The sequence below is a fragment of the Hibiscus syriacus genome, unplaced genomic scaffold, assembly GCF_006381635.1.
Source record: "Hibiscus syriacus cultivar Baekdansim isolate YM2019G1 unplaced genomic scaffold, ASM638163v2 tig00003507_pilon, whole genome shotgun sequence".
Classification (NCBI taxonomy): domain Eukaryota; kingdom Viridiplantae; phylum Streptophyta; class Magnoliopsida; order Malvales; family Malvaceae; genus Hibiscus; species Hibiscus syriacus.
Window position 1 is genome coordinate 1,045,230 of NW_024061975.1, and position 72,089 is coordinate 1,117,318.

The 72,089-nt window shown below is 34.7% G+C and overlaps 5 protein-coding genes, 1 long non-coding RNA gene and 1 pseudogene across 7 annotated transcripts; 3 read left to right on the forward strand and 4 right to left on the reverse strand.

Moving 5' to 3' along the window:
• Positions 1–6,573: 6,573 nt before the first annotated feature.
• Positions 6,574–17,925, forward strand: LOC120178240 (calmodulin-binding transcription activator 2-like; the record flags this gene model as incomplete). The annotated part of the gene is made up of 13 exons (XM_039184161.1): positions 6,574–6,595; positions 7,564–7,683; positions 8,056–8,180; positions 8,319–8,398; positions 11,856–11,898; positions 12,041–12,212; positions 12,351–12,467; positions 12,601–12,905; positions 13,446–13,973; positions 14,470–15,155; positions 15,390–15,930; positions 16,991–17,314; positions 17,762–17,925. Coding segments are annotated over 13 exons (3,189 nt in total), but the record flags the coding sequence as incomplete, so codon positions are not given.
• A 329-nt stretch (positions 17,926–18,254) lies between these two features.
• Positions 18,255–20,140, reverse strand: LOC120178250 (tobamovirus multiplication protein 1-like). The gene is made up of 9 exons (XM_039184167.1): positions 20,078–20,140; positions 19,932–19,966; positions 19,566–19,636; positions 19,352–19,397; positions 19,208–19,271; positions 19,063–19,116; positions 18,892–18,969; positions 18,541–18,655; positions 18,255–18,406 (listed from the first exon to the last, which is right to left on the reverse strand). Exons 1-8 carry the CDS (start codon positions 20,138–20,140, stop codon positions 18,563–18,565), a joined length of 504 nt encoding a protein of 167 aa, XP_039040098.1. The 3' UTR covers positions 18,255–18,406; positions 18,541–18,562.
• Positions 19,974–21,250, reverse strand: LOC120178813 (tobamovirus multiplication protein 1-like). The gene is made up of 3 exons (XM_039184601.1): positions 20,805–21,250; positions 20,365–20,455; positions 19,974–20,276 (listed from the first exon to the last, which is right to left on the reverse strand). The coding sequence occupies exons 1-3, from the start codon at positions 20,904–20,906 to the stop codon at positions 20,206–20,208; spliced, it is 264 nt and encodes an 87-aa protein (XP_039040532.1). The 5' UTR covers positions 20,907–21,250; the 3' UTR covers positions 19,974–20,205.
• A 5,682-nt stretch (positions 21,251–26,932) lies between these two features.
• On the forward strand, positions 26,933–27,761 carry LOC120178538. Its single transcript, XR_005521521.1, has 2 exons — positions 26,933–27,148; positions 27,539–27,761. It is a non-coding gene; the product is annotated as an uncharacterized LOC120178538 (long non-coding RNA).
• A 7,557-nt stretch (positions 27,762–35,318) lies between these two features.
• On the reverse strand, positions 35,319–60,111 carry LOC120178837 (polyadenylate-binding protein 2-like). Of its 2 annotated transcripts, XR_005521556.1 has the most exons (8): positions 60,094–60,111; positions 44,210–44,277; positions 43,986–44,088; positions 43,506–43,579; positions 40,556–40,747; positions 40,236–40,357; positions 40,014–40,131; positions 35,319–35,331 (listed from the first exon to the last, which is right to left on the reverse strand). XR_005521556.1 is itself a non-coding variant. In XM_039184620.1 (7 exons), the coding sequence occupies exons 2-7, from the start codon at positions 44,255–44,257 to the stop codon at positions 40,083–40,085; spliced, it is 588 nt and encodes a 195-aa protein (XP_039040551.1). In that variant the 5' UTR covers positions 44,258–44,277; positions 60,094–60,111; the 3' UTR covers positions 39,900–40,082. The 2 variants fall into 2 exon arrangements, 1 of the variants encoding a protein (XP_039040551.1); XM_039184620.1 differs by lacking the exon at positions 35,319–35,331 and having other exon boundaries at positions 39,900–40,131.
• LOC120178824 (protein EXORDIUM-like 2) lies at positions 37,989–39,074 on the forward strand. The gene has a single exon (XM_039184609.1). The coding sequence runs from the start codon at positions 38,042–38,044 to the stop codon at positions 38,921–38,923; it is 882 nt and encodes a 293-aa protein (XP_039040540.1). The 5' UTR covers positions 37,989–38,041; the 3' UTR covers positions 38,924–39,074.
• On the reverse strand, positions 57,473–59,683 carry LOC120178260 (annotated as a pseudogene).
• Positions 60,112–72,089: the final 11,978 nt, after the last annotated feature.

Below are 72,089 nucleotides of genomic sequence, written 5' to 3' on the forward strand. Positions count from 1 at the left end.
GCAACATTCATTCTCGGAGTTGAAGTAACAGAAGGTTGAAAACACGCCAATACCGCATCTAGTGTTATGAAGAGCATATCTTGATCACTCACAAGCACTCCAGAGGGTGACTGGTCTTCACTCTGCCTGGCCAGGGCAGGTAAATTACTGCTTTCAGCGGGCCTATCGTCTCCTGCTTCACTTCTAGAACTATCGTGTCCAGACATCTATATAAAAATTAATCATATCGTTCTATTAGCAAAACAACATACTTACTATTATACCAGATTAGAAGTTTTCACTCTTTTATTGGCATGTATACTTTATAGGACACTCTAGACTCCGGTTTATATCGAGAATCGACTAAATCGTAACTCTGATACCATTAAATGTAACACCCCCAACCCGTACCCGACTTGAATACGAGTCTGAGGTATCACATTGACATTTCAAACTTTGACTCTAAATGAAAACCAAAGAAATTTTTAAACTTTCTTTGAAATAACATTGTTACTTTACATAAGTTAACCAAAACCAAAACAAAATCGATCAGAGCATTCGTAACTAACACATTACTTACATGCCAACACACTATACACAACAAAATACATATGTATCAGTTACTTCTGATCTGGTCTTCTAGTAATGATGATGTTCTTGCCACCCATATTTATGTTATTCTGGATTCTTAGTACCTACGTGTAAATCATTTACACGCTAACTCACAGACTTAGTGAGGCATAAATAAATATATAACAATAATTTCATAAACATACATTACTATCAATCCACTAGAACATTGCGATGCACATGTAGATACCACACTATGACATATGAGTAAGATATGCATGAATAAACAATTATGTTTCATAAGAATTTCCTTTAATTTATTTTTGGATACCCATGTACATTATTGAGAACATAAGGTACGCGAGTACATTGAGGTTGTGCACAATGTTGTCACCACAGCTCGAATAAAATCTCACTAAGGGCACTGAATATTTGTCCCGAATGACCACTATGTCCCGAAGGACCACTATGTCCTGAAGGACCACTGATAATCCCTCGACTCTTGGCATGCCAATTATACCTACAGCTCTCACATTAAATAACATTACCTCCCCCTTACCCCATATATATGGGAAAAAGGGACGGGCACATAAATTACAATCTCACATTAAATAACATGAGCTTAATTATAAATACAATTCTCATTTCCATATCTCTTTTATCACTTTTCACATAATGCATAATTCACTTCAGATGAATACACATGTTCATTTCTATTATTTCCCATACCTGAATGGGTTCTCATATAATTGCATTCATTCATATAAGTTCATATTAAAGCATAAATGAATTAGGCATAAAATCACCATAACATTAATACATATATAAATATGCATGTGCATGAATATGAAATTACAAGTTTAACTATAGGAGATAGACTCATCGCAAGTCTTATTTCAATACAATTTCATCTATGATATACACTCACCTTAGCTTTGCTTTGACTCGATTCTAATCCTTCGATTGTTCCGAAATAGAATTACGCTCTATATCTACATAGTAATACATTGATACATATCAATATACTAATTGATATATTCTAAACTATCACTCAAGCTAAAAAGAAAGTTATTTTCATCTTTTAATGAAGGTATGCATCAATGCACTCTACAGTGTATCGATGCATTCCTTAATGTGTGCATCGATGCACTACATGTGCATCGGTACACAAATCACCTTCAATGTTTTAATCTTAAGGGGTGCATCGATACACTCCTCATGTATTGATGCACTAATTGCATTCGATGTTCATTTATTTGAGAGTGCATCGATGCACACAACTCAAAAATTCCATTTTAAACAAGAAATTCACTCTCTTTTCATCTCAACTCTTCATCTTTCACCTTCTTTAATATTCCTAACTTGCATACACATACTTAAACTAATTTATACCCATTCAATATCTCTTAAACTTCAAAATTCAATCCTCCACATAAAATTCAAGTTGGTGACAAGTCAAATTCAACTTCCAATTCTCATTATGAACTTTATTTCAAAATTTCATTCAAAAACTCCTAACCTTTAATTCTTTCTACACCCTTCATCTTGTTGCTTTAAGATAAATTAAGCTTTCCCTAAGCTTAATTAGCATTTAATGATCAAAACCAAACTTAAATCTTAACTAATAATCAACTAATAAGAATTCTTACCTTTATCTTGGCTCACACGCACAAAGAAGAAAGGAGGAGAAGAGTTGTCTGGAAGCTTGGATATTTGCTTCCTCGCATAAACATGGCCTCCATATATATATATAACCAAATTTAATTATTTTCCTTGCAATGACCATTCTTTCCATCAATTCCATCTTCCTTTCAATTTAATCCTATACCAAAATGCAATACTATTCAATTATTCTACTTTAGTCACCAAATTATAAAGTTTTACAATTTAGTCACTAACCCGGTCTAGAGGATGTTACAGGTACTGAAAGAACAGTATCGATACTATAAGTTTAAATTAGAGGAAATTCGATGAACAATATCAATACTAATGCAAGTAGTATCAATAATGTTGTGAGTATCGATACTAAGAAGAATGCATCGATACTATGGATTTCAGAATGTAAAAATGGTATTAATACTGAAATGAGTATCGATACCATAGTATAGAAGTATCGATATCATAGTAGGGGTATCGATACTGTTGAGCCTGGAATTTTAAGATGGATGAATTTTAATAGAAATTGAAAATAATAGTACTTTTTAAGTATTATCAAAAGAATAAATGTTAGAAAGTATACTAACATTTGTATGGTATGTGTAATAATGGATACTTGTTTAGATCGTAACCAAGCTCCAGAGTCAAGCAGGAAAAAAGGCAAAATAAAGTAATCGAATAGCTGGACATCCTTAATGCATACTAGTGAGGCATATCATGTTAGTGCATTTATTGTACTTATATGAGATGAGGAAGACTTGCGATGAGTTAACCTCGAAAGTTTTGTTAAATGTATGTTTTACAGTATTTTGATATATTTTCATAATGTGTATGGGAATGTTGTTATGAATAAGTTTTAGAGTATGAACCAGTACCGATACTAAAAGTTTAAATTAGAGGAAATTCGATAAACAATATCAATACTAATGCAAGTAGTATCAATAATGTTGTGAGTATCGATACTAAGAAGAATGCATCGATACTATGGATTTCATAATGTAAAAATGGTATTAGTACTGAAAGGAGTATCGATACCATAGTATAGAAGTATCGATATCATAGTAGGGGTATCGATACTGTTGAGCCTGGAATTTTAAGATGGATGAATTTTAATAGAAATTGAAAATAATAGGACTTTTTAAGTATTATCAAAAGAATAAATGTTAGAAAGTATACTAACATTTGTATGGTATGTGTAATAATAGATGCTTGTATAGATCGTAACCAAGCTCTAGAGTCAAGCAAGAAAAAGGGCAAAATAAAGTTATCGAATAGCTGGACATCCTTAATGCATACTAGTGAGACATATCATGTTAGTGCATTTATTGTACTTATATGAGATGAGGAAGACTTGCGATGAGTTAACCTCGAAAGTTTTGTTAAATGTATGTTTTACAGTATTTTGATATATTTTCATAATGTGTATGGGAATGTTATTATGAATAAGTTTTAGAGTATGAACTGCTCTAAAATGAATTGATGGATGTTGATGTTGTTTAATGGTTGTAAATGTTGCAAAAATAATTTTTAAATATGTGGATTTGACTTAAAAGCCCATTGTATGTGCATTGAGAGTCATAGGTGCATTTTGACATACTTTGTGTATGTAATATCGATCGATTTTGTTTAATGCATAACGGTGCATTTTCGACATAAAAAGTGCCACCCATGGTATTCATAATTAGGTGAATTACCATTTCGAAATACTTCATGTATGAAAGTTATCGGTCGATTTTGCTTAATGCATAACGGTGCATTTTCGGCATAAAAGGTACCACTCATGGTAATCATAATGAGGTGGATTGCCATTTTGACACTTCGGTGCAATACATGTACCTTGCATTCTCAGTTTACATACATTGGTCAAAATAAAAGATAATTGAAAAAATACGGATAGATAGGTATGCTGGGCATACTAAGAATAGTTTCGATGACTATATGAAAGAAACTTGATTTAACTGAGATGGTTTTAAATGGTTCTTATGAAGTATACAGTTTATTTCGTATTTTGATAGTCATGATATACTTGTGTATGAATTACAATTCATTTATATTATTATGCCTCACTAAGTAAATACTTAGCATGTGTTGATTTCACATGTAGGAAATAGCAAAGACTAATAAAGTAAATAGTGCAACAGAGATCATCAATCCAAGGTTGACTCATCAGTAACTGTAGGACATTTATGTCTCCTTTTGATAATTAGATGACATGTATTTGAATTTTAGAAAATGCTCTAGAATGTATTAAAGTTATAATTTTTGTAATATGTTATAACAAATGTTTTGTTTTATATTAAAATGTATTGTTTTATTTTCAAAACAAAATTTTATGGGTTTACAAATAAGAAAATATTTTTAAAAGTCATGTGACACTTGTGACTTGTGTACGGAAATGTATACGGGAAATGGGTGTTAGAGCATCAGTCACAATTAATATAACACAAGTCATCATACAATCTGATTCAATAAAATATACACAGTCTGATAAGGTATGCAATGAGTATTCACCCAATCACCTTACACCATCCGGAAAGTAGGTTCCCTAAAACCATTCTAACTACTTACACCATTAGAAATGGAGTCTACCACAAAGGCAAAGGCCACTGAATCCGAAATAAATTTCACCCCGTCAGGTGAAAACACTGAACTTCCCCTATCAATCCAAACTCAGTATGACAAGGTAATATGAGATACATACATAAATTCTAATCCGATCCAAATGCAAAGATGTTACATAATTTTCGAATGCATAGCATATAATATGAATTCAACATACTAACATTATCACATGGAAAATTCAAATGCCATTAAATTCAACCAATATCACAAAGCAATCAAATTCATAATTCAATTTTCATGTCAACAACCAACTCTGCACAACTTTATGTTAAGCACTGAACAGAAACACACCTCGACCAAACTAACGACGATAATCACGTTTTCCAGTCAACTTGAGCTGGAGGTCGGTCTAAATCAGTACCTACAACAAATAATTTAAATAAATAACTTATTCTAAATAAATTACAAGATTAATGGATTAAACTCATCAATTACAACTCACGATCGACACGAGCTACACGGTTTGGTTCGTAGTTCGAGGGTAACGGTGACAAAGGTGGTAACTCGATTCTCGGCTCGACTTCCTCTGTAAAATTTTCAATGACCAAATAAGTCTCCGATTTTGAGATTTTAGATCACTAAATAATAGTTAAAGACGATTAAAAAATATTTCTGATTCAATCGAAACCCGACAGTGGTTTGATTTAACTTCTTGATTCTGTCAGAACAGAAATAGGGGTTGTCGGTGTCAAGGGTGCACCGACAGTGGTACCCATGGGTCGATAGTGATATGGCTAACCTTATCGTGGCCTTAAATGGCCGACAGTGACTGCGACAGAGAAAGACAACAAGCAACAGAGGCTCTCCACAGCCAAACGACGCCGTTCAGCTGCGACCCAGGTTATTTGAGTCTTCCCCGATGAGCGTTCGACCCTTTCACTGTAACTCACGGTCGTCTCGAGGGCTCTATGGCGACGAGAGTGAGCTAAAGCTCGCGGGTTTTGCAACCGGTGTTGTTCAACAACAACAACGAGCGACGGGGCGAAGGAAAAAAACTAAAATACCGATTAATAACCTTACCTTTGCAAGAAACCGACGTGAACGACGACAGGGGAGTAAGACGGCGGCAATGAAGCGAGGTTAAATGTTTGCTGCTAGGGTTTTACTAAAATAAAAGAAAGTTGGGCAGAGTTATATCAGGGAAGGGAGAGTTAGGTTTCAAATAAAATTGGTATAATTTCAAGGTAAGCCATCATATTTCCTAGTATTTTGAAAATATGACTTCAACTTTACCAAAGTACACTTTGGTCTCCGCTTTCAAATTAGGAATTTAGGTTAGAAATTCCCAAATTTTAGGGTTTCAATTTGAAAATTTTTCACTGTGTTATAGTTAAAAAATATAAGTGTTGTTACTTGTTAACTTTTCTAATAAAACACTTTAAATAAGATAATTTTAAAAATCAAAAGATACACATTTAGTTAGACGGAGGAGTATTAGGTTTTTTAACTTATTACAAATAATAGCTCAAGCCTGTGGCTCAATTATGATACCTTTTAAAATTATTTTAATGAAAATAATATATTTTATTTAATAAAAAACTTACTAAGCAATACTCACTTACCTCCCAATATTGTTTCTATGTATTTTTTTTCAATATTGTTCAATAAATCTTTAAGTCTTCTCTTTTTTCATCAATTATGTTTTAATAAACAATTAACTTGATATTACATAATAGAGTTTTTTTTAAATTTAATTTGACTATAATGTTGCTATGGGTACAAAATATGTCTTATAATTAATTTTCCTACAGTTTGGCTCCCCAATTAGGTTGGTTGTCTTCCAGTATCTTTCACCTAATTTTTTTAATTATATATTTATAATATTTCTTCAGATTTGCATACTATTTCAACGCGTTTTTAATCTCAACTTTGCGCATAGTTTCGCTATTTTCATTACTACTTAGTTCTAAATTGATCCGTGATTGAATTGTGTTTGTCTTAGTGGATACTTTACGGGGCTTTCCCTTGAGGAAGTTGGAGTTAGGTTTTGAGTTATAACTTAGTTCAATTATTGAGGAAAATGGAGTGAAGTTTAGAGTGTAACTGAATTCAGTTACTGAGGCTGGGTGGGAGGGATTGATAAACTGTTAGCGTTGAGGAACTTATTGTTATCTGGATAAATTTGGATTTAGGGTTTGACTGTTCAATTATAGAATTTATGATGGTTTGGGCTTTCCTTGCTTGCATTGAGGAGTAAAATTTATTTTCATAATAACTTTAGTTTTGAAGTGAGAACACTTTGTATAACTTTAGAAAGCTTTGAGGGGAAAACACTTAAGACACTATCAAATACGCTACTCATCTGTGCTTTGGTAGTGCAATTCATGCTTTGTTTATCTGCTATAAACGCAGGAAGTTACGCTTGCATCCTAGGTTTTGCTGACAGAAGCTTTTGCATTATGGACAATTTGCAGTTTTTACTCTCTTTAAGGCACTGTGAATGCTCCAAACAAAATTTAACAGAGTGATTTATGTTTTGGTATTTCAAATAAATATGTGCATGATTTGAGTTATAATATCATTCATTACTAGATTTTCTTAAGTTTTTGAAAGTGGAATATAGGTCAAGAGTGTTATTTAATGATAATATGAATGAAGCTTTTTGCTAAAATAGGTCCCTATATCCCTTGGACAAGCGTGAACTCTTACTATGAATGAAGCTTCTATTTCTCCATATCATATGTTGCTTGTGCTAATATATCTTTTTCTAATTATATTTTGTTTCCTGATTTGTAGATATTGAACAGATTTTACTAGAAGCTCAGCATAGGTGGTTAAGACCTGCTGAAATTTGTGAAATTCTTCAAAATTATCAGAAGTTCCAAATTACATCAGAGCCTCCTAACAGACCTCCAAGTATGAACATTGAAAAGCATTTCATGGTTGGGACAAAATTTCATGACAATTTATTTTTATTGTGAATAAACATAATTATATTATGATTACTAAGTGCTTTGATAAAAGCATACAGGAATAATCATTTCAGAAGTATATTGATGTTGTATTGAGTATTCTATTTTTTATTATTTAATTTTTAATTTTTTGCTTTCTTGTACTTTACATTCCTAAAATTTTGTTTTGTTTGATCATTAAAGCTGAACAAAAATGCTTTAAGAAAACATGCAATATGAATATTATTATCATTGTGATATATTGTTATTATTATGATATTATGGTTGATTTAGGGTTAAACAGTCAAATAGATTGACATGAATTTAAACTTTGCAGGTGGTTCTCTCTTTCTTTTTGATCGAAAGGTGTTAAGATACTTTAGGAAGGATGGGCATAGTTGGAGGAAGAAAAAAGATGGAAAGACTGTGAAGGAAGCTCATGAGAAGCTGAAGGTAAGTAATGCTGCAATAGAAGGATGAAGTTTTCTTGTTCTTGTTATATAATTTTATCAATTCATGACGCCTTTATTTAGTGACTATACTCATCGATTGGAAATTTTGCCTAAGAAAAACTTCTTTAAAACTATTTTAGGTTGGGAGCGTGATATGTTGCATTGCTATTATGCCCATGGGGAAGGGAATGAAAACTTTCAAAGGCGCAGCTATTGGATGCTTGAACCGTATGGGTTAATCATATGTATATATATTATATATTTTTGTGGTTAGTCATAGACATGTGGTGATGTTATCATGTTCCTATACTTTTATGTTTTCTTTTTTTTTTTTGATAAAAGTTGGAGGTCTCATTAAAAACTCCCTTCGTATTCTTCTACATACTAAGAAGTATGTCGAAGAACATTGGAAGGAAGAAAAGAGTGCCTCATAATTTATTAAATAGAACACCTAGTACATGTGAAAACACCGAATACCCTTATACGGGAATATAAACCATTACAAAAACCCATATCACATAAAAATCTCCAATCGTCAACCAAAAGGCCCAAAGACAATAAATTGATTTCTAAATTACACCTCAATCAGAAGGAAGAAAAACAACGCAAAAGAACATAACAGAACCGAAAACCAACACTTGCAACCATTAAAACTAAAAGAAAGGCCTCTGAATAGAGCTCCAGAACAGTTACGATCCAATTGAAGGAACAAGTTCTAATGAAATATCGCAATCTTCAGGGGCCCAAGAATTTGGTTTGAAGGAAGGGTCAATTTCATGCACCATGATTTTGAAGAAATTAGCACCGACCTTCAATTCCAACAACTCATCAATTCTCTCTTGAGCATTTGTGAGTATTTGAATTTTTGCCCGATCAAAAGACGATGGAAACTCATAGATGTCGTCGATTGCTAATAATTTTCCCCACTTAGCTGCAATGTTTTTGAAAGTATCATAATTCCAAGCGTGAAAAGGAACTCCTTCGCAAACTAACCACACGCGACGGCATTCGACCACCAGACTCTCTGACCAAGCTTCAACTCTGGAAAATCATTCTGCAAGAGTTTCTAATTTATCATTCTGCACACTACTCAACGAAGCGGAGTCTTCAAAAATCATTAGAACTACATTTCCAGCAGCTCTTATTAACGTGAAACCAACGAGTCCTTTGGCTTGCATTTGGTTAGCAAGATTACCGATTTTGATAAAGTTTTGCACCACCTTACAAGACAGTTACTCAACACGCAAAGTTTATCTTCGTCCACAACACCCTCAACTTCATAGTGTTTATTCTTCGAAACAACTTCCCTCCCAGACTTACGTTGAACAACTGTCGAGGACTTTTTCCAATATGACTGTCGATGATTATATTTAGCCAAAGAGACTCTAATTTTGTTGTCGTAGATATGAGCACCATTCATCTTTGATATCGCTTTCCTTGCTTCTTCAATTGTTGCAAAGCGAATGAACCCAAAACGAACCCTTTCGAATTTCTTTTGTTAGGAATGAAGGCATCAATTACATGACTGTGAGTGTAAAATAAAGATCCAAGTCTCTTCCAATGGATATTCTCTGGTAGGTTTTCAATGAATAACGTGAAGCATCCACTTCTGTACCCATTACTAACATTTGTATGGCCTTTCTTCCACCAATTATTAAATTCGATTCTCCCAATTCTTGCTCCTTCACCAGACTTGTTACCACAACACCCCTTTTTTATGAACTCCTTGGTTCTATCATGGACAACATCTTCGGCAGGTTGAGCTGTTGATGCGTCTACTAAAGATAGCTTCCCGATCCCATAATTCCTTCGTTGTGAAGGAAGCAAACCTTCAGGCCTAATTTTATCATCCGCCTTTTTGTTGGCCAAAAAAGTCTCCTTTGTCGCCGACGGAACATCCAATCGGGATCTCGTATACTTGTCCTCACTCGACCTCGACTTCACCTTAGCACCTCCCATTCTACTACCTTGATAATTTCGGATGTAGAAGCACTTGCCGATTGCTTCTGATTACCTCCAAACCACCATTGACAGTTTCCTTCACAACAGTTGGGTTCTTCCATACACGGCACTCAGTGAGAGCTTGCATACGATCACGGTAAATACTCGCAGCAGTAGAATTATACTTGGACACAATATCAGTTTCTTTAGGAATACCATATTATGCCAAAAAAGTGTTGAGCTTGTCATTGCTACCCGATTCCATTTTCTTGATCTGGATATTTGACCACGAATCATGTTGACAGATTGAACGAACGAGATACGAACACCTAAGCCTTGGTGTTTGCAAGAACACTCTGAGCACATGAAAACACCGTATGTTACCGAAGCCCACTGTGGATTTTTTTTTACAGTCCACACAAATTTTGTTACTCTGCCGAGACTGTAGAAAATGTAATCGGTTTGTAGCTGCCGACCTTGAAGCAAAGGTCTCGGACGGAGCCTTTAACCTTAGTCTTGCCTCTCGTTTGGCTAAACCCAAAGGTGAGTAGGCGTTGAAAATCCACATGAACAACATACCTCGGATCCGAGACGGTCCAATGGCTACCGAAGGAGATCGGAACATTGTGAGAATTGCACAAATATTAAACAGGAATTCAAACAACGTGCTGCAGAAACAATACGCTGTACAACACCCCTTGAACGAAATGGGACAGACCGAGAGCAAAAATCATAGAATCTCGAACACCCACGGCAACGTCTAAGAAAACAGAGACGTCGGAACAACCTACCAGTTGGGTTTTAGACGCTATGAACTAGTTGGGATGATGATGCCACCGAACATTTTAATCGGCACAAAACTACTATGGAACAGTGACGGGTTCCGGTCTCGTCGAAGCTGTTCAAGGTAGATTCACGGAAAACAGCAAGGAATCTTGGACTAGGATAGAGGGGTTAAGGTTGCGATTCTACGTTGAGCTCGGTTATAAGACGGTGTCGCAAACGGACGACCGTAGGCGGCGGCAACAGTAGTGAACAACGTTTAGATTTGCGCCGACTGAATGACCTTATCGCAAATCTAAGCCCAGATCTGGAATCCCCGAGAGCAAACGATCTTAACTGAGAAAAACGGCGGCGAATGGGGGTCGGAGTGTGGCGGCGTTTAGATTTCTTTATTCCAATTAATTGCACATATTTTACTTTGCAACTTTGTCTAGTGCCACAATGCATAGAAAAAGTTACTTCTATGAGTACCAGCAATGTGGGCATAAAGTAATATCAAGTTAACCGTGGTCAATAATTTGTTTATGCATGAGCCTCGTTTTCCATGTAATACATGCATGTTTTCTTAGAAGTCTCTGCTGGTTTTTAATGTGGGAATTTGTGGAGTGCAATAGAGTATGATTCATTTTTCTTTAGAATCTGTCACAGTCGTTGTTGCATCATCTTTGTTTGCATTGACTTGTACATCAATTGAGGAAGTCGATATTTAAATTGCTTTATCAGCGTTTTTAGGCTAGAGTAATTTACATTCAATAATTTATTAGCAAATAATGCAATTATTCTGTGACTTCTGTGATGTTTGGAACCCCCCTAGGGCAATGACTTCATTGCGGTCTGATTTGTATATGTAATTTATTTATTTAATTCTTTTTGGGGGAGAGTGGTATTTGGAATTCCAAATGCAATTTCATGTCCCTAGGCGTTGTTAATTTTGGTTTGAATGGTTTTGTTACTATTGTAGGGATTTGATGCATATAGTTTTTGTGCACTACTTGGAGGTTAAGGTAACTACTCACTTCTTTTATTTCTGATGACAATTTTATTTTGACTAGACTACTGTTTTACCTCCTTTGAGCAGTCAAATGTTTCCACACGTTAAACTTTTCCTTTCTTCGGATTTGACCTTGTTGGTTTCTTTTCCTTCAGGGTAGTAGAACAATTGGAGGCATAAGAGAGACCAGTGATGTATCAAACTCGCAAACAAGCAGTCTTTTGACTTCTAGCAATTCTGTTACTCATACAAAAGAACCTTCTGCAAATGCAAATTCAGCAAGCTCAATAACCAGTTTAACATCCTTATGTGAAGATGCTGATTCTGGTATTTTTTTCCCCTGTGCTCTGTCCTATTCACATCCTTATGTCAATATAGTATAATGTTATTAAGTTTCCATCTTTCCTCTCTCATTATGCAATATGCATACAAATTTCAATTCCACTTATACGAGGTACCATGCAGAGGATAGTCACCAAGCAAGTTCTAGATTCCATACATCACCCCAAATAGGAAATGCTACTGTGACGAACAAGTTGGATCCCAGCTTTCTGAATCATTTTTCTCCACATCCCTTTCAAGGTAAGCATTGTTGTTTCATAACTTTGTTTTTATGTTGACTCGTTTCTATTAATTGCTTTATGCATCAAATTTCTGCATGATTTTGCATTTGAGCGTGATGGGAACTTGAAACTCTTAGAATATGATTATGAAGGCCAAGTATCAATTCCTGGAACAAATGAAGTTTCACATCTTCATGGAGATAGACCTGGGGATATTAATTATGGCTCTTGTATGACCGGATCTCAAAAAACACTTGATTCATCTTGGGAACAGGACTTGGAGCAATATATGCCAGTATATACCGATGCATCTTTTAATGCTTCACCGAATTCTAGTCAACCTGATGCTATTAGCACTATCCTGCAACAAGAAACGATGATGAAAGGCAAGCTATTAACTGTTGAGAGTGCTGGAGGGGAGTTTGGAAATCCTTTGCCAACACAACCACATTGGCAGGTATTCTTGGTAGTTTCATTTTGTATCTTAGGTATAAATCATTAGTTTCCACGTCATGTTCATAAGTTTTAGATTGTACCTTAAAAACTGGTTTTTACACCAACTATTTGTAATATTTTTTTCTTCTGTATATTATCTATCATATTATGTAGAAATTGTCTGAAGCTAAATGCTTAATACTAACGTTAATGGTTTCTTGGTATCATTTTTTCAGCGCTAAATGTTTATATAGTTTTTTTTATTGCTAGAAATTGTTATTCTTTTTCACTTTCCTTTATTGAGCATACAGCATTGAAAGTGTCAGAGCTGAACGAAATTTAGATGGTTATAGAAAAATGCCGGCTTTTGATTTTTTAACTGATGCGTAATGCCTAAAGGATTGATTAGAAGTAATAGAGCATACAGTCACAAAATATCCAATTTTTAACCAAACTTCTCTTCGTATATTTTGTTTTCGTCTGTACTTTTGATGTTTAGACTTATTGGATCTTTTGTTGAATTCATGATATATTGATTTTCTAATTCAAGTACATCTTTCAGATTCCTTTGGCTGACAATGCCTTAGAGTTGCCCAAATGGCCCATGAATCCATCATCAAATTTTGATTTGCCATATGATACTAAGTTATTTGAGCAGAATGCTCCTGTTTTTCATTTGCCAAATGCTCTTGAGGATTTCTCCAGCCCTGATGACTTAAATGATCAACATCCGCATAAAAATCATCAAATACAGAGTAGCAATGCAGATCCTAATTCTTTCATGAGAACATATTCTGAGAACGATATGCGTTTGGATGGAAATGTCAACTATGATTTGTCTCTGAAAAAATCATTACTTGATGGAGAAGAAGGCTTGAAGAAAGTTGACAGTTTTTCACGATGGGTTACTAGAGAACTTGAAGAAGTAGATGATTTGCTGATGCAATCCTCACCTGGTATTGCCTGGAGTGCTGTTGAGTGTGGAGATGTTTCTGATGATGCCTCTTTGAGCCCTTCTCTTTCCCACGACCAACTCTTCAGCATTGTTGATTTTTCTCCAAAGTGGGCATACATAGACTTAGAAACTGAGGTATTAAAGCTTTTGTTAAATTTTAAAAGTTAAGTTTCTGCAGCAACTAGCATAATGAAGATTTTAGTTAACCACTTGCTTATTCTCTTGGCCTTTTCCTCACCTGCTTATTTAAAAGTTGATAAATTGTCCTGTTTTTGTTACTTGTGCATTCTTCAACTTTATTCTTCGTGTTACTTTTGGCTGGTACTTTGAGGCATGCATAACCCTAGCATGCTAACTGCTTAAAGTTCTCTGTGGCTTCATCTGCTAATGTTTTCTCTCTTTGCTTAGATTTAATTGTTACACAAGCACATATATGTATATATATATCACATAAGCCCATGATAGTCCCTGCTATGAAGTATCGGTATATGTCCTTCAGCCACTCCTCCCTCCTTCAAATATATAATTAGCATTTGGTTTTCTAGAATTTTGTGATGTCCATTCTTATTTGATAGATGCCCAACTTAGTAAAAAATGGTTTTCCCCCCTTATTTTTTGCATAATGAAACAGGTGTTTATTATTGGGACATATTTGAGGAGTCGAGAGGAAACAGAAAAATACAACTGGTCATGTATGTTTGGGGAAGTGGAGGTTCCAGCTGTGGTTATCGCAGATGGTGTTCTTTCCTGCCATGCTCCGCCTCACAGTGTTGGGCAAGTCCCTTTTTATGTTACATGTTCCAACAGGTTAGCTTGTAGCGAAGTCCGAGAATTCGACTACCGTGCAGGATTCACTAAAGACATAAATATTTCAGATATCTATGATGTTGCCTCAAGAGAAATGCTGATGCGATTTCAGAGGTTACTTTCTTTGCAATCTTTCAGTTGTACTAATCATCACTCTGAAAGTGTTGGGGAGAAGCGAGATTTGATTACTAAAATTATATCAATGAAAGAGGAAGATGAATGCCACCAGATTGTTGATCCCTCTGAAAAGGATTTGTCTCAACATGAAGAACAGGAGTGCCTCCTTCAGAAATTGATGAAAGAGAAGTTGTACTCATGGCTTCTTCACAAAATAATGGAAGATGGTAAAGGACCAAATGTATTAGATGAGAAGGGTCAAGGTGTACTACACTTAGCTGCTGCACTTGGTTATGATTGGGCAATGAAGCCTACTGTTACTGCTGGAGTTAATATAAATTTCCGTGATGCAAATGGATGGACTGCGCTTCACTGGGCTGCTTTCTGTGGCAGGCAAGGACCTCTGAACTTGTTTATGTTTTATAGACCTAGAGTCAATTATAATCTGAAAAATTCTCACCGAACTGACAGTAATTTAAGTATGTATCGTGGTTATAAAATCATTTGGAAACATCCTAGGTGTAAATGAATGCATTTTTTTCCTGTCTTTTTATAAAGTAAATGCTCTGTTAGAAGAAAACTTGTATACTTTTGTTATGCGTCTGAATCTTTGTTTACAAAATTCAGAGAGCAAACAGTTGCTAGTCTAGTGTCCCTGGGAGCAGCACCTGGATTTCTTACAGACCCTACTCCAGAATTTCATTTGGGCAGAACTCCTGCAGACTTGGCTTCTGGCAATGGACACAAAGGAATTTCGGGTTTCCTTGCAGAATCTTCTTTGACTGATTTCCTTTCTTCTCTTGCAATGAATGATAAAAAAGAAGCTGAACAAATAGTTTCAGAGCGAGTGGCAACTCCAGTATATGATAGTGATGTACAAGACCTATCGCTGAAGGACTCAATTGCTGCTGTATGCAATGCTACACAAGCTGCCCATCGTATACATCAAATGTTCAGGATGCAATCCTTCCAGCAGAAACAGTTGAGTGAGTTTGGTGATGGCATGTCAGATGAGCATGCAATTTCACTTCTAACTGCTAAAGCACGCAGGCCATTGCAAATTGATCGTGTCGCCCATGCTGCTGCAACACAAATTCAGAAAAAGTACCGTGGTTGGAAGAAAAGAAGAGAATTCTTAATGATCCGGCAAAGAATTGTCAAAATCCAGGTTCATTGCTGCTTTTGTCTTTGCTGTTGGCTTAGTTTCTTGGTTTATCTTGTCCTTTCTCTTCTCTGAGATTTTTTCTTTGGAAAAGGGTTATTTCATAATCTAATTGTATGTGTTTGTTTTATGGTGAATCATGTGCTATCCTGTGTTTGGAAATCTTAAGCGACAATATTTTGATATACAAGGTGTTACATAGGCAGTCTTTTTATGATTATGATTTTACACTTATTTTAGAGATAATAACATAAAAGGGATTTGAGTATCTCATATTTAGGGGGTTTGACCATTTCATTTTTGCTGACTGCTATGTCGTGACTTTTACCATCTTTTAATTGTATGAATGTTTACTACATGTTGTGTACATTTTTTGAGTGATTTATATTTTGTGTATTTATGAAAAATTGGAAAAGTGAATTCATCATCTTATGAAGAAGTGTAAAATTGTTGGTTTAAGGATTTGTTGATATATTATTTGCCTCTAAACTTTAAAATCTTGAATTTGAATAATGATTTTAAATTTTATGGTGCGAAGGCCCATATTAGAGGACACCAGGTGAGGAAACACTATAGAACAATCATATGGTCCGTGGGAATTCTGGAGAAAGTTATTTTACGGTGGAGACGTAAAGGGAGTGGCTTGCGAGGATTTCGAAGGGATGCAATTACGAAGGAACCTGACCCACAGTGCATGCCCTCGAAAGAGGATGATTATGATTTTCTCAAGGAGGGAAGAAAACAAACCGAGGAAAGGCTGCAGAAGGCACTTACTAGGGTAAAGTCCATGGCTCAGAATCCTGAAGGACGAGACCAATATCGAAGGCTGCTTACATTGGTTCAAGGGATTCGTGGAAAACAGGTAATTGTTGTTTCTTTTACATAGATTTCTACTTTAGTAAAGTTTACAATTCAGCAGGCTTCAATGATGTTAGTTAGTTACCCATGACGAGTCGATCTGTCGAGATTTGTCTCCGCACCTTGACCTTGTTATTTCTGTCATTCGCTGTTGCTTCATCTGGATGTTAACTAGCCAAGGCTACTATAATCTGGCTAAGGTCCGAAGGCCCATATTAGAGGACACCAGGTGAGGAAACACTATAGAACAATCATATGGTCCGTGGGAATTCTGGAGAAAGTTATTTTACGGTGGAGACGTAAAGGGAGTGGCTTGCGAGGATTTCGAAGGGATGCAATTACGAAGGAACCTGACCCACAGTGCATGCCCTCGAAAGAGGATGATTATGATTTTCTCAAGGAGGGAAGAAAACAAACCGAGGAAAGGCTGCAGAAGGCACTTACTAGGGTAAAGTCCATGGCTCAGAATCCTGAAGGACGAGACCAATATCGAAGGCTGCTTACATTGGTTCAAGGGATTCGTGAAAACCAGGTAATTGTTGTTTTCTTTTACATAGATTTCTACTTTAGTAAAGTTTACAATTCAGCAGGCTTCAATGATGTTAGTTAGTTACCCATGACGAGTCGATCTGTCCGAGATTTTGTCTCCGCACCTTGACCTTGATTTATTTCTGTCATTCTCTGTTGCTTCATCTGGATGTTAACTAGCCAAGGCCTACTATAATCTGGCTAAGGTCATCTTTGATTATTCTGAGACCTTTCTAACTATTACTTGGCCAATCATTAGCTTGGTCTGAGCCTTTCCTTTGATTATTAAGATCATTGAAGGTCTCATAAGACCTATTGTAAATTCTTGAGATTGTATACCGTAGTTTTAATTGTGAAAAATGTGTTTATTACTCAACAAATCCACATTCGACATTCTTTTTATCTCAATATTTTACCAAAACACTGACCATTTCGGTATATATTTCTACAGACTTGCAATATGGTACTGAGCAGTACAGAAGAAGTCGGTGATGGTGAAAGAGACGGCGATGAAGACCTCATCGATATCGATTCTCTTTTGGATGATGAAACTTTCATGTCTATTGCATTTGATTAAGGTCCCTTCAAAACTTGCCCCGACATATCCAACCTGTAAACTGGTACAGCAGCTTCGTTGCCAGCAATATGAAGGGATTTAACTCGGGTTGTCTGTGAATATAGCATCTAACGTACATTACTTGGTTTGTTTGTAGGTAACATGGAAATTCTGTTTTACTTTTTCAGGTTAAAATAGTGGTTTTTAATCCCATGAATTGGTTAACTCAAGGGTTAGAGTGTATTATTTATTGATTCCTGGGAAGATTTAGTTGTAAAATCTGTTGAGAGGAAGGGATTGCGAGTGATATTTTAGAGTGTAATTATGAACATATTGATCCCCTTTGTGTGCTTATTTTCTGTTTAAATCTCTCTTTTCTAATGTTCTAACGCTAATGAAACCAATGGAGCTGCATTTTCATCACATGAGAAAACAAAATGCATGTTAATTCTCCATGCCACTTCTGAGTTTACAGTAACAAAAAGTTAATGAAATGAACTGGTTCTTCTTTTTCGTGCTCATTAATGAAGCAGATTTCTGCTCAAGAACAAAACAAGAGTCTTGAGATTGAATGTGCATATCGAGTCCTTTAGCATCGAGGAAATCAGAACATTGGCTCAAGAGCTCCCACTCAGCTCACATTTTCCTCACCATTTTAATCTCTCCTGTTTCTGGGTACAAAATGCATGCAACTCTTCATTTGATGGGATGGTACTGATCGGAAACTCGCTTCGGAGGTAATTTCCGAAGTATAAACAACACCAAAGCTGACGGAAGAATCTCAATCAACTGTCAAAAAAGAAGCAACACAAATGCCGTCAATATCTATTAAACTGAAGTGTTTGTCAAAGAACATCAGCTTTAGTTATCATCACACAAAACCTCTAGGGAACAATCATGTCTGATCGATATTCATTATGCATTGAACTATATTGCGTCTTAAACAAACCGGTGGAACATGACTGAAGTTCGATCTTACTGCATAGCGTAATGAATGATTAGCACACTCCAGAAATCAAATGTACCATGTAGTAGATAAGGTTTAGGAGGGGATGGTGTAGAACATCGACATCGGCATCCTCGTCAAAGGACGAGACCAAGACCTGTGAAGCGAAACCGATAGAAATGATCTCTTGTTATGCATAAAGAAGTTCATGTAGTATTTACAATTTTATTTTTGATCCAACATGGCTCACCATGAGGCATCTTAGCACGAAACAAGCACAACATATCCCTGTTACGAAGCCAACCTGCCATGGAAAAAAGGTCGAAAACCACGTCGAATGATGGATAAACAGTTTAAAGAGTATCGGAAGTCCTTACAATTACAAGTTAACAAACCTCAAACAGCTTTTTCTGACCACCTCTGGATTCGATAGGGAAGCGTATCAACATGTAGAACAATCTAAGAATGTAAAGAACTGAAAAGTGAATAGAGAAGGAACAGAAACTAAATTCTGTCAGAGGCTTGTTATCGACTCTTACCTCCCACCGTATAGAATGAGTTCGGATGCAGCACAAAGCGAAATAACTAATGCCAAGAAATTCCCCAATGCATCAACTTTTCAACTCACCCAAAATAAGTCCATATGCTTCTTCAGAATCTATTCATTCGTTAACTTTGTACAAATGGTTACTCAAACTACATCATGGCATTGAAAATGCAAATTCAAAGCAGATTTAAAGAAGAAAAACTTACTTGAAATGAAGATTATAGCATATTCGATTGCAATCGGGCTTTTACTTAACCACCAGTCTTTAGATAGGCATCTTTAGATGCATTGTAAAATCTGAAAAACCACCCGTCTAGATGATGCGTAATTACATTATTACTTTTACCTGAGCGAAGTATATGAATCCGTTTACGCTATAGTATGCAGGCCTAAGTTTATTAATTGGAAGACTTCTTGCCTAAGAGAAAAAAACAAAGAACAATCCATGAGAATCGATTCCGCATATTGCTTAAATTATGCTAAACAACAATGTAGCAAAGGATAGTTGTCTACCTGGTAATATATCTCTGCCCAGAAAAGAACAAGCAACATATATGTTGAAAAAAAAATACAAGATTAGGAAATCCAAAAGCACCATTTCGAGTGCCTGTACATGGATGGATGTTATAATTAAAGCAGTAAAGCTGAACTAAGATTATATCGATAATACAACAACTATTGCCAGGGATAATCAAATACGCTACTCATTTCCGAATACCGAAAACAAAGAAGGCTTAGACATTATATGGAAGCCATTGTCATGGAACTCTAAAGATCGCATGACCCTGCTATCAGATGCTCATTCACTACAAGTAACAATTAAAATCCGGAGCATCGACTGCTACTCTAAACAACGACACATACCATGGGTTTAATGAGAAACACGGTCTTGTAGAAACAGAAAAGAGCAGCCCTCACTGTTAGAACGCCATACAATAATTTTGTTAGCCAAGTTATAGAACAGCTCGTTGAAGAACTATGGAAGATGTAATGCACAACTCTTACATCCATTTACAACAAAGTTCATCAAGTGGAAAACCTTTTGTGTCGTCCACCCGTACTCCGGCACTCGCAGTTGAATACAGCATAATTGTACCTGAAAATCGAATCATTAATGCCATTAGAAAGCATAATCTTGCATCGTATGCTTCATGATTTTGGGCAATATCAGATAACAGCACAAGTTGCTGGGAGCAGCGCTGGGATTTACATGAATCTCAGCAGCATATTATCGAACACATTGTGAATACATAGACATATCAAAATTCATACCCAGAAATCTTTAACGTATCGAAATTTATATAAATTCATAACAAAAAAGATTCAAGCTTTACAAAAAAAACATCACATGCATGCATAATAAAGTAACCCTTTTTCGAGATAAATAGCATTCATATTTTCACATTCAAATCCCATTGAAAGACACGAAAAATGCATCAAATTACCAGCGCAACAATTGAAATAAGAGCATAGAAAGCAGACAATAAATAGAAAATGAATCTCTGCCATTCCTCGGATTTATCAATCTCATCCCACCATCCAAGCATTCCCACGACATCTCTCAACAATGAAGTTTTCTCTGTTAGAACAAAACCTTTTACTCTCACCAATTCACCATCTGAAGGAACTTCCCTCAACTGTGAAAAACAATGGGAAAAAAATAAATTAAATTTAAAAAAAAACAGATATTAGAGAAAACAGCCATTGGTAAGCGGGAAGGAGGAGGAGGGAGGGGACACACGGAGGGAAGAGAAGGAAGACACGTAGGTAGAAGTACGCCCCTTGTGGAGAGAGCATAACGGTCGAAACATTTACAGTTAGTGCAATATTCGTGGATTTGGCTAACGGACAGTACTCTGTTTTTGTTTTGGGGTTTAATTAATGGCTGCAGTTAACAGCATCGTCGCTAAAAAATGTTTTAGAACTGAAGCTAAAACTTTAACCGGATTTTGCTGTTGACTTGACTTCGTAAAAATTATTGAAATGGGGATTATTAATTGTCAGACTATATTTTAAGTGTGCTAATCTTGTAAGGGTACGAGTGCGATCTGTAAAACTCGTTTTTGACACAAAGCTTACTGAGTTAACATTCGAGTGTAAATCCGAGTCGTGGATGAATCGATTTGTACTTCCAATTGAGCCCCATCAGGTAAGGGTTATGCACGATTGTCCATAAAATAGGGACCATTGAGCTTAGGATGATCTTGGAAGGACTAAAACTGTAATTTTTCCATTGAATGTTTTGCTTTGTAGGCGCGGATTATGGGGGCGAAAGGTTGAGGTGACCTGATTTACTTTGTTCTTTCTTCATTTATTCTCTCTCATATTTCCCTTAGAACCATAGTCTCTAAGCCTGCAAAGAATCTGTTTCGATTATCATTTTGGGATGAAGACTGTAAGATCTGTAATCTCCATCTCCAAACCTTTAAGAAAAGCTCAACATTTTTTTGGAAGATGGTGTGAAACAAGCTTAGAGTTTTGTAAGGATTTAGGAGGGATTGTTCTAAACTTTATCCATGACATCTATAAGGTTATAAAGTTGTGTTATTACTTCTCTTAAAATTGTGTTCAATTTGTATATCATTTTGATGGTTATTGATTGGTGAAAGAGGAACGATAACCTTCTAGTGCAAGAGGAAAAGAAAAGGTTGATGAAAGCTACTCAAGGGAGTTTTTGGTTGCTAAGCTCAAGGTAGTACATTTTGAACTGCCAAATGCTTATTTTATTTCATAAATTTAATTCCATGCATGACCAAGTCGGGAGACGTTTCGACATATATTCCTACTAATGCGATTTCCATTACAGATGGACACATATTCTTATCCATCGATCTATTCAATGTCGGAATCAGACCTACTATTAATGTGGGGATTTCCGTCTCCAGAATAGATATGCGACCCAAATTAAAGCTATGAAACAAGCCGCTGGTAAATCAAAATTGGAATTGGCCCAATCCGTCGAATTAGAAGCCTTTGCGCAATTTGCTTCTGAACTTGATAAAGCTACTCAGAATCAATTGGCAAGAGGTCAACGATTATGTGAGTTGCTTAAATAATCTCAATCAACTCCTCTTACGGTTGCAAAACAGATAAGTACTATTTATAGTCGGTGTTGGTAGAATAAATGTTGAGTGTTTTAAGTGTTAAACATGTTTTAATGATCTTGACGATGATTTGTTGTTGAAATATGTTGAAAATAGTGTTAAATAATGCCTTAATTATCCCTTCGGCTTTAGGAATTATCCAAGGATTCAAAAATAAGTGTTTAAAAGTGTTTTGGAGTTGTTTTTCAAGTTTTATTAAAAGTTTTTTGGGTTATAGTATTGATATTGTCGATAGAGTATTGATATTGTCGATAGAGTATTGACACAGTATGAATTTAGTATTGGAAATCTGCATTTTAAAAGGGTGGTATCGATACTGATTTATGTAGTATCTATTAGGGTGTTTAATGAGTTGAGCAGTTTGAACTCGACTCGGTTAAAATTCAGAAAAAAAAACTCGACTCAATACCTTAACAAGTTGAGTCGAACAAAGTCTAACTCGACTCGATAAGTTTACGAGCAATTTGTTAATTTTTTATATAATTTTTTGTAATTATCTTAAAAAAATATTTCATTCAAAAAAATTACTAATTTACTAATAGATAATAAAAAAGATGATAAATTGTTAATCTATTAATTTTCTAATAAACAACAAAAAATAATAATTAATTAATTAATATTTTACTATACCAAAAAACTATATTTATTATTTTAACGCATTTGTGGATTGTTACTTTGGAGTTTAGACTTCGAAATTGCTTCTTACACTCTTGATATTTTTGATTAAATCTATTGATTTATGTTTATATTAAGCTATATATAGTATTAGTAGATTTTATCTATAGTTAAGAAAATAAGACAAAAATTTTGGTGAACTTAACAAACATCGAGCTTAACGAGTAACGAGCTTAACGAGTAACGAGTCGAGCAACAAGTCTTTTTAACGAGACGAGTCGAGTAAAATTTTAACGAGCTTAACGAGCCGAGTCGAGCAACAAAGTTTTTTAATGAGCATGAGTCGAACACTGCCCAACTAGTAATCAACTCGCTTGATAAACACCCCTAGTATCTATATTGTTCATATCTTACAAGATTAGCACTCGTATCGTACCCTTAAACCCTAGTAGTTTAAGGGACAATATTGATGTTGAGTAGTTTAAGGGATTTCAGTGTATAATTTATCATCGATACCATCAAATTAGTATCAATACTCCTTGTTTAGTATCGATATCCAGTGACGAAACACAATGAAGGCCAGTGGGGGCCATGACCCCCTAAAAATTTGAAAATATAATTTAGATCTTTAAAATTTTTAAAAATTTAATTTGAACCCACAAAATTTTAAAAAAAAATCATATTAATCTTTGAAATTTTGAATACTATTACTTAAACCTTTCCATAATTTTTAAAAATTCTCATTAAGCCTCCCAAAATTTTAAAATTTTCAGTTATATCTCATTTTTAAAAAAATGGAAATTGAACCCTTCAAAATTTTTGAAAATTTTAATTTAAACTTCTAAATTTTATTAAAATTTTAAGTTGGCCCCCCAAACAATCACCAAGTTCCGCTACTATCGATATCATTGAGTGAGTATCAATACTCAAGTATTTGCCCAGGTGGGAAAAAACTAATACGACTTGGGGGTTTTCTTTGAAAAGATTTGTGAAATGTTGGAAATCGCCACCAACCATTTCAAGGTGCGATTGGGACACCAAAAATAAGGTAATTTTAATAAAACAATTTATTTTATCAAAAATACTAGTTTTGTCTACGGAAACTAGAAATCGGGTTCTAGAGTCAGTTTCGCGCGAGAAAGGATTAACACCCCCACAGTGCTTAGAAATTAGTACCTAGTCGATTACCATATATTTAAAAGTTGAAAATTTTGAGTTCGTGATTTTATTTAATTTCAAATTCATTATGTATGCAAGGTTTTTGAAAATGATGTCGATATACTTCAAGAATTACCAGTGGTCACCCCTAAGCATAATGCAGATGATACACTATTAACTCCTTTGTAAGTGAACATTGCCTTGTTTTGAAGACATGATGCAATCAAACAATCAATTATTTAAGCCTAATTATACTAGGTAATTAACTAAGGCTTCCCCTAACCTAAAATGTCAAATTATGAAAATTAAAGAACTTAGGACTAAACCTAAAATGAAATATCTAATATTAATCTTAATTGATTTTAACCAATTATTGAATCGAATAATCGAAATGGTCCCTCGGGTATGTTAATGCGAGAACCAAAGCAAATTATTCTCTAAGCTAAAGGACTATAGTGATGCTAAACCTGAAGTGGTGGCCCTAATTGCAAACCCTAATTAATTATGTCAAATGAATATCCTATAAAAGTTCAAGGACTAGATTGTAAAAAGTTTAAGACTTAAATTAAAATCTAAGGCTCTAATCATGGACTAAATATCATAAGTATGAGATTACAAATTAAAATTCAAAGAAACTAAATAAATATAAAATTTTATGACAATCATAAAAATTAAATAAATGTGTCAATAAATACTAAGGAATTAATTAAAAAGGGAAGCAAAGTTAAAAAAGTAAACTAAACAAATCAATGAAACATGACAAATGAAAAGAAAGGAAATAAAATTAAACCACCCAAATTAACATCTTGATCTACAAGGAAGAAAACAAGATAATTAAAGAATAAAATGACCTAAATTGATTTGGAAGGAAACTGAATCAACGGGAGAATAATAAAAGTAAAGGAAGACAAATGGTGAAAGTCAACCAAAACTAAGGGAAATAAAATATATATAAAAAATAATTTTACGTGGACAAGAACAATTCTAGAAAATATTGGAATAATTCATAAATAAGAAAATATCCATCACATTCTATACAAGTATGTACATATATACATTAATATCCACTCAAAATAAACGGATCCGTCTCTAATATTTTTGGGGCCCTGAGCAAAAATCAAAAATAGGTCTTGGTTGAAGGAAATTATATTCCATTACTTTAAACAATTAATTTAATATCGTAGAAAATTTATTAAACTTTTTCGAACATTAATTTCATTGTTTTGTTAAGAAAACATCTTAAATATGACTAAGAGAATAAAAAATCGAATGTGGATATAAATTATGATATGGAGTTTTATTTTGAATAATAAATTAAGAAAAATAAAGAATAACATATTATGTTATCGTTAGATTGAGATTGGAGAAGACTAAGACTTAAAGAATATTTGGTAAATTGAAAAATAAGTTTTGTTAAAAAAAGACAAATATGATTAGATTTAATTCAAAATTAAATGAATTAACGAGAAAGATAGATAAAGGGATGAGAAATTGAGAATTTTATGAAATTATAAAAAAAATTAGAGGCCTTAATTATAAAGGCAAAAATCGAGATTGAAAAAAATAAGGGTCTCAATTATAAAGTTATAATTGAGATCGAAAAAACTTAGAACCCTCAATTAGAAAGTTAGAAAGTGAGATTAAAAAAACTTAAGAGTCTCAATTATAAAGTTAAAAGTGAGAAAAAAAAAGAATTATAATTATAAAGTAGAAATTACAAAATCAGAAGCCTCAATTAAAAGGTAAAAGATGGACTTTAATTAAAAAGATAAAAGTGAGATTGAATAATATAAAGATAAAAAGACCTCAATTAAAGAATAATAAATAATCAATTATAAAGGTAAAAATAATATTTAAAAAATTAAAAACCTAATTATAAAGATAAAAAAATGAGAGCTCCAATTACAAAAATGAAGAAATGGGGCCTGAGCAATCGCTCTGGGCGCTCCCCATAATAGCTGGGTCTGAAATAATACCTACGGCATAAATGTGTTCACTATGTATATGCATATTTATAATATGGAAATAGCTATATTACATACATCACGCCTACATGCACATATGTACGATAAAAATTATTACATATCCTGCATTTAATACGTATATGGAAACAATATTAGAATATACAACTAAATATGGAAACAAAATATATTGGGATTAAAAAGTAAAACATGTTAAAATGCAAGGGACGAGAATGAAATTATACTGAAAGTTCTAGGCATAAAAAATGAAAATAATAGGCAAAAATTATGAAATTGAGACATAGAACTCAAAATAAAATAAAAACGAGATTAGGGACCAAAGTGTAAAAACACGGCTAACATGGAGGTTATGAATGAAAATAAACCATAAATTTAATTCTAAATAATCACCTATTCACAAAAATGCAAAATAACATAATAAGGGTATGAGATTCGAAGAAAAAAATAAAAAGAACACCACAAGGGGACTAAAGTGTAAAAACACGCTAACGTTTGAGTGACTTAAACGTGGGTTGCTCATTTTTAACTAGTAATCCAAAGAACAAAATATAAAAGGATAAACTATGAACCAAGGACAAACAGATCCGCAATGAAACCAAAATGACCTCGATCCAGTAACCAAGATGCAAAAACACTGGTGAAGTTTGAGGATTAAAGAGATATTAAACTCGAAATATATAAATCAACATTTTTTTTTCAATTCACTTTTTCCCCAAGACCTCTCTAGCCGACAGCCTCACCAAAACCCAACACCACCGCGTCGATTACTGAAAGTAGGCTGGAAAAAACCTAAACACCCTGATCTTCCCACCTAGACCCAAATCCAAGCCAAAATCTCTTAAATAAGTCCTAGATACCCCTAAACTAAGACCCGACCTTTCGACTTCTCCTACTCCGAGGAACCCCCCACGACGCACTCTCTCCCCTCAGGTAAACCCTTTCTACCCTTTTCTTGTTTTTGGCTCAAATGTAAAATAAAAAAATGGCTAGAGGAAAATAGAATCCACCTTGAAATGTTTTTCTGATCTCTTTTACTTCTTTCTGAATATCTGGGAAGAAAGCCCCTTACATATTTTTGAGTGGTCTTTATATAGAACCACACTTCTAATACATATTACAAAATCAAAAAATAAAAAAAATATAATCTCTACTTGCTCTGTCATTCGCCATTCCTCTGTGCTTGAGTTTAGGTCAGATCAGTAGAGGAAAGAGCATGGCCATGGAAGAGAGTTGGTGAAGTCTTCATTGCATTAAATTCCATGATTTTCCTTGATTTGGGTTAGATTTGATCTGATTTGTTTCTTTTACTGTGTTGCTGAGGTGATGAGGGTGGAACAGTGAATGCGGTAGGCTTCTCCGACAACGGACATCGATGGCAGGGGTGGCTGACTGTGGCATGGCAAGATTAGGGTCAGGGTTATCCAACTTGTGTTAAAGAAGTGGGCTTAGGGTTTTAATTTAGGCCCATCAAATGGGGTTTGTAATTGGGTATGGTTTTGGATGTAAATAATATTATATAATAATAATAATCTCCATTTGAGCATTCATACACCTTGGTTGAGTATCCATACTCTCCGATGTTGAAAGATTAAAAATATATCCTGATACACATAAATAATTACGATTTGATATAAAACGAATGAACAAACTTAGTAAGGAGTTCTAATTTGTAAATGACTAAATACGCTTAAATAGTATAAATTATAAATGGATTTTGAAGGTATAAAACATGGGGAATTGAGTAGAATAGCCTTATGGCATATGAAAGAGTTTGAGAAACCCTAAATAAGTTTAAATGACAAGAATACCTTCGCGAGTGTAAAGGACTAAAATGCCTTTAAGGGGTATAATTACGAAAATATCCCTAAGGACCTAAGTGATTAAAAATGATTATTTAAATGGACAAAAATGATGAATTATTTGTAGGGCTTATTAGTAGGCCATATGAACCTATATATTCAGACTCGTAAAATGTAAAGACTAAAATACCTCTAAAAATAAAATGGCAAGAGAACCTTACGTACATAAGAGAATAATAATTCCTCACGAATAAAACCTTCATAAGCATATGATGAGAACTTATTTAAGGGTTATAAGCTACTAAAAAAATAAATATGTCTTTGTATGATCAGCCCCGGCCGTGAGGGGTGTTTGGGTCGGGCAATGGCCAAGGACCCAAAATGGGAAAGGGTCCAATGTTGGATCTAAAAATAATTCTATAGAGAAAAAAATAACGTATTAAGACAAAAATAGATGTACTACTACTACTAATAAATCCCGCACGCCTTTATCAAAAACCCAAAAAATCTCTCTAGCTTCATCAAAGACTCTTGAATCACGACTGTTTCATCACTATCATCAGAAGCTCTTCGAATTCTCTGCTCTCTCCAAGATCCAAAATTCAATTCTTAAATCTCTACCCACCATTAAACTCATGAAAAATTTCTTTATTTTCAAAGAAAACCGTTATTAACATCAAAGCTCCTAAACATTCTCTTATCAATGGCAACGGTAGTCTTTTTCTTCAATTTAAATAGGGTCAAATCACAATTGAATAATATATCACTCAAAAGTGTTATCCTCAATCAATTGAATTTTATATGAATGGTTGAGACTTTAAGGGTTCTTGACGGATAAATATGTTGTGAGTGGTGACGAATTGGCGGTATTCGACCGAAGTAAAAAAATGAAGAGCCCCAGTCTATTATTGCTTAGGGCCCCAAAAAGATCAAGAGCGGAGTTGCGTATAATGCTCTAAGAGAAAGAACGAGCTATAATTGAGAATAATGTGCACAAAATTTTGTGAGAAAATGTTTGTCTGATTGACGTATTGACGTATGTATGTTGTGATCGTGTGGTTATACTATATTGATTGGACTTAAAGAGAGAATTTTTAATGTGTGATTTATGACCTTAAATGTTTTACGATGGTTTAGCATCTCTCGTCACTCTCTTGATAATATTTAATTGTTAGTGTCTATTTTTTAAATAAAATTTAAAATTTAATATTCACTTTTTAACTTTATAAAGTCCAATGATAAATATTATTTTAGTAAAATTTAATAATCATTTTACATATTTTATCATATATACCGACATATGACATTAATAGTGTATATAAGCTTGGGCCCGAGGCTAGAAGAACCCATAACTGTTTAACATTTGGATTTTGTTTGTCCGACTCTTAAGATTTAGTATTTTTTTGTTGTTGCTTTCGAGTTCTAAGACTTCACCTATTATTTTGGACCGTTTCGAATTATACATTTAATTTTGGGGGGTGAGTCTCTCAGTTGGGATTTTCTACATATACAAAGACTCAAACATAAAATCTTACCTAAACGATATCAAGCTGCTTACCACTTGAATCAACCCCGTTAGTAATATCTTCATGCACCTAATCAACACCCCCAACGTCTAATTATTGGCTAAAACATACTCTATAGACCAAGCAGCATCGGTTTTATTTATAAAATCAATAATTTATAATCAGATTGAGATATGACCATAAACGGTACATACGGTAACAAATACAACTTCATTTATATTAATTATCTTTAATTCAAAGTACGTATTAACATATATATATATATATATTAGTATAAGATAATTATGATGTAATATATGTTTAAAAATTAGATAGTTAATAATATACATTTTACAAATACAATTATTGATTTTTTTTTTAAATTAATATATTTTTTACTATTAAAATTACTCGATGAGTCATATTAACGTAATTTTAATTAAATGTTAACATATACATAGGTATAATGAAAAGTCTATTAAGATATTGCCAAGCAGTGCATATCAAATCATTGACTCCAATATAAAGGCACAGCTGTTTGATAAAAGGCAGGTAGGCTCATCGTTTAAGGTGTGGGTGTCGACCGACGACTTTTCCCTTTCGCCAAACAGCTTGAATCCATTGTCGGCCTTTGGCAATATAATGCCAAGCTGCTGGAATAATATAATATTATATTCTTTATTTTGTTTTATATTAATTTTTTCCCAATATTTATCACAACTTATGGATTAAAAGGAGAAGTCCGATTCAACTAAATTCATATATATATTTGATTAAGTCACAATACACTAAATTCATATATTAAATTAAGAAAAATCGCAAAGTTGAGGAGTGAATCTGTATGCTAAGGCAAAATAAAATAAAAATAAGAGTAAGCTATGTATTTAGCCAACCAAAAATTATTTTAGGTCCATTTTGGTCACTCAACTATTTTTTTTAAATCATATATAATATTACGTTTTAGTTCCGTTTTAGTCACCCTCTATTAAAAATAAACAAAACCGCTAGTGTTATAATTTTCTTTTACTTTTTAATGATGATATACTATTATTTTATAGTAACACGTCAATATTATCGTTGATTTTTTAACGATCGGTGAACAAAACGAAACAAAAAGATAACAAGTATATTTTTTAAAAGAATTAAATAATCAATACAGAACCAAAACGATAATTCAATGGCTAAATATGTAATTTACAATGGATGAAAAAGAATAGAAGATGGGCTGGAAGTAAGGTAGGCAAAGGCGGCCAGTGATAATGTAATTCCCTAAATCCAAATTTGGGTGGATTACTCTCACTAGAATATCTCGATGATAAATAAATTATTATATTTTAAGATCATTAGTTCGTATGTTAAAAATATAAAAAAATATAAACATTTAATAAAAATAATTAAAAATTATATTTAAATAAATATTATCTTACTTTAAAAAAAAAGTTGGGTGGATCATGACTTTGTTGAAGGTTGAACTCACGAGTTATGGAGTTGGTGCATGAATCCAAATGCTCATCTTAAAAAAGTCCATGTCATATCCATATCAAGCAAAGTGTCCCCTTTTTTACGTTTGGAACCTTGTGTTGCCTTGGGAAGACCGACTCCAACCCCTATTTCTTCACAAATCACAACCCAACATTTTCCGAGAACGCAACAATAAAGTCTTTGCAAACGGACACAAATAGGACTATCAAAATCAATATCATACGTCACAATAAAATATGTAGGGTTAGATAATGCTAATTTTAAACTATAAAGTATTGATTTTTTTTTTTAGAACTATTTTTTACCATTTTTATTTTTGTGTATATGATATTTTTTTCTTAATATTGCGTATATAATATTTCAAATAAAGGACACATTATTTAAATCTAATGGTTAGCTTCAATATACAAGGTTGTGCGGTCGACGGCTCGAGACCTCTCGGCTTTATTCAACTATAATTCTTTTTTTTTACTAGAGATGATTTGTCTTGTTATTGGTGGTAGTAACTTGAATACAAGGTTGAGTACGAGTATGTTGAATTCGAGTCGGTTTGAAAAGTTTAAAATTGAATTTGACTCGACTCGAAAGCTCGTGAGTTTAAAATTGTCAAGTTCGATTTGAGCTTTAACTCAAAAATTGAAGCTCAACTTGAGCTTTGAAAAACTTGAACTTGAAACATTCTCAGACTTAGCTCGATTGAAGCTCGAACTTGAATTCGATTTAAACTCAAACTCGAATATGAACAATAAGTCCATGAAAACCTTGTATTGCATTTAAAAACAACATATAAATATTAATATTAATATTAATTTAATTTTAAATTTTATTTTATTCGAGTTATTCATGAATTTTTTAATCGAGCATTGAATAACTCATTTTAGTTTGTTAAAAACTCAAATCGAGTTTAAACTAGAATTAAGTTTGTTTATTTTAAATATTGATTGAATCAAATACAAATAACTTTTAATAAATCTAGTGTTATTTACAATATTGGATGCCTCTTCTTTTTGTTGGATGTAAATATTTATAAACACATATTCCAATATTCTAGCCATAGAAGACAATGAAACACGAAGCTCTCATACATATAAATGTTTTTGTATTGCTCTAAAGTCATAATTCATTTACATAATCATTAAATTTTTTTATTAAGATAAAATGATTGTAAAATAATATATATTTTAAATATTTTCAATTATTTTTATATTTATTATTATTATATCGCAGTTTTATTATGTTTTTAATTTGCTTCTTATATCATATGTTATATTAATATCATTAAACTCAGTCTTTATGTGATTATATAACAATTTGAGATTGTACAATATTATTAAAAGTTCTCCTAAATTAAAAGACTAAATATGAAATTAATCTAAAATGAAGGCTTTAATATTAATCCTAATCAATTTTAACTAATTATTGGATAGACTAATTAATATGGAACTTCATGCAAAAAAGTGAAGACCAAATTTAAAATTCTCCTAAATTAAATGTCTAAAGTGAGATTAAACTTAAGGTGAAAGCTCTAATATTAATCCTAACCAAATTTAATAAATTATTAAATCGGGTGACTAATATGGAACATCGGGCATAAAAGTTAGGACCAAATAAAAAATTCACCTAATTTAAAGGAGTAAAGTGAAATTAACCTAAGATGAAGGCTCTAATATTAACTTTAACTTAAAAGCACAAACCCTAAACTCTAACTTAAAACCCTAAACAATAGTAAATATTTTAAACATTGATGCAATTAAACAAATTCGATGGTTAAATTGATGCAAAAATAACATAGGAACGAAAATGATAAATTGAGCTACTACATGGGCAAAATAACCCTCAAGTCTTTAAATATTATATAAAAAAATAAGTTAATCATATGGATTAATTTAAATTCATAATTATAATTTAATAAAAATATTTATTTTCTTATCAATAATTTGGTTAAATGAGACTAGACATTAGAAATTTTAAGTAAGATTGAAGGTTTTAATTTTGGTATTGTAAATAATAAATTAAGTTAGAAGAATCCCCTTATAATAAATCTCTCTAATGCTTGATTTATTTTAATCAATTAACATATTAGATGTCGGTGATAGAAAAGTTCATTCATTTCTATCTCATTTACCAACAACCAAGGTTAGGGTTCAAACCTATAACGTTTGAAAATAAAATAAATTAGATTAGAATGATCGTCATTGTCTCTGTAGTATCTAATATGTATTAGTCGTTTAATAAATTGGATACTAGAGATTAGTTAAAAAAAAACTCAAATTCATTTCCTTAGTAATTTATTGTTCGTTATTTCCAGAAATAATTCAGGAATCAACTTGCCTTGTTGGTTGTGTATATATGTATCGAGATAGGTGGCTCTTTTTGGCCTAATCTTAAGGTTTAAATGCAGCCAATTGGTTCTTATTCGTCATCTATTTTTTTTATGAACCTAGTTTTGACCTATCTTCTCATTGCATTTAATAATAATGCTGCATGCAGGTTCATAATAGAACAAATTAATAATTGAAACATATGAATAATTAAATTAATAAGATTTATATAAAATTGAAAATCCTTAAACTTTATTATTAAACCGTGACATGTAAGTTGATAATGAAGTATGAGTAGTGGCGGATTCAATTATATTTTTTAGGATAGAAACACATACGTTAGTAGTATAAAATTTTTAAATAAAATGAATGTAAATAAAATTTTAAGATAAATATAATTAATAAAATAAATAATTAATCAAACAAATTTAATTTTAAGATAATTTAAATATTTTTAAAATAAATATTATCGATAAAATAAATCACTAATAAAATCAGAACTACAACTGTGGCTCCGCCACTTATTATAAGGGTAGTGTAGGTTGACAAAATAGAGCACGCAAAGTATACCCTCCATCACAATTTTGGTTTCTCTTTTTCTCTTTTTATTATTGGGTGTGTACATCCGTGCATAATTAAATCTGATGTAGGTCATATCAACCCCCACAAAAATGATTGCTCTATACCTCATTCATGCATCCTCTTTTTACCATTTGCCACAAAAATTAAGAGAAAAAGTTTACATAAAAAAATCATTTTCTCGTGTCTTATGAATTTGGAGAAGGAGATACTATTCTAAAATATTAAAGTACATAAATGGTATATACTATATTTTTTTATTGAATCTATCTATTATTAAAATTATAAAATAATTATTTAATTATAAGGTATTTTTATTAAGCCTTTAATTATTAAAAGTTATAAAAGGATCATTTAACTATTTATATATTTTAAACTTGTCATTTTTCTGTTAAAAAATTAACGGTCGTCTAAGTTGGACATTAACATGTTGACTTGGTATGATAGCCATTGAGATTCTGAGATGAGATTTTATCATATCTCAGTCACCATGTTAATGTTCAACTCAAACTATCATCAATTTTTTTTTACGAAAAATGACGAGTTTGGAACATATAAATAGTCGAGTGACCATTTTATAACTTTTAATAGTCAAGTGATCATTTTATAACTTTTAATAGTCAAGTGACTCAACACAACAAAGTCATATAGTTTGAGGATCATTTTTATACTTTTAATATTCGGATGATTCAACAAAGTAACGCGCTATAGTCGGGAGCATTTGTATACTTCAATCAATATTAATTAGAATTAATTATTATAAATATAATCATTTAATAATTAAAATATATTAATATATATATATATATATATAATAAGATTTGATCAAAATAAAATCTAAAATTAATTCACGCATTTTATACCAAAAAAAGGAGTTGAACTTGAATGCACATGATCAAGAACTTCAAAATTTGTTAATTCTGTTAATTTTTGATTTACAACCTAATAGTTCATTTGTTAAGAGATAATATCACATTTAATATTTACACTTTATAAATAAATTAATGAAATGCATGTATTCTGAAAATATCTAACATTATAATTATATTTCATATGTTTTTGTATTTCTGTATTTTCATGAATCAAACGATATCGGTGGTTAAAGAAATGATTATTATCTTTAGAGATTTCAAATTCGAGATAAATACTACTACCTGTAAGTATCCTAGATTTTTTTTTTAAAAAAAGAAAACTTTAACTTATAACTATTTTAGATAGTGGCAGATGCAAGGCTTACTTAGCGAATGTGCATACTTACCTTGAAATTCAATTTTTTATGTTAGCTATTCATTTTATTGGTGGTACTCATTTTTAAATTTTATTTGTGTCCACCATATACAAAAGATTTTTATAAATAACATATATGTATCCATAAAAAAATATAGGCATAATAACAAAATTACCACCAACGTTTACACAAATAATCACTTTATTATTTTTTAGATCATTTTACTCCCAACGTTTTATTTAAAGCAAAATGCCCCTAACCGGATAAACATTGTTAGTTAACTAACGGTAATTAAAACTGATAAAATAATAATATTTTCGATTATTTTTAATTAATTTTTTATTTAAAATAATAACAAAAATAATAACATTTTATTTTAATCGTATATTAAAGCGTAAAACTACCCGAGAGTACAAAAGTACAATACATTGAATTAAAAAAAATTGTGTACGGGCCGGGACCTCTCCTTCATTTCTCAACACGTGTGATTTGCCTCCCATTCTTTCTTTTTAATTCAAATTTTGTCGTCTTGTATACACTCCCTCACTTCCGCACGTGAATCATCCCTTCCCTTCTTCTTCACCTTTTTCACTTTTTTTTTCTTATTTTTTTTCTAAAATAAACACTTTTAATATGTCAGATTAATTTTTATTTTCTAATAAAAACATATACACTCATCGGGAAAATAAAAATGATATTTTCAAGAAATGTTGTGTGTAATTGAAATATTTTATTAAAAAAGATAATTGTTTGAACTTTGAATATGAATTTGAAAAGTATTTATCTTCGTATATAATTTCAGATTAATCTTCAAAAAAATTTCTGGAAAATTTAAACAACGTTAGGTCTTTAAGGATAGATTGACAACAAATGAATTTTTGAAGGACCATAAACGCTCATGAGAATAGAGACTAACACAACATTTTAGGTTAGAAAACAAACTTTTAAAATTTTAAAACACAAAAATAAATTATCAATTAAATATATATAAAGTATATTAATTTAAAATTATTGTTATTATTTTTAAAAATTCAAGTTCAAACACCATAAATACTAAAAGTGTGAACGATTAATATTATAAGATTAAAAATTTATTTTTAAATAAATACTACCTTATATTTATAATATATTAATTTAATTTAAAAAAAACAGGAATTACCTCACCCACCCTCTTCGATCCGGTTCTCCTTAATGAACCGTTTCATTGTTCTGAAAATATGAGAAAAACCCTACAGTTATGGAAGTCTGAACCTTATTATGTCATCATTCACTTGCGCCACCCCTGTCCACACCCTTTAATTATCACGCTCTACTGTAGTTTAGGCTGCAGTACGCCTTAGCCTATTCGCCCAACTTTCACTATTTCATTTTTTGTCCAATGCTTATTTTAGTCCCTTTATTATATGGTTTTCAGAACCAGATCTGTTAACGAACAGGTCATGCTACCAGTTCATTAGTTCAATCGATCGAATTAATTTGACCGGTCGGAAGAACCGAACGACATCATAATTATTTAAAAAATTAAATAAAAATACCAAAAATATTTAATAAAAAATAATTTTTTATATCACAATTCATATTCAAAGCAAGTCATAACATATATAAGTTAAAAACCATAAAATCAAGTGAAACAAAATGATTCAAATTAACTACAACATAATATTTAATGTAAAACATATTAAATAATAAATATAATTATATAACTATAATTAATAAATAAATTTGGGGCTAAAAAATCATAACAAAATGATATTGTTTGGTTTAATTTTTTTTTTAAAAATAATCTCACATAACTAAGAAATATAGAAGATCATCCCAACTTACTTCTATAAATAGTAGAGATAGTTTGACATTCAAAATCATGAAGCCTTTTGGTGAGCATTGAGTAAACTATTCTTTCACTTCAATCAAACTCGAATTTTATGCTTCAATCGAGCTTCTAAATTTTTTGAGTTCAAGCCTTTTCGAGTTCAAATTTCAATATTATATTTCGAGTTCGAGTTGAACTTGATAATTTTTAGCTCGTGAGTTTGAGTCGAGTTGAGCTTACTTTTAAATTTTTCAAGTTCGAGTCGAGTTCAGCAATACTCGAGTTCGACTTGGCTCGTTTAACAAACGACGTCGTTTGGTTTAATTTTAAAAAAAAACAAAATTAGCAGTTTTTTTTTTCGATTTTCCTAGTTTTTTCCGATTTTCAGCCGGTCTAATTTTAACGGTTCAACGGTTCCGGCCAGTTCATTAGTAGCGATTCAACCGGTCTAGATTAAACCGGACTAGATAACGATTCCCGATTAAACCGATTAAATCGATCGATCCGGTCCGATTTTCAAAACACTACTTTACTATACGATACCATGAATTTTAATATCATATTTCAATTTAATATAGTTAAAAAACAATACTAATTCCATCACTTCAACTACAGCTACAAAAGTTGTTATTAGTGGAAAAACAACTAATAACATTAAAAAATAGATAATCAAGTTCAAATTAGAAAATATTAGATCTAAAATGTTGGTATAGTTGTGGGACTAAAACCGATATTAGACCCATGGATAATCAAGTGCATGAAGAATCGTGAAAGTGGTCCCAGCGTTCAGGAGATAAGATTAAAATATATCATGAGGCGTGTCTTCATTGTTTTAATAATTTTCCGAGAGTCATGGTGCTGATTGTCTGGACCAGCCTATCTAATAGTTGTGTCCCCCATTGTAATATTTGCCCTAATGAGACCGCCACGTCACCGTTTTAACTCCTGACCAGCCAGCCTGGCAGAGCCCCTATCCACGTCACATCTGTCTGACGTTGACACGTCTTCTTTCCCCAAAATCTCCGTATAAAGCAACTCCCTCTCGTCTTTAACTCTCGGAGTCGAAAATCTTTCTCAAGATTTCCCCATAACTAAAACAATGGCAGCTTCTGTTTACAAACTTGCCACTTTCTTCCTCCTCTGTATCATCCCTTTCTCCTTCTCGGAGCTGGTTCAAGAGCAACCTCTGGTGTTGAAGTACCACAACGGCCCTCTTCTAAAGGGAAAAATCACCGTCAATCTCATATGGTACGGCAAGTTTACACCTGCCCAACGCTCCATAATCGTCGATTTCATCAACTCGGTGAGTTCCGGCAACCTCAAGCTTCCATCGGCGTCTTCATGGTGGAAAACGACTGAGAAATACAAGAGCGGTTCATCAACCTTAGTTGTGGGCAAGCAAGTCCTCTTTGAAAACTACCCGCTCGGTAAAATCCTTAAGAACCCACACCTGCCGGCTTTGGCCGGGAAATTTAACGGCGTGGATACTATCAGCATCATCCTCACGGCCAAAGACGTCGCCGTGGAAGGGTTTTGCATGAGGTGCGGGACTCACGGGTCTACCCGTGGTCCGGTTCGTAGTGCCTTTATCTGGGTAGGTAACTCGGAGACTCAGTGTCCGGGTGAATGCGCCTGGCCGTTTCACCAGCCTATTTATGGTCCCCAAACGCCGCCTTTAGTTGCTCCCAACGGAGACGTTGGGGTTGACGGCATGATCATCAACTTGGCCACCCTTTTGGCTAACACTGTCACCAATCCGTTTAATAACGGGTATTTCCAGGGACCGGCCAACGCGCCGTTGGAGGCGGTTTCGGCCTGCACGGGGAAGTTCGGGTCGGGTTCGTACCCGGGTTATCCGGGTACTCTCTTGGTGGAGAAGAGCACCGGGGCGAGCTACAATGCAAACGGCGTTAAAGGCCGGAAGTACTTGTTGCCGGCGATGTGGGATCCTCAGACGTCGGCGTGTAAAACGCTGGTTTGATGGGACACGTGGCGGGAGTCGAGTGGAGATAGTGATTGGGAAGCGTATGTAGATACTTGGAGTGTTGTATGTATGGCTTGTTGTAGGGGTATGGTATCACGTGATGGGTAGAATTCTAGTGCCCAAGATCTCAGCGATTCCGGTTTGGTGTGCAAAAGGAAAACAAAATATGTGAACGTGAGATATAAATAATATATACAAATATTCAACAAATTATCGTTTTCTATGGGTTAATGTTTGTCACACCGATTAATCTAATTAAAATTTCTATTTATAATAATCATACATAAGTTAATAATGTTTGCCAAAAAACTTAAAATAAAGAAGTTGTAAAATTTTAAAAATAATAATAATAAAAATATTCGATTTTGAATTAATTTTATGAAAAGAAATTTTAAGACTAAATTTTTAATATTTAAATAATAATTTTATTATGAAAGCCGACACAAAGTGGATGATGATTTTTTATCGAGTAAAAAAAATATAATGTCGGAAATTGAATTATTTAAAAATTTGATGATAAAATCAATATACTTCTAGAAAGTAGTGTAAAATAATATTTTGATCTAGCCATCAATTATTGTACTAAAACGATATTATTTTTCATATCATTATTGAGTCAAAGTTAAAGTCTGAATTTAATATTATAATTTAAAGTAATAATATAGATAACACTAATTAAAGTTAAAGTTAAAATTTAATATTATAATTACACGTAATAATATAGAATTTTATGAGATCTACTACAATTTAACTCTTTTTTCCAAGAATTACAATGGTAGAGTTCTAATACTAGACGTTTAAAATACTAACAAGTGACTTGACCACTACTCCATCATGCTGCGAGTACATTCATATTATTAATCTCTTTGTAATTCCTTTGAAATGATTAGCATCGACCAACCCAATACTCTAGAGAAATAAGCACGAGGCCAAACGACTTCAGCCAAATATTGAAAAGGGGCCGCTCAACATCAGGGGGAAAAAACATGTCTATATTAGACAACACAGCAGAAACATAATTTTTGCCCAGATCAAACATATCATAGAAGTAGACCAGAATTTGTAGCAATAGTTTTGGCAAATCGACTCAATTCGATGAAACAAAACCACTTATAAACTTCCCAAACGCTTCGAACAACTAGTATTGTCCGAGTACCTAATAGTAGGGGTTGTAACGCGTTGCCATTCTCATCCTCGGAACCTTCCTGCAGAGCATATAGGATGGTGTTAACATCGTTTATTGAGGTTGCAAACCTAAACACAAAAGTACAATATCGAAATCTACTGGTACCACATCTGCAAGACATACCCATATCCATAAGGAGCAAAAAAATGTGGAGCCATGAATGGAACTCTAGGTCGCATAAAAGGGTTGGACTGACGTGGACGGTATTGTTTCATCCCAGGTATATTGGTACGTTTAGCGGTTACCTACAAAGAAATGAAAGTTTTAAAGAAGATACCCCAAGTCCATTGGTATTTTACAATTTTCCTTGATGCAGCCACTGTTTTCTTAATCTCGAAGGAAAATGAGGCAAGGGAAGATAACAGAAAAGGAAAATGAGGCAAGAGAAGATAATAGGAAAAGAAAATGAGGCAAGAGAATGGAGAAGGACAATTATGTTTTACCTTCAACTGCCTTCCATGAAGTTCAGATTCATTCAAAGAAAGAGCTTCCTGAACAGCCTCGGCTTCAACAAACTCTACATAAGCATAACCCTTTGGTTGGCCGAACTTGTCTGTACGAATAGTAACCCTATTTACAGTCCCACAAGACTGGAAATGTTGTTGAACTTCTTCAGGACTACATGAATAATCGACCTGCATTCTCAGAATGTTTTAAATGTAGCCAGTGAAATGAGCACAACAGAATACTAAAAATTAATAATTACAGCAACAAGTGGCAATCATTGTTCAAAATAGAGACAAAGTAGCCAACAAGATCACCTGTGCAGCAAGCATCTACCTACTAATCACCTTTGCAACAAAGATAACATCAGCCTCGACAAAGACCAATTATTAGCTTACATAACTGATCAATGTGCTCTGGTGTTTCTATTAAGGAGCCAAACTAAAGAAAGCCAATGGTTAAAATTTCTTGAGCAATTAACACTCACACAAGAAACTGACGATAGATGAGGTCAACACATAGATAAATGATATAAACAATAATAACCAAAGAAAATATGATAATATTAATTTACAGAATAAATAATTAGAAGCCGGAAGCCTCCCAACTTATCCCATTTTTAGGTTATTATTTCTTTGTTCATTTTTTGTTTCCATTTTTAGGGGTAAGGAGGTGGTAAGACTAAAGAAAAATATGGTTACGAGAAAAGAAAAAAAAAACGAGTCATCCCTACTTATCCCAAGTGATGAAATAAAAAGTGATCAAAGACCCCTCACCATAAGAAGAGCATAGAGCACCAGCAAAAGCACCACTGTGGTTTGCAAATAAAACTGCAAATATCCACCGCTAGTCTTTACTCAGCAAAGGGAATCCTTTCAACTGATTTGACACCGATTTCAGGAATCTTGAATGAAAATTTGTTTCTCCATCCATCCCAGGCCAAGTGCTCAAGTAAAAACCAAGACAAGAATTTTACAATGGTAATACCTTTTTTCCTCACTTTTTCCAGCTATCTACAGTAGTCAATTCAAGGACTTTTGCAAAATCCTTTCTTCTACATGCTTTTTGTAAAACTTTTTTTCCCAGCCTTCAGATATTCTGTTTACTGAAAGGCTACAAGTTTTCTTTCTTTCAAAATTTGACCCAACTTTTAACACACTGGCTTTTACCCTCTCTCTTAATCACATAAATATAGTATGACATGTATGTTTTCCTAGCTCAAGAACGTTTCTATTGGCTATTTTCACCCGACCCCAGATAATAAATCAGAAAAACTTGAATGAAGCTTCACCTGCGATTGTAGTAAAAGCTAGAGTCAACAAAGGATTCTAAACTGAGAATCCTTCAGCATGCTAAATGCTCGAACTTTATATTTGATACATAAAGGAAATGCTTACTTGTAGTCACAAGATAGGAAGTTGCAGTGTTTCTATGCGAGGGCAGTGAGAAGAGAAAAAAGGTACATTAAGCTTAAATAAATTTCCACATCTATCAAATTAAACCTGTTGGGTTGTCCATTGTAGTTAAATATGCCATGAAGAGAATGTCGTCAAGTTACCATATTCTAACCCTCCTAGTTAGCAGCATTGTTATCGAATCCTACAATTTTGGATTTCAAAGACACTGCTCACTCCTATAATATTTAATAGACCTCAAAGTGCATTAATTTGGTAAAGGTAAGGACTAAGGAGAGGACAGCACATTTAAGGAATAAATCCCAGTTCACTAAGACATAAATCTGGACCAATGCTATATCAAGGCCATGTCAACCCTATACGACCAAACTAGGGAAAGCTCATTTGGAAAACCACACTAAAGAAGAAAATCCGCCACATTTTTCTACAACAATGATAAGAAAGCAAGAAGCGTCCATACATCAATAATTCATGAGAACATTTTATGACAACTTATATTATAGAAAAGAAAACACTCAAATTATCTCCCTCAATGCTGTTCTGCATCTGCATTTTCTTTCCATAATGGAAATATCATACAGAACTGAAATTCAAATAAAAGTGGTCAATAGGACTCAAACGGAACCGAAGTTGAGTGAAAAGTTTCCATTGCAGTGAATTTTAAAGTACTAACAAACGCTGTATTCAAAACTCATTCTTGTGCTCCAAATGACTGTCTGATTCAAGTATAGTTCATTTTTGTCATACTCAATGCTCAAACAAACAGTCGAGGACTACACAGCAATCCATGGCTGGTTTCCTCATGCATGTGGTGCTCCTCAAACATGACTGTAACACTAGCCAATAAGATAATGCTTGGTAGTGTCTTTTAATCCAGATCATCAACAAGAAGCACTAATGCAGCTGGACACTCGTTAACTCAATTTTAATTATAACCAGATTTAAGCTTCATCTATGAAGATTGGTCTGAATGCCAGAGCTACTGTAGGCTGGCTCAGTTACTATTATTATTTTTAAGCCAACATATCCTGGCTAAATTAGTTAGGATTTAGGAATAAGAATCTTTCAAGTATTATGCAGAAGTTTACATGATGCTATATTAATAAAATTTGGTTGTACCTAAAGCACGTCGTATGGTAAGTTTCAGCGAGATCAGTTTCATACTAAAACTAATTAAAAGTCCTTACAGGCAACACAAAGGCTTCCGGGAATGAAGCCTGAAAGCACTGAAGTTGACTACAAGGAAGAAAATGAGTATATTCACCTCTATTATTTAGAAATAGCAGTCACTAAGTCACCATATGTTGCACAGTTAAATCAGATGCTAATTTCATAATCAATGGGGAAAAAGCAAAAAAATAATTTCCCACTACATGAAAATGGTTAAATTGTGGGCTTGTGGCATTACGACTTAAAACTGAACTCGTCCAATCAACTTCCCGAGATCAAAATAATAACAAAGAAGCAGCATTAACACTTTTTTGGGAGACATGCAAAAGGCAAGCAACAAAAAAACAAGGGAAAGAGGACTCACATTGCCGACAAAGACTGATCGGGAATCCACTTCCTCTCGATTTGCCTGAGATGCAGTTGCACCAGCAGCAGGATCTATTTGCATAGAAATAAACATTGACAATGATCTCAATTGTTGTGATTTCAATTATTTCCCACAAGAAAAAATATAGATTCAACTTAAATTAAAGCAGGAAAAGATAGAAGGTGATCTTCATCTTGTGCGATACACTTACCCTATAGATTCAGCATTCCAGGCAATATCAACATTTAGAATATGAAATTTAAAAACCGTACGGGATTAGCTTTCAATTGGAAAGCTTTTTCCTTTTTTTTTTATCATACCACACATTACAAATCAAAACCCAATTATAAGAACCCGCAAGACAAAATCCAAAGCGTGTCAATCAAACTATTTATATTCAAATTAATAACTACAATATCTTTTTTTTTTAAACGCAAAATCTGCAACAGATATAAAGAAAATAGAAGTGGGGGGAACCTTGTACGGCGCCCATCTCTTTCTCGACCTTAGCTTGCATCTCACGAAGAGCAGCGGCTTCTTCCTCCATCTCTTTTAACCTCCTTTTCATATCATCGAGATCCTGCATTTTGCATAGAATTTTAGGGTTTTCTTAAAATGGGAAAAACCCAAAACACTAATAACAATGTAACAATAAAAATAAAAATACAACAAATTTGCAAAAAAAAAATAAAAAAAATTACAGCCCCAGTGGATTCGGCAGCAGCCATGTCTACATCGTCTCCTTCCATCCTCTCTTATTTTTTCAATTGAATAGAAATTTTTAAGGAAAAAGAAAATCGATGGTAAATATCTGCTGCTCTCAAGCATAAGTAAACTTTGTTAGAATTTCCCCTCTTTTATACTCCATATATTATTTTATTATATTGGGACAATGATTCACTCTTTAGGTAAAATAATAAGTTTTCGATATTGGGACAATGATTCACTCTTTAGGTAACATTAGGTTTATTAAGGACAACAATAGTGTTCTTTTAGCGAAAGATCACGATATTAAGAGGGTTTGGGGTAGTTACTTCTTTAGCTTATTTAATGACGGTGCCTCTCCATGTAGAGATAGTATCGTTGATGGGTTAGCCGACTATCATACTACGGCCAATGACTGCCCTACAAGTAGGATTGGGTTTGAGGAAGTCAAAATGGCTCTTAGAAAGATGGGAAGGGACAAAGCTGTCGGTCCTGATCAAATTCCTATCACTGTGTGGTTGGCCCTAGGAGAAGAGGGAGTTAAGTGGTTGACCAACATCTTTAATATTATTCTAGAGACTGCCAAGATGCCAGAGGAGTGGAGAGAGTCTACGGTGATACCAATCTATAAAAATAAAGGAGATCCCCAACGTTGTGGTAACTACAGAGGTATTAAACTCCTCAGCCATACCATGAAGCTATGGGAAAGGGTGATAGAGGCTAGGTTGAGACAAGTTACTAGGGTTTCGGAAAACCAATTTGGCTTTATGCCAGGCAGGTCTACCACGGAGGCGATTCATCTACTTCGACGGCTTATGGAGAAATATAGGGAAAAGTCTAGAGATCTTCACATGGCGTTCATTGACCTTGAGAAGGCTTATGATAGTGTTCCCCGCGATACGATCTGGAAGACTTTGGAAACGAGACGGATCCCAACTGCTTATATCCGGGCGATTCGTGATATGTACTGTAGATCTACTACTTACGTCAGGACTACAGTTGGCGACACCGAGGCATTCCCGGTGGAAATCGGACTCCACCAGGGGTCGGCTCTTAGCCCTTACATCTTCGCCTTGATCATGGATGACATCTATTGTGCGACACCAGACGGTGTACCATGGTGTATGCTTTTCGCTGACAACATTGTCTTAGTTGCTGAAACAAAATCTGAGTTGAATAGTAGACTGACTACCTGGAAGACTGCTTTGGAAGAAAAAGGTTTAAGGATCAATATTGAAAAGACAGAGTATTTATGTTCAAACTTCAATGGGAACCAAAACGATGAAGATGTAGAAGTATGCATAGAAAGACACGTTCTCCCCTCAAAGGATTGTTTCAAGTACCTAGGGTCTATGATACATAAAGATGGGGGTGTAGATGATGACGTTACACACCGTATAAAGGCGGGATGGCTAAAGTGGAGGGCCGCTACTGGAGTTCTGTGTGACAAGAAGGTCCCTCTAAAACTTAAGGGAAAATTTTATAGAATGGCAATAAGACCAGCGCTGTTGTATGGATCAGAATGTTGGGCAACCAAGAAGGATCACGTAAGGAGGATTGAGGCCGCAGAAATGAGAATGCTTTGATGGACATGTGGTAAGACTCTGAGGGATATGACGACAAACTCTGCTATTAGGATGTCCTTGGGGGTGGTGTCTGTTTCCGAAAAATTGAGGGAGGGAAGACTACGGTGGTTTGGGCATGTCCTTAGGCGACTACCGTCGGATGCGGTAAGGAGGGTAGAGTCGATTACAGTCGACGGTGCCAGAAGGAAAGGACGACCAAGGCGAAAGTGGGAAGACTGCTTGAGATCTGATTTGAGGAATTTAGCCCTTACCGAAGACATGACCTCTGATAGGAAAATATGGAGGCTAAAGACTAGGGTAGTCGAGTAGTGTGGGTCACATCTATAGGGTGTATCATCTCTGTCTTCTTTTAATGTCTTTGTAGTATTTTCCATGACTTATACTTTTTATACGTTTCTGTTATTAGTATTTATGAAGGATTAGAACTGGGCTTGCTAACGTTGACTTCTGTGTATCATTCTCTTCATGTTTCCTCTTTTAAATTTAGCCGGATCTTATCTTATGTTTATGTCTATATGCAGAGATTCTTTCGCAGGGATAATTATGCAGGGATTAATTCCCGTTACAGACGCACATATGATTTTAATGACTGCGTATGAATACTGTTTAGCTATGTATTTATGTATTTATTTATACATGCATTGCATTTTATCTAAATTTTTAATTTTCTGACTGCCGGAGGTCTTCCACGGAAGTTACTCTCAACCTGGCGTTGGGGGTAGCCTACTACCCTACCTCCCCCTTACCTCATACATATGGGAATTGAGTTTTGTTGTTGTTGTTGTTGTAATAAGTTTTCGATAAATTCATATCGAAGAAATTATATAATTATAGGTAAAATATTACTGTATACATTATATTATTTCTTACTTTTACTTTATTTATGACTTTTTAAATAGAAACAGGATACTCTTGGCAGATTTATATGTATTTTACGCATATTAATCGTTTATAAATAAATAATTATTTAAATTGGAAGCAAATAACTCTTAATTTAAGATTTTAAAGAGGTATAAATACATATCAAAACCCTTTGCGTTACGGTTCTCTAGACCAGTTTGGTACGTCGTCTTCTTTGACAAATTGTCAATATTATGAGTTTTTCTCAGTTTTTTGTATGATCTGGTCTAGTGGGTGTTGATTTAAGATGATGTCTGAAGTGGAACGAGATTTGGGGGATTTACAAGTGGATGGGGATAAGGACATAGTTTTGGAATTAGAACAATCGGCGTTGGATGCTTAATTATCTCTGGATAATTGCTTCGTGGGTCGTTTTCTCACTAATGTCTTCAATTTCCAGGCGATAAGAGTTATGCTAGCTAATATTTGGCATCCTATTGGTGGGATTTCAATAACGGAATTAGGGGAAGGTCGTTACCTATTTCGACTGTACCACGAGGTAGATGTGGATCAGATCGATATGGAAGGGCCACGGTATTTCAATTCGTATATCTTGATTCTACATTGATTGAAAAGGGGATGATCCAAGAAGAGTAGATATGGAAATAGTGAATTTTTGGATGTTGTTAGATAATTTACCTACAGGTTACATCTCTGAACAAATAGCAAAGAATATTGGAAATTTTATTGGTATCTTTAAAGTGTACGATGCTAGTGCAGTACATTTAGGGTACAAAGGCAGTATTCGAATCAAGGTGGGAGTAGATGTCCGAAAACCGCTGAAATGTCGGAAAAAAGTTGCTGATCATGGAGGTAGTTCTGTTTATAGCACTTTTCAATATGAAAAATCGCGACTTTTCTATTTTTTGTGCGGTAAGCTTGGTCATGGCGAAAATTTATGTCCTGCTCGAGTGTTACAATCGAAAAAAAAATGGGTAGCACAATGAGATATCTCTTTGCGTTCCCCTCCTCGGAGGAGAGGAGTCTCTTCTAGCCCATGGCTACGAGAAGAGAATGTGGAATTGGGGGCATGTTCGCAACGGTTGGAGGGAGGGGTTAGACCAGTGCAGAGGGGCAGGATATGTCGAGTCAGATGAGGTTATGGGTTGAGAATATGTCCGCAAGGGGTCGAATGAGATGATAGATGGAGATGACTGTGGCGGAGGAAGAGACGGAGTTTGAAAAGCCTTATGGTGGAAAGAGATAACGTAGTAATCCAGTGACTGTGGGAGAGACATAAGAAAATAATAATGGGAACAATTTGAAATCGGCAGGCCTGAAGAATCAGGTTGGCCAGTTGCAATGAAAATATTAAGCTGGAACGTCCGGGGGTTAGGGAAATCCCGGGCAGTGCTTCGACTTCGGCATTCATCGAAGGATTTTAACTCCACGGTAACTTTTTTCATTGAAACAAAGCTACAAGGATCGCGTATGGAGCAAATCCATAAGTCATGTGGCTTTCAGTGTGGGATCGAAGTTAGTGCGCGTGGAAGTTCTGAAGGGCTTAGTCTAGCGTGGAAGGAGGATTGTGTTGTTTCTGTGAGATCTTTTTCGGACTCACATATAAATGATATGATTGATATGGATACAGAAGGTAAAAGTTGGCATTGTACTGGTTTCTACGGAGCTCTAGAAGAACAAAGACGTGCTGAGTCCTGGAACCTTTTGAGACGGTTGAATGATACTCCCGAAATACCTTGGGTTGTCATTGGCGATTTCAATAAAATCTTGTTTTCTTTCGAGAATAGGGGTGGTCGAACTCGAAACGAGCGTCAAATGGAAGATTTTCGCAAAACACTAGATGATTGTGACTTGGATGATTTGGGATTTATTGGTTCCTCTTTCACGTGAGAACGTTGGCGTACGGAGGCAAACAACATTTGATAGAGACTTGATCGTTGTGTGGAAAATATTGTATGGAGCAACCTTTTCCCTCAGTTTTCGGTTACACATATGGTACATTCGTTATCTGATCATTGTCTTTTGATTCTAGACACAATAGGAGGTGTTGCTGAAAATCGTCATTGGCACTTCCGTTTTGAATCTACTTGACTACTAGAGGAGTCGTGTGAGAATGAAGTACGAAAATTATGGACATTTGAGACAAGTTCATTGTTAAGTAAATTAGAGACATTTTGAAAAGGGTTGGACATATGGTTTAGTGAAATTCGAAAATCGAGATGTATAACGGAGACGGGTCTGAAGTCGTGTTTAGCAGACCTTATGGCACAAAATCCTACGGATGATGTGCTTGGTGACATTATTGAAACAAAACTTCAATTAAATATGGAAAGTGACAAAGCAGAATTTTATTGGGACCAACACACACGATCGAATTGGATCAAATACAGTGGCAGTAACACCACTTACTTTCATTTGTTTGCTTCCTCTCGCAAACGCCAAAATAAAATTCATGTGCTTGAGTCAGATACGGGAGATAAAGTAGAGGGAGATAGTGAGTTAGAAGCGTTGGCTCGTAATTATTTCATTAAGCTATTCGATTCGACTAGTAACATTGTGGATGAAAGAATTTTACATGGACTTAATGTGCACATTTCTGATAGAATGAATTCAGAGTTGCTGCGAAGATTCACTCAGGATGAAGTATATCAGGCGGTTAGGTCAATGAGCCCTCTCAAGGCGGCGGGGGAAGATGGTTTAAGAGCCATTTTTTATCAGCAATTTTTACATATTGTGGGAACTGATATGGCACATTTTTGTCTCTCTATTCTTCACGAGGACACGGATATGAGTTCAATTAATTGAACGCATATAGTGTTACTCCCAAAGGTGAGTGCCCCTAGTCGACTAACGTATTTCCGATCGATAAGCTTGTGTAATGTCCTTTATAAGATTATTTCAAAGATGGATGTGAATCGCATGCAATGATCGCTTAATGTGTGCATTGATGAGGCCCAGAGTGCCTTTGCCCTGGTTGGTTAATTACAGATAACATCATTGTGGCCTATGAAATTCTTCATTCCTTTGTAAATAGGAGAGAAGGTCGGGTAGAACATTTTGCCCAAAAGCTCGACATGAGAAAATCATACGATTGGGTAGAGTGGGGCTTTGTCTGGGCTATTATGGCTCGAACAGGGTATTCAGATGATTGGATCGTTATTATCCGACGTTGTGTTAGCTCAGCTTCTTTTTATGTTGTTATCAATGGTAGAGTATGGGAGTTCCCCCCCCCCCCAATGTGGGTTGCGTCAGGGAGATCCTTTGAGTCTGTACCTTTTTCTCATCTGTAGCAAGGGTTTATCCTCACTTTTTAGAGAGGAAGAAGGTGGATCAACTTCAAAGTGAGTTCATATTAACTGGTATGCTCCGTCGATATCACATTTATTATTTGCAGATGATAGTTTGATTTTTGGTGAAGCTAAGACAAGTACGACTGCCGAACTAAAAAAATTGTTGCGGTTGTATGGGGATTGCTCGGGCCAAGAGATTAATTTTGATAAATCCGGTATATTTTTAAGTTCTAATGTGAATGATGAGAATCATAGGGATGTTTGTAGGATTTTAAAAGTCTCAAACTCGTCCAACCCAGAAAAGTATTTAGGCCTCCCAACTTTAGTTGGCCGAAATAAACGTTTAGCTTTAATCTCATTGAAAGAACGACTGTCTTCCCGAATTCAGTCTTGGAGTACCAAATTTCTATCTCAGGGAGGTAAAGAGGTTTTCATTAAAGCCGTTTTACGGGCTATCCCGGTGTATGCAATGAACTGTTTTCTTCTGCTGAAAAGTTTATCTAATGAAATTGAAGGTCTCATCGCAAAGTTCTGGCGACCGAAATCTCCTCAGAAAAGAGGTATTCACTGGTGCAATTGAAAGGTCCTGGGAATGTTAAAGGATTGTGGTGGTTTGGGGTTCTGAGATTTTGGAAAGTTTAATGTGGCACTTCTTGCGAAACAGGGGTAGCGATTAGTAATGAATCCTGATTCATTAGTAGGGAGACTTTTTCGTGCCAAGTATTTTTCGAACTCTTGCTTTATGAGCCACTAGGCTCGCATGATTCTTATATTTGACGTAGCATCTGGAGTGCACGTGGTTTGCTTGAAAAGGGTCTACGTTGGAAAGTAGGATCGGGGTGTTCCATCTCTGTTTGGAATGATTACTAGTTACCAAATGCATACCCTATTAAAATCGAATCTCTTTGAGTTGATGGCATAAATTGGGTGTCAGACTTAATGGTTGCTTATAGGAAGGAATGTGACGAGGAACTGGTTTGGAGCATTTTTTCTACAGATGAGGCCGAAAGGATTTTGCAGATTCCATTGTCTTAATTCGAACAAGAGGATGCGAGGGTTTGGAGTTCGGGAATCTATAGTGTAAGGAGTGGTTATAAGCTACTATTGCCCAAAATTGAGGTCTCCCCGGCTAAGGTTCGTTTATATAGACGTATTTGGGGTGCACATTGTCAAAGAAAGATTCAAATTCAAGTCTGGAAGTTTGTTAATAATTTCACTCCGAAAAAGCAAAATCTTTACACTAAACGGTTAGTGCCAAATTCTGCCTGCCCTTTATGCATTGGTACTACCGAGTCCATTACCCATGTGGTGCGTGATTGTCATGTTGCCCTGTTGCTATGGCCAATGTTACACTAGCAATGGCCGATTAATATGCATGTTGAAGATTTTGATGTGTGGCTTGGATGGTTGTTAGATAATTATCCTAGCTCTCGGTCTGGAGAGATTCTAACTAGCTTATGGGCATTATGGTATGCTCGCAATAAATTCCACCATGAACAGAAATATACGACAGGGGATGAATTTTTTACCTTCATAAAAGCTTACTGTCGAGAGTTTGAAATCTCACATGTTAAAATTGCAAGTCCTGCTACCATGGAAGTTTGTTGGTCTCCACCCTCTTTTGATGCTCATTTCATGCAAAGAGAAAATGAGTCATAGTCAGGGGTAGTGATTCGTGACAATAATGGGCTAATATTGGGAGCATACAGACGCAAAGCTTCAAGGATTGCCTCTGCTTTCCCAGCGAAGGCAATTGTTGAATATTCAAGCAGTCGGCGGCTGCTATTAAATCAAGTGGGGGCTGCTTATTCTTTTATTATTTTGTAATAGGGTTAATTACAAAATTGAATCATTGAACTTTAGGGTATTTATAAAGATTAGTCCCTAAGTTTCAACTATAAATACCCTAACTCATTTAGCTTCAAAATCATCCCAAAATCTTCCAGTTCTCTCTAAAGTGTGTTCTGTAAACACCTGTAAATTTTCTCTTTAGTAAAAGATCTGCAGCAATCCGGAGACGTAAGCACAATTGGCTGAACTCCGTTATCAACTTTTCGGGCATTATTTTTCCGCTTTTATTTCGCATTCTCACAAATCTGGTTATAGGGAAATTACTTGTACTCGGTTTATTTCCTAACAACTGGTAATCAGAGCTTTTGGTTGTAAATTTTGTCAATTTTTGCGATGTTACTATTCATTACTATTAACATGAATAGTAAATTTCGTGAATAGTAAAAATTTCGTCGGCGATACGAATTTGTCGACGGAGGTGTTATAATACACGGTGGTTCGCACAAATTGTCAGAAACGATCCAAAGAAGCCAGATTCGAGTGGGAGCGATGGCTGCAGAGGAAGGGAAGGTGAAAATTGAAAAGTTCGATGGTGCGGACTTTGGCTTTTGGAAGATGCAGATTGAAGATTTTTTGTACCAGAAAAATCTATATCAACCCCTCTCAGGAAAGCAACCAGAGGGCATAAAGAATGAAGATTGGGCTCTTCTCGATAGACAAGCCCTCGGAGTCATCCGACTGACGTTGTCTCGAAATGTTGCTTTCAACATAGCAAAGGAAAAGACCACGGCGGGTCTTATGGCGGCTCTCTCCAGTATGTATGAGAAGCCATCGGCCTCAAACAAAGTTCATTTGATGAGGCGATTATTCAATTTGCGGATGACGGAAGGGGCATCGGTGGCACAACACCTAAATGAACTCAACACAATCACAACCCAGTTGAGTTCAGTGGAAATTGAATTCGATGATGAAGTTCGAGCTTTAATTCTCTTATCATCTCTACCAGACAGTTGGAATGCTACTGTTACAGCAGTCAGCAGTTCTTCGGGAAACAACAAATTAAAATTCGACGATGTTCGGGACCTGGTATTGAGTGAAGAAATTCGACGGAGAGAATCAGGTGAAGCATCAACCTCCTCAGCCTTGCACACAGAGTCTAGAGGGAGAACTTCAGAAAGAAATTCAAATCGTGGCAGATCGAAATCCAGAAGGGGAAAATCAAGAACATGAAATAAAGATTTTACCTGTTATAATTGCGGTAAGAAGGGTCACTTCAAAAGAGATTGCCGAGCACTGAAGAAAAATACCGGCGCACAAGAATCTGCCAACATGACAGAGGAGACAGGTGATGCCATGATTCTAAGCGTCAACAGTCCGATTGAATCATGGATCTTGGATTCAGGAGCATCTTTCCACTCCACCCCGTGCCAAGAAATCATGGAGAACTATGTCAGTGGTGATTTTGGGAAGATTCATCTAGTTGATGATGAAACCTTGAAGATCGTCGGAAAAGGAGACATCCGACTAAAGTTGCCAAACCAGACCACCTGGAAGCTGACAGGAGTGAGACATATTCCGGGCCTCAAAAGAAATCTGATTTCTGTTGGACAGCTTGATGGAGAAGGATACAATACAACCTTTTCAGGCTGTGAATGGAAGATTACAAAAGGAGCACTCGTCATTGCTCGTGGTAAGAAGACTGATACTCTCTATGTAACCTCAAACTTAGAGAATATCATTGCTGCAGCAGATGCTGATGGAAAATCAAACCTATGGCACAAAAGGCTTGGCCATATGAGCGAGAAAGGAATGAAGATACTTCTGTCAAATGGGAAGCTCTCGGATCTAAAGAATGTAGATGTCGGACTATGCGAGGATTGCATCTTTGGCAAACAAAAGAAAGTCAGCTTTACAAAGATTGACAAGACTCCCAAGGCAGAAAGGTTAGAATTGGTTCATACTGATGTATGGGGACCATCCCCAGTTCCATCTCTTGCAGGCTCACTATATTATGTCACCTTCATCGATGATTCAACAAGGAAGGTGTGAGTTTATTTTCTGAAGAATAAATCAGAAGTCTTTGATACCTTCAGAAAATGGAAGGCCATGGTGGAAAATGAGACTGGTTTGAAAGTCAAGCGGTTGAGGTCTGACAATGGAGGAGAGTACAGAGACAGTAGATTCAGAGATTTCTGCGCAAACAATGGGATCAAGATGGAGACAACTGTTCCCATAACACCGCAGCAGAATGGCGTAGTAGAGCGCATGAACAGAACTCTGAATGAACGTGCCAGAAGCATGAGGATACATGCCGGATTGCCCAAATTTCTATGGGCTGAAGCTATCAACACTGCAGCTTACCTGATCAACCGTGGGCCCTCAGTTCCTTTGGATGGCGGAATACCAGAAGAAGCTTGGAGCAAGAAAGAAATAAACCTTTCACACTTAAGAGTGTTTAGTTGTATTTCTTATGTACACATAAACTCTACTGAAAGAAGTAAACTTGATGCCAAGTCCAACAAATGTGTCTTTGTTGGTTATGGTGGTGATGAGTTCGGTTACCGATTTTGGGACTATGAAAATCGGAAGATCATCAGAAGCAGAGACGTCATTTTCAATGAGAATGTGATGTACAAAGACAGGTCAACCATAGAATCAAGTAGCTCCAATACCGAAGCTGAAATAAAGGAATTTGCTGAGTTCGAGGAGATTTCTGAAAATGATGTTCAGATCAATCCTGAAGCAGTTCAAGAAGAACCACGCACACCAGAACTGAGACGCTCCTCCAGAATTCCTAAACCAACCCAACGTTATTCGCCTTCTTTGCACTACTTGTTGCTGACTGACAATGGTGAACCAGAGTGCTATGATGAAGCAATGCAAGTGGAGGATTCAGTCAAGTGGGAGTCTTCCATGAAAGATGAGATGGACTCGCTGATGTCAAATCAGACATGAGAATTAGCTGAATTACCACCAGGCAAGAAAGCGCTCCACAACAAGTGGATTTACAGGATCAAAGAAGAGCATGATGGGAGCAAACGCTACAAAGCAAGATTGGTTGTCAAAAGTTTTCAGCAAAAAGAAGGTATTGACTACAATGAAATTTTCTCTCCAGTCGTAAAACTGTCCACAATCAGACTGGTGTTGAAAATTGTAGCTGCAGAGAATTTACATCTTGAGCAGTTAGATGTAAAGACAGCTTTCCTTCATGGTGATTTGGAGGAAGAAATCTATATGAGGCAGCCAGAAGGCTTCATAGAGGCAGACAAGAAAAACCTGGTATACAGGTTGAAGAAGAGCTTGTATGGTTTAAAACAAGCTCCTAGACAGTGGTACAAGAAGTTCGATAACTTCATGAGTAGTAGTGGTTTTACCAGATGCCAAGCAAATCATTGTTGCTACATCAAGAGGTTCGACAATAGCTTCATTATTTTATTATTATACGTTGATGACATGCTCGTTGCAGGCTCAGATATGCAAGAGATTATAAACTTGAAGCAAAAATTGTCGAAGCAGTTTGCTATGAAAGATCTGGGCGCTGCAAAGCAGATTCTTGGGATGAGGATCAAGAGAGACACAAAGTCGGGGACTTTGATGTTATCACAGGCTGAGTACATCAACAAAGTACTCTCCAGGTTCAACATGCAAAATGCTAAACCAGTAAGTACACCTTTAGGTGTTCATTTCAGACTCTCCAAAGACCAATCACCCAAGACGGAGGAAGAACGTGCACACACATGGTGAAGGTGCCGTATGCCTCAGAAATTGGAAGTCTGATGTATGCCATGGTTTGTACCAGACCAGATATTGCTCATGCAGTGGGAGCTGTTAGCAGGTACATGAATAATCCGGGCAAGGTACACTGGGAAGCAGTCAAATGGATCCTCAGATATTTGTGGGGTACCACAAACAAAGCACTTTGTTTCAAAGGTGGAGATACGATACTGACAGGCTATGTAGATGCTGACTTAGCCGGAAATGTTGACATCAGAAGGAGTACTATAGGGTATGTATATACTCTAGGAGGTACTGCAGTGAGTTGGGTTTCTCAACTACAGAAGATAGTTGCTCTCTCCACAACTGAAGCAGAATATGTCGCTGTTACGGAAGCCAGCAAGGAGATGGTTTGGCTCCAAAGTTTCTTGGAAGAGTTAGGCAAGAAACAAGAAAACAATGTCTTGTATTGCGACAGTCAAAGTGCTATCCATCTAGCAAAGAATCCGTCTTTTCATTCAAGGACAAAGCACATACAATTGAGATATCATTTTATTCGGTCTCTTCTGGAAGATGGGATTTTGAAACTTGAAAAGATCAGTGGAGCTCAAAATCCGGCAGACATGTTGACAAAGACGGTGACCACGGACAAACTGAAATTGTGTTCAACTTCAGTTGGCATGCTAGAATAACAAGACTAGAAATGCTGCTACATTGATCGAGGTGTGAAGACAGATTAAAATCAATTTTCAAGTGGGAGATTGTTGAATATTCAAGCAGCCGGCGGCTGCTATTAAATCAAGTGGGGGCTGCTTATTCTTTTATTATTTTTTGTAATAGGGTTAATTACAAAATTGAATCATTGAACTTTAGGGTATTTACAAAGATTAGTCCCTAAGTTTCAACTATAAATACCCTAGCTCATTTAGCTTCAAAATCATCCCAAAATCTTCCAGTTCTCTCTAAAGTGTGTTCTGTAAACACCTGTAAATTTTCTCTTTAGTAAAAGATCTGCAGCAGTCTGGAGACGTAAGCACAATTGGCTGAACTCCGTTATCAACTTTTCGGGTATTATTTTTCCGCTTTTATTTCGCATTCTCACAAATCTGGTTATAAAAAAATTACTTGTACTGCATGCAATCGAACTCTCAGTAGACCTAGCTTTTCGTTGGGTGATTTTCGAAGGGGATGCTCGAGTGGTTTTTCAGAAATTGGAGATCGAGGAACCAGATCGATCAGAAATAAGTTTGATTACTTGGGAGGCTCGTCATCGTGCCAAAGTGTTTGAAGGGAGTCGGTTCGTCTTCATTCCTCGCTCAGGCAACCAAGCGGCTCACTTATTATCGACTGATTCAGCTTTGGGTCAGGTGGATAAATACTGGGTTGAGGATGGTCCACAACGAGTTTTACAACAAATGGCAGTGGACAATCGTTGGTTAGATCATTCGTGAACTCTAATCTCTATACGGGGGTGGTGTTACAAGGCTCACGTTTCTTTCTTTTTTCTTCTTGTCCTCTTGGTTGCTGTGTGCTCATTGTTTCTATGTTGAGAATCGAGAGGTTAGATGGCCAGGGCTTTAGTTTGGTATTTGTTCATTTATTTCCTTTTTGCGGTACAACTGTTTTGCATTTCTCTTTTTCAGACTTGTTTAGTTTGAGACTTAATTAGTTCTTCCTTTATTATTTAATAATATTTATCCGACGGTCTTTTTGTCAAAAAATTGTTTTTAAAAAAATATAAATTTAATTATGTTAATTTTGACAAAATAAATTTAAGGGTAAAGTATATAAATAATTCCTAAACTTTTAGAGCGTTTACATTTTGGTCACCTAATTTTTAAAACTTATAATATAATTATCGAACTTTTAAATCGTTTCATTTTTGTCCATGGAGTTAGTTGTCGTAGGTTTTTGCTGACGTGCCAGATAACTCCCATCAAACCCTATTCTTTTTTTCTCCACCGCTAACAGAATAAAATTTAACAAAATGAAACAAGATTCACGGCAGTGGTGCCGCCTATCTGAAGTTTTCCTCCCTTTTCATCGACATCTCCAAAGGTCGTCGTCCGCACACTTCTAAAACCACCACGCTGAAGCTGTATACATCACTGGACGCCATAGAAACCAAAAACTTCTATGGAGATGATTCAAACCCTCCGCCACGTCGGCCAACACCAACCTCGCATTAGGCATGTCCAAAATCCAACGGTTAAGGCTTTCATTAGGTATGTAATCATAAACAAGCATGACCTCATTACCTTTCCGACACCAACCTCGCATTTGGACAAGGTTCTTATGTTTGAGTCTTCCCATGCTTTTGATCTCAACCATGAATTCTCTTAGTCCTTGCTTCGAATCATGGTTCACGCACTTCACAGCAACCTCCGCCTGATTTGGAAATGCCGCTTTAAAAACACGGCCAAACCCACCGTAGCCTAAAAGATTTTCATTCGAAAATCCATCGGTGGCTTGTTTAATCTCATCATAAGAATATCTATATGGCTAATACTCGAGTTCCCAATCTTTGATCTCATCTGCATCTTCTTCCCTTAACCTTTTCCTCTAAAATAAATAAAATCCAGATCCACAAATAATTACTAAAGCAACACAAGCAATCACAATCCCAGTAATGACCCCAGAGGACAAAGAAGATGATGATGGTGATTCTATAAAGAACCGAGGCAAACCAGTTGTACTAATCTCTCGAAGAATTCCTGTATCGCTCAAGCTCCAAGCTAAAACTCGCTGAGCCTCAACCTACTAAGTCTTAGAAGAAGAAAACCCAACAAACATCTCACTAGCAACATACTTAGCAATCACCAGATCTTTATAATTAAGCGTTGGCCTTGACGGTTTAGGAAAGCCGACGGGAGAAACCGTGACGTTGATCTCAAAATTTGAGCCATCGAAATCAATCCAGGCATAGACATTTTGACCTGTCTGCATGTTAAAAGGATCGCAACTATCATTTGAAGAATTAAAATATTTAGCTAGAGCTGTTTGTGCATATAAATAGTGTTTAAATCGATCCTTATATATTTACCGTCGGGGTCATTAAATTCTAGGTTTTGATTGGTTTCGAACTCAATAACTAGAAGGGGGAGCCACCATAGGGGTTGTTGCGTTGGTGAAAATGCCGAAGTATTGGCTAGCTAGAGCGCGAGGGGAAATGGAGTTGGCCTTATACAAAGGGTGGTGGGGGGTAAAAGACGCGACCGAAGGAGAACTGGTTGGAGTAGTTGGCGAGGCAGACAGTGATTTAACGTGAGTTAACTGCCATGTAAGCAAAAACTAAGACAAAAATGAAAATTAACTAAATGTTTGATGACTGTATTGCAAGTTTTAAAAGTTGGGTGATCAAAATATAAGCGTCCTAAAAGTTTAGGCACTATTTATATAATTTACCCTAAACTTAATTATGAAAGAATGATTTCTATTGTTAGATGTTCCAGTTCGAGAATCATCAACTTTAGTAAGGATGATTGATCGTTCAATATTAAATGGTTGAAAATATTTAGAATATAAATTTGTAATCACCTTAGCTTAATAAAAAAATTAATTATGTTTAAATGCAATTTCCACTTATTTATTATATTATTTTTCAAATGAAAATAGAGTTACATTGTTATTTACAAATTGTTTACATTTTTTGAGCTATAAGTATATATATATATATATATAGACACCCATTTTTTTCCGGGTTTAAAAATATTATTTTATTATTATTATTATTAATGTTACTTTATTTACATTTGTGCAGGCTTGAAGCCCACCATTACAAGTAGATCCAATCATCCCAGCCAACCCAATGATTACAAACTTAGAAGCCCAACACTCAAACCCAGCAACCCACCAATAGTGATCCAACCCACCAATAGTGATCCAACCCAGTAGCAGACCTGGATCCAAGTGCAACTGAAGCCCGATCCGTCCCAATCTTTAACCCAAATCAAACCCTAACCTTAAAACTTCAGCTATCGCTGCCGCAATGTTCTAGCTTCCCATCGGCACTTGGGTCTCACCGCTCCTTCTCCAGACCGGTGCGTGAGCCACCGATGAGCCATTGCCAAGCCACCGAGCCGCCTTCGTCGTCATCACTTACATCAACAAGCACCTAAATCAACCAAATCCCTTCAAATCCACTAAACCCATTAAAATAACACCTAAAAATCCCTGAAAATCCAAGATTCAACCTAATCCATCACTAAACCCACATGCATACAACCATATATTCGGTGAGAAGTATTCGAAACAAAAGGAGGAGGGAACCATTCGGGAAACCCAAAGCCTTCGAACATAAAAAATAAATAAAAGAAAATCCTACCTAAACCAAAACGACATTGAGAAACCGAGAGTAAAGAAAAAACATTGAGAGAAACCATACCTTGATCGAAAGACCATCGGGGAGTCTAAAAGGTCACTGGAATCACTTCGTCTTTCGAAGGTAACAACTTAGATCTACGAGGTTAGGTTGATTTTTAGTAAAAAATAGGTTGTGTTTCGAGTAGAGAAGATCGAGGGGAACCTTTTGCTTTTGGGGTATTTTGTTCTCTCCGGCCACCGTCGGCCGCCGTGAGTGTCACCGACGGTGACGATTGATATCCTCGCCGATGAGAAAGTTAAGAGAATTCTGTCTCACTCTCTCTCTCTCTCTCTGATTTTGGATGAAACGAGGAAAATAAGGAAATGAAGAAGTAAAAAGACCCATTTTGGGCTTATGTACCTCGATCGAAGTGACACCGTTTCATAAAGGGCTTCTTGTTGAGTTAATTGATTGACGAAATCAGCCAAGAGAGGGTGAATTGGAAATAAAAAACTTGGTGGAAGCTTTTGTAGAAAATTAAAAATATTTGCACAGCGATTTAGAGTGGTTCGACTTTCTCAACCAAAGTCTACGTCCACTACCTTAGCTATCCACACTAAGGATTTTCCACAAATTCACTAATTTGTCTTTCTTTTGAGGACAAAGAGTAACCTTACCAACCCTCAAGAATTATATCCCAAATTCTTGAGAACACTCTCTCTCAAAGAGAACAATACAAATTTGCAAACTTACAAGGAAATCCTCACAAGGTAGATTGTTTGCACAATTCTAAAACAAAGAAAAGAACACTAAAAAATGAATACAATTGAGCACAATAAGTGTTCTTGAAAGCAAAATGAATATTGAATGAAAAATAGGCTTGAAATGCTCAAACTTGAGGTTTGATGCTTTCTCTTTGATTCTCTCTTGATTCTAGTTGCTTGATGTTTCTTGTTCTTGATCAATGGCTTCTAAGCTTGCTTAAATACACCTTGAATCACTTCTGAATGTTGGGGATCATTAATGAAGATAATATAGCCGTTTTAGTGTGAAATCAATTAATAAAATAGCTTAGAGCGTGGGGGGAATCGGTTCCCTAAGTGTAAAATTCAAATATTTCGACCGTTGAACAGTGGGGGGAATCGGTACCTCCTGGGGGGAATCGGTTCCCTTCGAGCATACTGGAATTCTCGGAGCCAAACCATTCAGGGGGAATCGGTATCCCCTTGGGGGGGGGAAATCGGTTCCCTCTGAGCAATCTGGAATTTTTGGCTTTGTGATGGTTCGAAATATTTTGTAAAATCGTTTTGAAATTATTTTAAGATTAAAACTTAATTTTACACTTGAGTAAGGATTAAAAAAATATCATTTGATAGATTTGGAGTAATATTTTGTTATTCGAATAATTGTATCAAATATACTTAGAAAACCTTAATTGAAAATCTTAAAATTCATTTATCTTAATTTGTTATATCGAAATATCAAAATGTTTTCAACAATCTCCCCCTTTTTGATATAACAAAACATTTTAGTAATTTTAAGATTTTGAAATAAAAAACGACGTTTTTGAAAAATTACTCCCCCTTACTTTAACACTTCTCCCATTTAAAACATTTAACACTTCTCCCCCCTTTTTGTTAAATCAAAAAGACTCGTAAAAGATTTTAAACAAGGTTTTTGAAATCATTTAGCCAATTGATTATATATAGTTTAAGCTGCTAAGATCACAATCAAGAGAAATGTTAGCCATTAGTTTCATAATCAATATTCATAAACAATGTGACATGGAAAAATTGGTCATATATCTAACATGATGTAAATAATGCAATAAATTTAACTAAACCAAATATATAAATTCAAACATCCAAACAAATCCAAAGTCTAACAATCCTCAAAATCAAACATTCCAAAATATTCAAAATGTTGAAACAATAATCTTTTAGTTCAAAGTTCTAAAGCTAAACACAAAATCAAACATCCGGATCGGGAGGAGGAAAACGAGCTCGCATAGCAGCCATCTCATGTGAGAGTGCATCAATACGTTCATTCATCGAAGCATTGTTTGTGCGCATCTCTTGGAGAATTTCTAATTGTTGAGCTCCCATTGTGGATAAATGAGACTCTATAGAAGTAAAGTGCGAATCCATGGTAGCATATCGGAAATCGAATGTCTCCATAAAAGATTGAAAATATGGAGGCATTTGATGTGTTTGTTGTGCTTGCTCCTCGGGCTGTTCAGGCTCATCTTCGGCTTCATCGATGTCTCACATTAATTGTTCAAGCTCGGGATCATCGTCAGCTTCTGGTGGAGCTCGTGAAGAACTAGCTCCCGAAGTATTTTCAGAAGATCGAACCCATTCACCGGTTTCCTTATCCTTTATCCATCCCGCTCTCGTTAAGGAAAGAAGATTAATTTGTTTCTTTAGAGGAAATGAGGCATCTATACCAACTCTAAGCCCGACTTTAGAAAATAGATTACTCAAAATGCAACTGTAAACTAAAGATGAACAAAGTTTTTGTTAGGAACAAGATTTACAGTTTCAACAATTTCAGCAAAAATGATCTGAGGTAGGTTTATTTTAATACTGTTTTCGAAACAATGTAACCACCAAAGATCCAAGGCTCTAAGAGTAGAATAACGACCTCCGGATGGTCGAAACCACTAAGAAATCATTAGATGAAGAAAACGTTCATGAAGGTCTAAGACACTCGCACTATCCCTTCTTTTATAACGAGAACCTAAAATTTGTTTTTCATTTGAAATACCATCGTTATCTAATCCTAATGACTTGGCTATATAAACCGAGTTAATATGTAAGAATTGTCCTAGGAGGTAGGAACGAACTTCTATGGTCTCAGTTTGAGCTCGGTTTTTGACACAAACGACATTAGAATAAAAGATGCGAACAAGTTGATGGTAAACTATAGGTTCAAGGTCACAAAGTTTATCGAATTTCCACTCTTGTAAAAGAGGAAGATATTTAAAATTAATATCTAACATAGCTTGACGAGAAGGGATACATTCTTCTCTAATTTTGTAAGAATAGAAATATTGATAATACCAAAAATGATGATTCCTAGGACCAGGATGATTGAAGCATGAATTTTAGATAGTTAGATTGGGATAAACTGGATTAGGATTAGGAATTGGAATTTCAGGAATAGGAGGAGGATTTGGAGGTGGATTTGATTGACGGTGTGAGCGACTAGATGATGACCTAGCACGTTTAGGATTGGACATGGTTTAGGAAATCGGAATAGAATGGATAACCTGCAATTTAGAAAACACATGTATGCAATTCAATCAATCCCAAAACTCAATTGAGTCCTCAATATTTCAAGGTTCACTAAATCAATCCTAATGGGCAAAGTTTTTGAAAACTATTGAATTTTTTTTTTGAAAAACAATATATGTATAGTTTTCATAACAACAACATAATTCAATTAAAACACAATAATTTGACAAACAATTTTTTTATTTCGAAAATTTCAAAATTTTTGGAAAATTCTTGTGTTTTTGATGAAATTAGTTGTAATATCTAGTTTCTAATCACTAAACAATCAATGCGGATCACTATTTCTATCTAGAACTAATTAAAACTAGTCCTATGTTCAAAATCAATGAAATAGAGAGTAGAAAAATTTACCTTGAAAGATGAGATTGAGTGGATTTTGATGTTGTTTGCACGATTTTATTGATGCTAGCAGGTTTAGAAGATGATATTTGAAGTGAATTCCGATTAAAAACATTGTTTTGAGGCAAAGTGGAGATTTGAGAGAATGGAGAGGAAAAACGGCGTGAAGAGAGAAAGAGGATTTGAGGCAAAAACAAGGGTTCTGCCCGATAAAACCAGAACCCTAGGAGGGTATCGATTCCCCTGGGGGGGAATCGGTTCCCCTTCAAAGGGGGAATTGGTTCCCTTATGGGGGTATCGATTCCCTCTGCACCAAAATGCTAAAATCCGATTTTAAACACTCAAAATGCTAAATTAATTTTCTCTAGTGGTATTGGCAACTCATATATTGAAAATTAATTACGTTCAAACAATCAAATTAATCTTTAAACTATATTTGAACGTAAAGTTAATTTTCATCAATAATCATAAACTCCCCCTAACTAATAGCAATTAATGCAATAAAAAATTAGCATTTTTCATTTAGTCTTAAAAGTGCTAAAATTATTTTAAACACTAAGTGAAGATAGGTTGGTCAAACCTAATTCTCTCATAAGTGTCCAAAATCTTTCCTTGTCTAAAGGTTTTGTAAAGATATCCGCTAATTGGTGCAAAGTATCAACAAATTCTAGAACTACATCTTCCTTAGTGACATGGTCTCTAATGAAGTGATGTATTATTTCAATGTGCTTAGTTCTAGAGTGTTGGATGAGATTTTTAGTGAGACAAATAGCACTAGTATTGTCACACTTGATAGGAATGGTACCAAATTCAATTCCATAATCAAAAGGTTGTTGTTTCATCCATAAAACTTGTGCACAACAACTACCAACTGAAATGTATTCGGCTTCAGTGGTAGATAATGCAACATAATTTTGTTTCTTTGAAAACCAAGAAATCAGCATATTTCCAAGGAATTGGCAAGTACCGGAGGTGCTTTTCCTATCTAATTTGCATCCTCCATAATCTGCATCAGAAAAAGCATGCAAGCTAAAGCTAGAGTCTCTAGGATACCAAAGTCTTAAACTAGGAGTGTCCTTAAGGTATCTAAAAATTCTCTTAACAGCTAGTAAATGTGATTCCTTAGGGCATGATTGAAATCTAGCACATAAGCAAACACTAAACATAATGTATGGTCTATTTGTAGTTAGATAAAGTAGAGATCCAATCATTGACCTATATAATTTAACATCTATACATTTACCTCCTTCATCTAAGTCAAGCTTTGTTGAAGAGCTCATTGGAGTGTCATGAGGTTTGCCATTTTTCAGTCCAAACTTCTTGAGCATATCTTTGACGTACTTAGCTTGATTGATGAAGATGCCATCTTTTCTTTGCTTGATTTGGAGTCCCAAGAAAAATGAGAGCTCCCCCATCATGCTCATTTCGAATTCACTTTGCATTAGCTTAGAAAATTCTTGGCAAAGAACATCATTAGTAGAACCAAATATTATATCATCAACATAAATTTGAACTACTAATAAATCTTTACCTTTATGCTTTAAAAACAATGTAGTGTCAACCTTCCCTTTTGAAAAACCTTTTTCAATTAAAAAGTTTGACAATCTTTCATACCAAGCTCTTGGAGCTTGTTTTAAACCATAAAGTGCTTTTGTCAATTTAAGAACATGATCTGAAAATTTTGAATCTTCAAAACCTGGAGGTTGTTCCACATACACTTCTTCTTTTATAAAACCATTTAAAATGCACTTTTAACATCCATTTGATATAATTTAAATTCATGAAAACATGCAAATGCTAATAACATTCTAATTGCTTCCATCCTAGCTACGGGAGCGTATGTTTCATCATAGTCTATGCCCTCTTCTTGAGTATACCCTTGAGCAACAAGTCTAGCCTTGTTTCTCACTATATTACCACTCTCATCAAGCTTATTCCTAAATACCCATCTAGTACCTACAGTAGATTTATTACTAGGCCTTTCAACTAATGTCCATACTTTACTTCTCTCAAATTGATTTAATTCTTCTTGCATAACCATAATCCAATGTTCATCATTTAATTCTTCTTTAATATTCTTAGGCTCTATGCATGAAATGAATGCAACATAATTACAAATATTTCTAAGAGAAGATCGAGTTGTTACCCCTTTGGATGGATCACCTATAATATCACCATCCTTGACATAGTTGTACTCTCTTGGATAAGATACTTCCCTTTCTTCAATGGTTGGATTTTCAAGAGGATCATGAGTTTCCTCATTTTTCGTTTCTTCCTTTGATGATGGTTCTCCAACGTCATTTCTAACGTCATTTGTATTTATAATACCTACATCATCATTCACACAAGAATCCTTCCTCGGAAGGGGATTATCATCGAAAACAACATGTATAGACTCTTCTACAAATAAAGTTCTTTTATTAAATACTCGATAAGCTTTAGAATTTAAGGAATAACCCAGAAAAATTCCTTCATCACTTTTAGCATCAAATTTGCCAAGGTTTTCTTTACCGTTGTTTAAAATAAAACATTTACATCCAAAAGGATGAAAATAGCTAATATTAGGCTTTTTATTTTTAAAAATTTCATATGGAGTTTTTTTTTTAAAAATAGCCCTAATCATTACTCGATTTATAACATAACAAGCGATATTTGTGGCTTCCGCCCAAAAATATTTTGGCAAATTATTTTCACAAAGCATGGTTCTGGCCATTTCTTCTAAAGTTAGATTTTTCCTCTCAACAACTCCATTTTGTTGAGGGGTTCTAGGTGCTGAAAAATTGTGACTAATACCATTACAATTACAAAACTCAGTAAATCCAAGATTTTCAAATTCAGTGTCATGATCACTCCTAACACTAGTTATAGAGTAATCTTTATCGTTTTGGATTACTTTTGAAAATGTGATGAATTTTTCTAATGCTTCATCTTTAGTACTTAAGAATAGAACCCAAGTATATCTAGAATAGTCATCTACCAAGACAAATGCATATTGTTTTCCACCAAGCTAGTAGTCTTAGTTGGCCCAAAAAGATCTATATGGATCAATTGTAATACTCTACTAGTTGATACGTCATTAATGGATTTAAAAGAAACTCGCTTTTGTTTTCCTTTAGCACAAGCATCACAGATTTTATCATTATCAAATTTAAGTTTAGGCAACCCTCGAACTAAATCACCTTGAGTTAGCCGTTGCAAAACACTCATACTAGCATGTCCTAGTCTCCTATGCCATAACCAACTATCATGTTCATCCTTAGCAACTAGGCACAAATTAGTCATATCAATAGAATCTAAATGCACCATGTATATGTTTCCTATTCTATGACCAATAAGCATAATCTGATTAGATGCAATGTCAATGACTTTACAACCATTAATATCAAATATGACATTGAATCCCTTATCACAAAATTGACTAATACTCAATAGATTATGCTTTAATCCATTCACATATAAAACATTCTTAATTTGTATGGAAGAGGTATTACCAATAGCTTCAATGTGACCTTTTGAATCATCACCAAAAGTCATTTCTCCTCTATTTTTGGCGTTAAGCTCAATGAACCGGTTTTTGTCTCCAGTCATATGTCTTGAGCATCCACTATTAAGGTACCATGAATTTGGATTTGTTTCCCGTGCCTTGTAGCAATGCTCATTTTCCTACAAACTTAGATTAATTTCTAATTTTTGGTACCCAAATTCTTTTGGGTCCATATTCATTAGTTTCCAAAATCCTAGTCCCCTTAGGTATCCATTTGTGTAGGATATCCTTATCTTTAGTAGTAATGAGCTCTTTAGGAACCCATATACTTCTAATAATTTTTCCATTAGAGGTTCTTTGGGGACCTCTATGATTGTAGTTTTTAAAACTTTTTTCTAACAAAGTTGGATTTTGAATTTTCTCCATTTTCAAAATGTTTTGTTCCAACTTTATCAAAAGAAGTTTTAAGATCATTAATTTTCTTTTGATGATCATCATTGACCTTTGAAAGTAAATTTTGCAAATCCAAAATTTTCTTTTCAAACTCTTCTAGTTTGATTTGCAAATCTTTGATTTTACTTTCAAGATCGTTGTTGGTTTTGAATATGAGTTTATTTTCATTTTTCAATTTTGAAACATCATTTTTATATTTTAAAAATAATTTCTCATAATCCGAAGCCAACCCATTATATTCCTCTAATAACTCATCATAGGATAAATCATCAAAATCAGATGAGTTAGAGGTTACCTTAGAATCTTCCCCGAATACCATCAAGCACAAGTTTGCTACTTCTTGTTCCTCTTCATCGGAACCTTCTTCATCGCTCCATGTAGCCACATGAGCCTTGTGCTTATTCTTTGATTGACCTTTTTTCCTTAATTGTGGGCAATCATATTTGACATGCCTCAACTTTTTGCATTCATAGCAAATGATCGAGACCTTATCTTTTGGTTTATTTTTGAGTCCTTCATTTCATTTGAATTTTCTTCCTCGGTAAGGTCTCATCATTTTTCTGAACCGTTTGGCAAACAATGCCATTTCCTCATCATCGTCATCTTCATCCGAATCACTCTCATTTTTTGTGGATTTGAGAGCAACTCCAATATTTTTCTTCTTCTCCTTCTCCTTTGGTGTCTCTTCAATCTTATCAAGGTCCACCTCATCTTCAAGCATCATTTCATGAGTGAGGAGTGAACCAATTAGCTCTTCAAGAGTTAAGGACGTTAGATCCTTAGACTCGATGTTTGTCATCTTCTTTGTTTGCCACGATTTTGAGAGGGAGTAGACTAACTTCCTCACAAGCTTTTCATTTTAAATGATCTCTCTATATGATTTGAGACCATTGACAATCTTTGAGAATCTATCCGTCATAGCTTTGCTATCTTCATTTGGTTTCATCCTGAAATTTTCATAGCTATGCGTTAGAATACTAATTTTAGATTTCTTTACCTCATCGGTACCTTCATGAGTGACTTGAAGTTTGTCCTATATTTCTTTGGCGGTTGTACAAGATGAAACTCTTCAGTATTCATCTGGTCCAAGAGCACAAAATATGATATGGATGGCTTTGGAGTTGAGATGAAACATTTTTGTCTCTCCTTCACTCCATAATCTTGGATGAGTGAGAGGCTTAAAGTATCATTCTTCTACGACATTCCATGCTCCCATGTCACTTGCTTGAATGAAGTACATCATCATATTTTTCCAATAGACATAATTAGCCCCATTGAAGAAAGGAGGCTTGTTGACGGGCATCGAATCGAGACCGAAGTCGAAGTTTGAAGTAGAGGCCATTGATGACTTTGATTATCGATGCAACTCTTCCCGAATCGACTCAAGAGGTGATTAAACCTTCAAATGAGTTAGGCTCTGATGCCAATTGTTGAGTTAATCGATTGACGGAATCGGCCAAGAAGGGGTGAATTGGCAATAAAAAACTTGGTGGAAGCTTTTGTAGAAAATTGAAAATATTTGCACAGCGATTTAGAGTGGTTCGACTTTCTCAACCAAAGTCTACGTCCACTACCTTAGCTATCCACACTAAGGATTTTCCACAAATTCATTAATTTGTCTTTCTTTTGAGGACAAAGAGTAACCTTACAAACCCTCAAGAATTATACCCCAAATTCTTGAGAACATACTCTCTCAAAGAGAACAATACAAATTTGCAAACTTACAAGGAAATCCTCACAAGGTAGATTGTTTTCACAATTCTAGAACAAAGAAAAGAACATTAAAAATGAATACAATTGAGCAAAATAATTGTTCTTGAAAGCAAAATGAATATTGAATGAAAAATAGGCTTGAAATGCTCAAACTTGAGGTTTGATGCTTTCTCTTTGATTCTCTCTTGATTCTAGTTGCTTGATGTTTCTTGTTCTTGATCAATGGCTTCTAAGCTTGCTTAAATACACCTTGAATCACTTCTGAACGTTGGGGATTATTAATGAAGATAATATAACCGTTTTAGTGTGAAATCAATTAATAAAACAGCTTGGAGCGTGGGGGGAATCGGTACCCCATAGGGGAAATCGGTTCCCTAAGTGTAAAATTCAAATATGTCGACCGTTGAACAGTGAGGGGAATCGGTTCCCTCCGAGCATACTGGAATTCTCGGAGCCAAACCATTCAGGGGGTATCGGTTCCCTCTGAGCAATCTGGAATTTTTGGCTTTGAGATGGTTCGAAATATTTTGTAAAATCGTTTTGAAATTATTTTAAGATTAAAACTTAATTTTACACTTGAGTAAGGATTAAAAAATAACATTTGAAAGATTTGGAGTAATATTTTGTTATTCGAATAATTATATCGAATATACTTAGAAAACCTTAATTGAAAATCTTAAAATTCATTTATCTTAATTTGTTATATCGAAATATCAAAATGTTTTCAACACTTCTCCGTATTTTCTGGTTAGGGGTAAATAGCACTATAAGTCCCTTATCCTTTGTAATATTACTTTTTAGCCAGCTAATGAAGTTTTGATTTATGTTATTTCGAGCACTATTGTTTCAATACTTATATTTTAGTCATGTTTTTACATATTATGTATTTTTTTTGTTAATATTCGAATTTGGCCCCCAAATTTTTGTATCTTTTTCGAGTTAAAGAATTTTCTCTATTTAATTAATTTGAAGCAAATTAATCAATATTCAATAAACGGATCATAGTTTAACTTTGTATTCGATTCATGATTTCCATCATTTACGACGATATATAAGCGACACAATACCAATTTTGGGCGCTGTCGGGGTGCTAATCCTCCCCACACGTAACCGACTCCCGAACCCGTTTTAATCGAATCTTTGTAAGCACATACCAACTTTTATCTTAAAAACGATTTTTCTTAAAATTATTTTTAAAATACGTTTTTAGGTATTCGACCTACCTAACCCAAAGGTCAATGGCGGCTTTTTCAATTTTATACAAATTAATTCCAAATCCCTAAATTTTTCAAAATAAAAGTCATAACTATTTGTAAAATAATATTTAATTATTTTACGAAAAAATGATTATGACAATATATATAATTGCAAATACAATAATATAGATTCTAAATAATATTAGTGTAATTAATTATTATAAAACATAATTATATTAATCATTAAAGTATATTTAAAATATAAAATATAGTGAATGATTGTTATTTCTAAAAGACTCATATTCAAACGTCATCGTTCATTGTTAAATAATTAAAATTCTTTCAAATGGATGCCTCATAATTTTGAAAATAATAAAAAAATAAATCATAATAAGATTTGAATTAAATACTGCAATATGACAATGATATAAAACTGAAATACGAAGCTGTAAAATTTTTACAATTTAATATTCTAAAATATACTAACGTTACATGTGCGTAGAATTTAATTTCTCTAAATGGCCATTAAATCTTGGAACTAAACAACTGAGTGTTTTAGCCACACTCTCAAAAGCGAGAAAAATTGCAATTCAGTAAAATTTCAGATTAGTATTATGGATTTAGATTTTTTTAGGATCACACATATAAAAATTATATAAAATTTTTTATGTCTAAATAAATACAATAAAATTTTAGGGTATACATATATATTAATAATATAAATTTTATTATATCTAAATAAATACAATAAAATTTCAGGGTAAACACAATATATTAAGAGAAAAAACTTCAAATTTTAAGAAGAAAATTCGAAACCTATCAATTTCAGAGTGGGCACGTGCCCACCCTAACACCTAGTACATCGCCAATATATATATGATTTGAATGCATTTAGAACAAATATTTTCAATTTTTTCTCATACTTAGCACAAAAATTCATTTAGGATTCTTCACCAGACCCGAGAACAAAATTCATCCAAATATTTAAAGGGTAAAATACACAAATGGTTCACAAACTATAGGATATTGCTTTATCAAGTCTCTCGATCATTAAAAATTATAAAATGATCATATTAATATATAATGTCGCTTTGTTAAGACACTCGACTATTAAAAGTTATAAAATGGTCGTCCGACTACTCATTATGTTCCAAACTTGTCTTTTTCGTTAAAAAATGGATTGTATTATGAGCTTAATGTTAATCTGTTGAATGTGATATGATAAAATTTGATCTCATAATCTTAAACGACTATCATATCCTAGTCACCATATTAACGTCCAACTTAAACAACTGTAAATTTTTTAACACAAAAGGATGAGTTTGGGGTAACCATTTTGTAACTTTTAATAATCGATGGACTTATCAAACTAATATTCCATAGTAGAATGACCATTTTATAACTTTTAATAGTCGAGTAACTTAATAAAATAATATCTTATAATCGGAGGACCATTTATGTACTTTACCCATATTTAAATTATCTAAATTTCAAACATCAAAATCTCAAGTTTATTAATTTAAAATTCAAATTGGATTCAAGTCTAACTGAATCAAAACTTGAATTGGACCCATGATCAAGCTTGAATCGAACCCTCCAACTAAACCCAAACTTCAAATAAATCCAAAAGCAAGCTCAATGTTCAGGTCCAAATCTAAATTCAAACATGATCAAGTAGTCAATCCCTCTAATCTCTCCTAACCAACCTAGACACACCCCAAAAAACCCCTCCAAATCCCAATTTTTGATCAAATTCCTTAAAATTGAGCATCTATATCCCCAGTTATCTTGCACACTCCCCAAAATATTCAAGTCTTCAAAGTATACAAATATACGTTTTCTCGATGGTA

What these genes read in the sequence shown, in the direction of transcription:
- LOC120178824 (XM_039184609.1), top strand. Translation starts at nt 38,042, where the DNA reads ATGGCAGCTTCTGTTTACAAACTTGCCACTTTCTTCCTCCTCTGTATC.
- LOC120178813 (XM_039184601.1), bottom strand. Translation starts at nt 20,906, where the DNA reads ATGCTTGGATGGTGGGATGAGATTGATAAATCCGAGGAATGGCAGAGA. An exon ending in TTATTTCAATTGTTGCGCTG is followed by an intron (nt 20,456 to 20,804) that starts GTAATTTGATGC and finishes TTCGATTTTCAG; the next exon opens with GTACAATTATGCTGTATTCA. An exon ending in GAACTTTGTTGTAAATGGAT is followed by an intron (nt 20,277 to 20,364) that starts GTAAGAGTTGTG and finishes GCGTTCTAACAG; the next exon opens with TGAGGGCTGCTCTTTTCTGT.
- LOC120178837 (XM_039184620.1), bottom strand. Translation starts at nt 44,257, where the DNA reads ATGGAAGGAGACGATGTAGACATGGCTGCTGCCGAATCCACTGGGGCT. An exon ending in AGAGATGGGCGCCGTACAAG is followed by an intron (nt 43,580 to 43,985) that starts GTTCCCCCCACT and finishes CTATGCAAATAG; the next exon opens with ATCCTGCTGCTGGTGCAACT. An exon ending in TTCATGGAAGGCAGTTGAAG is followed by an intron (nt 40,358 to 40,555) that starts GTAAAACATAAT and finishes ATTTCTTTGTAG; the next exon opens with GTAACCGCTAAACGTACCAA.
- LOC120178250 (XM_039184167.1), bottom strand. Translation starts at nt 20,140, where the DNA reads ATGCGATCTTTAGAGTTCCATGACAATGGCTTCCATATAATGTCTAAG. An exon ending in TCGTGCTAAGATGCCTCATG is followed by an intron (nt 18,970 to 19,062) that starts GTGAGCCATGTT and finishes TTCGCTTCACAG; the next exon opens with GTCTTGGTCTCGTCCTTTGA. An exon ending in TAAACCTTATCTACTACATG is followed by an intron (nt 18,656 to 18,891) that starts GTACATTTGATT and finishes CTTTTTTGACAG; the next exon opens with TTGATTGAGATTCTTCCGTC.